At 41.1% G+C, this 72,089-nt stretch overlaps 1 protein-coding gene and 1 pseudogene across 1 annotated transcript; both read right to left on the minus strand.

The window, feature by feature from the left end:
• Nucleotides 1-20,897: 20,897 nt before the first annotated feature.
• On the minus strand, nt 20,898-35,489 carry LOC133897162 (disease resistance protein RGA2-like; annotated as a pseudogene).
• Nucleotides 35,490-46,754: 11,265 nt separating this feature from the next.
• Nucleotides 46,755-52,376, minus strand: LOC133896907 (calmodulin-binding receptor-like cytoplasmic kinase 3). The gene is made up of 5 exons (XM_062337541.1): nt 52,001-52,376; nt 49,300-49,544; nt 48,632-48,788; nt 48,465-48,554; nt 46,755-46,840 (listed from the first exon to the last, which is right to left on the minus strand). Exons 1-5 carry the CDS (start codon nt 52,374-52,376, stop codon nt 46,755-46,757), a joined length of 954 nt encoding a protein of 317 aa, XP_062193525.1.
• Nucleotides 52,377-72,089: the final 19,713 nt, after the last annotated feature.

The following is a 72,089-nucleotide window of genomic DNA, read 5'->3' on the forward strand; positions in this document are numbered from 1 at the left end:
AAAGCAAAAAGATATCCCCATCCGATCCAAGTCTGAATGTAAGGACATTATTGCTTTAGGTACACCTTTTCTGCTAAGGGCGTCAGCTACCACATTTGCCTTTCCAGGATGATACTGAATTGTCAGATCATAGTCTTTGATTAATTCTAACCATCTACGCTGTCTCAAATTCAGATCTCTTTGAGTGAAAATGTACTTGAGACTCTTATGATCAGTGAAAATATCACATGACTCACCATACAGGTAATGCCTCCAACTCTTCAAGGCAAAAACCACTGCAACCAATTCTAAGTCATGAGTGGGATAATTCTGTTCATGAGTTTTCAATTGTCTGGAAGCATGTGCAATTACCCAACCTTCTTGCATAAGCACACAGCCAAGTCCAATTCGAGAAGCATCAGTGTAAACTGTGAAACGCTTACCACTCTGGGGCAAAGCCAAAATAGGAGCGTTCACCAACTTATTCTTTAAGGTTTCGAAACTGACCTCACATTCATCAGTCCATACAAACGGAACGCCCTTTTGAGTAAGTCTAGTCATAGGTTTTGCGATAATGGAGAAATCTTGTACGAAGCGCCGGTAATAGCCAGCGAGTCCAAGAAAACTTCGAATCTCTGTCACATTAGATGGTCTTTGCCATTCTAATACTGCAGCAACATTCTTTGGGTCCACAGTAATACCATGCTGATTAATAACATGACAAAGAAATCCTACTTCTTCGAGCCAAAAGGCACATTTCTTTAGCTTCGCATAAAATTTATTCTTTCGAAGAGCCTCCAACACTAAACTGAGGTGCACCTCATGTTCCTCTTTTGACTTGGAATAAATCAATATATCATCGATGAAAACCACCACAAAGACATCTAGATATTCATGGAGCATCCGGCTCATGGCTTCCATAAAAACAGCAGGGGCATTCGTTAGTCCAAAAGACATAACCACATATTCAAAATGCCCATACCTTGTATTGAAAGCCGTCTTCTCAATATCCTCGTCTCGGATTCGCAATTGATGATAACCCGATTGCAAATCAATCTTCGAAAATATCATAGCACCACTCAACTGATCGAAAGGATCATCAATACGAGGTAGAGGATATTTGTTTTTGATTGTCACTTGATTAAGCGCCCGATAATCCACACAAAGCCTTTTAGTGCCATCTTTCTTTTCCACAAATAAAATAGGGGCAGCCCAAGGCGACGTACTTGGTCTAATAAATCCCTTAGCAAGGAGTTCATCTAATTGCTTCTTCAATTTCATTTGTTCCATTGGAGCCATTCGGTACGGAGTCTTATAAATAGGTTGTGTACCTGGAATCAACTCAATACGGAAAACTGGTCCTCGTTCAGGAGGTAATCCTGGAAGCTCACTAGGAAACACATCAGGATAATGACACACTACTGGAATATCTTCCACGCGTAGAGTGACATCTTGCCCTTCAACCAATGACCAACGAGCACCAGATTTCCACATCCATCGGTTAGGGAAAATCCTGCACAACATGGAAAGTGCATATGGCAAGGCCTTCCCTTAGAAAATAATCTCCCCTCCTGATGGAGCTCGCAAGGTGATGATTTTCAAAGAACAAGAGATAATGGCTTGGTATTGGGCAAGCCAGTCCATACCAAGAATAACATCGAAGGACTCTAAATTGATCACCACCAAGTTAGCTGTGAATTCCTCATCTCTAATATTTATAACACACCCCGGGCAAACATAAGAACTGGATATAAGACCACTGGGGGAGTTAACTACCACAGATTGCCCAATTTGTTGTACTGATAGACTCGCTTGTCTAACGAAGTCTACCGAGACAAAGGAAAAGCTAGCTCCAGAATCAAATAAAACATGTGCATCAAAGGAGTCCACGGGTAAGATACCTATCACCACGTCATTGTGACCTCCGGTCTCAACACTAGGTAAAGTATATAACCTAGAAGGTGTCTGAGATGAAGAGGTTCCTGCAATGTGGGAAGAAGATGGCCCAACCACCGGCAATGTCGGTGTAGAAGTTCCCGGAGGAATCATAGGCTGATGTGACCAGTAAGGCCCAGTGGGAACTGTAGAAGGAAGATAATACTGCATCAGTGGAGCCATCGGGCCAGTAATGACTGTAGGAGTAGGAGTAGCAGCCAATACATATGCTGATCCCTTCGATGAAGAAGAAACCCCAGAAGAAGAAGATACCGGTTCCCACCTGAGATGACTGTTCAAGTTTCTACGACACACCACATCCTTGTGGCCTGGACGACCACATACTGAACAGTCCCCTTCCAAGAACATTCACTCTGCATATGTGAATCACCACAATTGAAGCACACCAAACCAAAACCGGGTTTAACCACTGTACGAAATTGGGTGCCTGGAGGATGCATCTGAGAGGGTCCACCACGGTATGGTTGGTGACGTTGTTGTCCCTTGTACTTCTTATGGATGGGACCACCAAAACGACTCTTCTTCTCTTCTGGTCCTTTATGCTGATCTGCTCCCGACATCTTGCGAATATCATCAGTGTAAGCTTGCTACAACTCAACACCAGAAGCTTGTTCAACCATAGAGCAAAAATCTGTAACAACAAAAGCACCAAACACATGACGGATAAAAGGCTTCAAACCCTGTCTGAAATGTCTGGCCTTCTCTGCATCATCGTGGGCTACATGAGGTACAAAGCGCACAATTTGATTAAAGCCCACTTCATACTCTACCACTGATTTCTGACCTTGTGTATAGTTTTGTAAGTCAATTTGCATTTTATCCAGAAAGGTAGCTGGATAAAATCTCCTCTCAAATTGCCTGACAAACTCAGACCAGGTAAGATCCCCATGGGCAACAGTCCTGGCTGACTGTACACCTCTCCACCAGATCTGGGCTTCTCCCTTCATCAACTGTATCACATATCTAACCTTGTCTTGAGGCAACACATCGAAAGCATCCAGCTGCATTTCTATATAAGCAAGCCAATCTGCGGCCTGAATTGGAGTCCCTGATCCATCAAAGGAGTCCAATTTCATACTAACCCATTCACAGAGCGTCACCCCACTAGTAGCACCCCCTTCAGGTATCTCACGTGCCACAACTCTAGCAGTAGCAGGAGTATTTGGAACAGCCTGCCTTAATGCTCTTAGCTCTTCTTGTATCTCCTTCATAGTGGTCATTAGCTCTACTTGACTGATACTTCCTGGTTGAGAGGACTCAACCTCAGCAGCCGATAACTGTGCATCACCATGACCTGGGACTGTTGTACGACTACAACCTGCCTCGTTACCTCGACCACGACCTCGCACCTTTGGCGGCATAGCTACAAACACCACAATGGATAAGTAAACATGCACTAACTGCAAACATACTTCAAACAAATAAACTAAAGGGAATATAGCGGAACAAGGCATATAAAAAGATATGCAAACCCTTTCCCATCCTACATGTGCAAGTGTGTCAAGTTATTAACTTCTTACCCTAGAACCTAAAGCCTAGGCTCTGATACCAAGCTGTAACACACTACTTTACAACTAAGCATAATTATTTGAAAAATAGGAAATTTTGGCAGCATTTCCTCTATAGGGGCGGTATAACTGACCACAAAAAGATCACATGTAGACAATATATGATATAACCAACATATATATAGAAATCTTCACGACGCTACCAGCGTCTTACCACAACATATACAAAACAAACGACAGACCACCAAAAACGCAACTTCTAAACACCGGTTGGGTTATCGACATCGTGATGAGGTAGTGTGTACAACTACCAAGATCCATCCCCAAAATGCATGTCAGCATTCTAAACATACCTGTAAAAGATTTAACGGGGGTGAGACGAGCTCAGCAAGTAACAACTATGAATATAAACACATCTCACTCCATTCAAAAGTATTTGGGAATTAAACATTCTTCTCACAACAACAAAAAAACACATGGTTTTAAAGAGAATAGCCTTTCAGAATATTTGTCAAGAGAATAACAAGAGACTCCAACCCGGTCTTCCACAAAGAAAATGGCATTTAACTCCAAGAATTCTATATTCTTCAGATATCATAAAAATGTATGAATGCCATGATGCAACTCCATTTGAGAGCTGGACGATGCCAACTTCTCATGCAACTCCATGTACCGGTACGAATCACGCACGATGGCAGTGATCGGCCTTTATCACCATATGAAGTGCATAAATGCATATGTATGCATGTGAATTGACGTCAATTCTTAATTTCCTTTTGATGACTCGTGATAAAAAAACCACAACTGATTCATGATGACAAAGGTACAATCCAAATCAATAAGAAAAGCATGGATTTAAATAATCGAATGCAACATCATCCATGATTTGAATGAATTAGAAAAAAAGCCATATACTTCAATTTTATTTGCAAAAGAAGTAAAACATGAATATAAACATAGCACGGAATCACACCCCCACGTTACTTGCCTTTTACCAAAAGCGACGAAGAAATTTCGATCAAGAACGTCCAAAAGTAGTACCACCTGTACAGGTATATTATTAGCACTAAAACACATTTGAAACACATAAAATATGAAGCGTCAATCCTACGCCTGAAAACGTCGCATATACGCCTATATTTCGGAAAACCGAACAGAAAACTGTATCACATGAAATGATACACTATTTCCAATTCAGAGTTGAAGCAAAGTTCTCAGTAATTAGACTTTGCTCCGTTGAAGGAAATGAATGTTTCAACTCGGATGTTGTATCTTTTAATCAACAACGATTATCGAAACGAATCAAACTATTGATCACATGAAATGATACGACAGGAATTGATTGATTTGATTTAATCCAACCACAAACGTCTAGGAATTACCAAGGAATCACCTTCGAAGGATTGACGACGAATCGACAAAATTACGAAATTTCCAACTTTCTCTTTTTTCTTCCCCCTTTTTTTTCCTCTTTCTTCCTTTTTTTCCTTTTCTCTTTTTTTTTCCTTCTCTTTTCTTTTCTTTTCTCTTTCTTCCTTCCTGGCTTCCTTCTTCGGCCGGCTGGCTGCTTGCTTGCATGCTTCTGCGGCTCTCACACGGCGACTGCGGCGACGCACGGCGGCCAGCAGCGGCGCACGGCAGCTGGCGTGCACGACGGCGCGACGGCGGCGGCCCGGCTCAACGGCGGTGACCCGGCGCACGCAGTAGCGCAGTGGCGAGCGGCAGTGGCGCGCAGGCGGTGGCGACGGCGGGCCGACAGCGGAGGTGCGGCACAGAGGCGGCGGGGAGCAGGCGGTGGCGCCGGCGGCCGGCAGCAGCCCGGCGCAGCGCACGCGGCGTGGAAGCTCAGCGCCGACGGAGAGAGAGAGAGAAAACACGAAGCATCTAGATGGATTGGGTTTAGGGCCGATCCATCCGATACTTATCCCTTTTTTTTATTTTTTTTAAAAACGACGAACGGTCTAAATTTATTGGGCTTGCTACGGGTCACAAAGTGCTCGGAACGGATGTATGAATAGTAAAATTGGTTCATCTCGACGAGATGAACGCAACCACGGTCTCCGATCGTCCATACGAGCAACGGATCAAAAAGTCAAATTCTGGTCAAAACTCTCTTTTTTTTCCTCTCTCAAAAATCGGGTATTACAAGGTGCCACCGCTTCCTTCTGTCAATAACTCCCGATCAAAGGCAGTTGCTCACTATGGCAATGACATGGGAAGGGTAGGGTTTACTAGGTTTCCTAATCTCCCACGAATTGGACTCTAAATTTGCCCATTTGACCCCTACAATTAGCCCACTTATTAGGCTATTTGGCACTAATACATACATATTTTCCAAAAGTCCATAATATTAATTATTTTTGTTATGAGATATTACACTAGTCTATTTATATCTAAAAGATATTAGACAAATTCGATATGGATAAGGCATATCTATTGAAAACACATATAGTCGTTAGAACTCTTTATATAGATAAAAATCCATTTAGATCTAGAGATGACGATGAAGAGATATTGGGACCCCAAGTCCTATATCCTCAGTGATATTGGAGCGCTAATGTATCTTGCAAATTGCACCATGCATGATATTATATTTGCAATGAATTTACTAGCTAGACACAGCACAATTCCAACTAAATGTTATTTGGCAAGAGTAAAGAATATCCTCAGATATCTCAATGGCACTAAAGATCTTGTTTTATTCTATCAGAAAAATCAAGATATCACTATGATTGGATACACAAATACTGGTTATCTATCATGTCCTCATGCCATATCTTAGACGAGATTCATATTCGTATATGATGGGACAATATTTTCACAGAAATCATTTAAACAGACCCTTATGCCAACTTCCACTAATTATTCTGAAATAATTGCATTGCATAAAGTATCAGGTGAATGTGCATGGCTTCGCAGAATGATTAACCATATACAACAGTCATGTAGTATTTGTGCATTAGAATCACCAACAATGAAGATAATACAACTTGTATTGCACAAATACAAACATATTACATAAAGAGGAATATTATAAAACATATTGCTCCTAAGTTATTCTATCATCATGAATTTCAGAAAAATAGAGAGATAGAATTTGCAAATAAAATCTTGTGATAATGTTACATATTTATTCACAAAGTCTTTACTGAAATCTATATTCTGGAAATATGTACATGGAATTGGTACGAGAAGACTTCGAGATTTACAAATTTTGGAGAGATTAGACTCCTAATATATATATATATATATATATATATATATATATATATATATATATATATATATATATTTGTTAATTATTCATAGATCATAAATATTATACTCTTATCCTTTGTGAGTTTTTCTAATATGGTTTCTCATATAAGGTTTTTAATGAGACAATATCAATACAAGCATACATATGTTATACTATTTTTTTATTTTTTTCTATTAGGTTTTTAAGGAATTTTTTATGGCATATCACGAATATATATCTCCTCATATTTTTTTCCAATGACTTTTCAGAGGAGTCTTCAAGTTGATGTATACAATTGATGGTTTTGATCGAGAAACAGTGTTACGAACTATATGATCAAAAGAAACCGCCTATAGCGGTTGCTCCCATCCGTTGAGAAAGGATGTCTCTCAACTTATAAGACGCTCATTAAACATGTATATATATGTACATCAAGATCATGAATGAAGTATTGATTTCACTCTTATTTTCCACTGGCTTTCTCTACTGTTCCGATTACTTGCAACAGTTTCACCCCACAGAGATGTTTGGTACGCTCGGCTCGGCAGCCTGCAGAACAGCACCGGTATGCCAGTAAATTAATCTTACACGCCGAGCGGAGGCAAAAATACGATTTTGTACAACATATGTGACTGTATTTGCTGAAATAGATAACTATTTTCCGTATTTACGATTTTAGCACATGTATTCGTCGTACGGTGTGCCAAAAACGAATTTTCGGAACACGGTGTACCGAAAAAGTCATTTTCGGCATACGGTGTGCCGAATACGTGTATTCGGCACACGGTGTGCCGAAAATGACTGTATTCGGCACACCGTGTGCCGAATACAACAAAAAGCGTATTTCGGCACACCGTGTGCCGAAATACATGTTTTCTTCGTGCTCCCCCTATTTATGTATTTGACTGTGTAATTTATGTAACAAAATTATAAATTTGTTGCTAATCTAAAACCTTTTAAAATGCATGAGTAAAAAAACAGTCTTTAAAGCAACCGATAGTCTTAATAGGGTATATTCAAACATGTGCAAGATTAACAAGGTATCAGTGATCATCTTAAAATGGCGATAGAAAGTGATGATGTAGATTAACGAAATCGTCGAGGCATTGGTGGCATGAAATCATCGTCGTCATCGTCCGGAGGTATCACGGTTGGAGCACGTGCTCTTGTATTGTTCGTTGAACCTTGTACCGTGTGGTTGTGGCTGGTGGAACGTCGAGGCATAGGTGGCATGAAATCGTCGTCATCGTCGTCGTCCGGAGGTATCACGGTTCGAGCACGTGCTCTTGTATTGTTCGTTGAACCTTCTCCTGTGTGGCTGGTGGAACGCCGAGGCATTGGTGGCATGAAATCGTCGTTGTCGTCTTCAGGTATCACGGTAGTAGGACGTGCTCTTTTAGTAAGAGTTGAACCTTCTCATGTGTGGCTGGTGGAACGCCGAGGCATTAGTGGCATCAAATTGTCATCAGCTTTTGTACCCCTTGGGTTCGCTGATCTTCGTCGTCTTCGACGCGAACCAGGCAGCACACCCCTGCCGAAGAGCATTTTTATTGCCAAGAGGTGTGGTATTTCTTTGTTGATTAACTCCGCGTCTTCTGGGAATACCTAAAGCAGAAGAGGGGTATTCGAATCAATAACAATAAGACAACTATGGTGATCAAATAGAAAATGACTAACCTGTATGTGGGATGCATACTGGTCAGGTAACATCGCCATCCTTCGTTGCCTCATACAGAAACCCAGTAAAGAAGGATGGTCGGCTAGTTCGCAAACCCTGAGGTATATTCGGCGGCGCTCATGTAATAGGGCCCTAAGGTCGTCGGTTGTTACATGTAGAAGTGGAATGGTGAATGTAGAACATGGCGGTCTTGTATTCAATTTAGACACAGCTTGGATTAGGTTGCTCTCTTTGAAGGGATCATCCTTCCCTCCACGCACAACTTGCAAGCAGGCAGTTAATGCTATATCGATCGTTGTATATGTCCATGGGAAGGCAGTAGTAGAATTTCTCGTCATATTGAGATTTCCCTGCAACTTTTTTGGTCTGCACCAAAGCACGAATCGCTGGTTATTTAATAAACATTAAACATGTATGAAATGTCGAAAATGATATATACAAATGCTTAATAAGTTACTGATAAATAAGTTATGTGTCCTAATTAGTTGAAAAAGATTATGTAAACTAAATGTAATTACTTGAACACTGAAGTGTATGGCATAGTACAAATGAGTACATAATATAGTGAATATCACTTAGTACAGATGAGTACGCAAAATAGATGAGTACACAATATATTGCACGAGCTCTTTAACGACGCCGACGCCGCAAGCAATCCCCAGGAGTGTAAGCGCCTGGCGGGTGTGTGGCCCTCATCCCAGCCGCCTGAGCTGACCCCTGCCACGTGTGCCCTTGGTCCTCATCTTCGTCTTCATGCTGTGTTCCAACTCCACTGAATGTGTATCCAGAACCGCTAACTCGGCCCTGCATTTACCACGCTGTAGGATCGTCATGTGAGAGTGTGCCTGCCGGTAGTACGTGCTCGGTGGGAGTCCGAAATGATGAAGTCTCAGCTTCTTGGTACCAGTGTGAACCCCCTCGTGCATCGGGATATTGGGGGTATTGGCCGCTCAGTAGCTCGGTGAAGCTGCTCGCTTGCAATGCACCAGCCCAGTCAAAATCTTGAGTGCCACTCCAGGTGGGCGTCTGCTGTGTGCAGTCAATGACATCCTCGTGGTGAGTTGATAATCTTGGTGGAGTTGTTTGCGTAGCCTGAGTAGGTTATGTGAACGGAGGGGGCTGGGAACCCAGTATGCACTCCTCAGGAGCGGGAGCTTTAGGTATCACCTCCTCATCTCCAGCAGAAGAACGTGTCCCATGATGTGCCGCAGACGAAGGGGCCTCCCGTGAATGTGCCTCATGAGCACTGGATGAGCGCCTGCTGTGGGAGGCACGGGACGGGTCCATGGCGGGTACATCGTATCCCCTATAACACGGGGCGCAACCACCTAGTCCATGTATCGTGGACCAAAGGCGAGACCCTCTCGTCCTCATGTAGTCCCAGAGAGGGTGCCTATCTCTTCGCGTGGCTGACCCACTCGCTTCCCCACGTTCATGCTCCGCATGCCTATGCATTTCGATCCCCGCTTCGGTCTGTTGTTGTTGAGGGTTATGTCAGTAATACGGATGAGAAACTAATGAAAATCATTATAAGTACAACATCACTTACCACCACATGTAGAAGCCGGGCACGATCTTCGAGGAAGGGTCTGGGGGCTGGCGGTACGCTACCGCTGAGTAAGGTGGGACGCGTTCGTGATTGATACCACGCAAGGTACTCCCAGTACGAGCTATCGTCGTACTGTCCCACAGGAATGACGACATCCATTGGGCCAGACTCCATCTACCGGGTTATGTGTTCTGCATTAATCTCCGACCAGTCGTGGGTGCTTGCGTTTCCTTGGGCACTCCTCCTGTATGTGACATAAATAGTTAAAATTTCGTAACATAAAAATGGTACATACAGTAACACACTTACTCGTGCGCCATCGCTGTCATTAGGTTACCATGGTACTTGCCACTAAGAAATGTGGCATCCACACATACCACCGGCTTGCAATGCCTGAAAGCTTCGATGCATTGGCCAAAGGACCAGAAAAACCTAATGAGGTATCGATCAGTGTTGCTGTATGACCCATCATCCAGCCTGATCGGCTCATCCGCCATGGCCCACTGGGTCCCGGGGTTGGTCATGGCAATCTTCTGCATCAGCCTCGGTGCGTAGTGGTACGAATCTTCAAAACTTCCAAACAACATCTTCAATGCCTTCTGCTTCGCTCGCCACGCGGTGTGGTAATTGATCAGCATACCCGTCTTAGTCTGCACCTCCTCCATAATGGATTTTGGCAACAAACATATGTTTGTGCCAACAAGGGTGATGAGTAGTTGGGCTATGAACCTCGCATCAACCGCGTGGCTCACATTCCTAATAGCCTCTTTGCTGCATGTATATGGGGTGTGACTACTCAGCACAAAATAGTTCTCATGCTTTGGCTTATGGGCTCGTACGAAGTAAGGATAAGTCGGGTGCTTCGTACACCTGACCTCATACTCTGTATGGTTAGATCGGGCACACTTGTGGTCCCTTCTTGTGATTACAGCATAGTTGCTGATAAAGTGGATGACCTCTTCCCTGTTTCGAAACCGTTGCCCCACCTAGATGTCGCTATTCTGGTATCCCCAATTAGATAGGGTGTTATACTCACTGATGGTACAATTTAGCAGCCCAGCACCATGAAAGTACTGGATCGCCGGCACCGGGTCATCATTGTCAGCACCTTCTTCGTCGCCACTGCCACCGGCTTCATCATCCATACATTGTGCATCTACCTCACCATGGTCCACTTCGGGTCCATCCGCACCCGAAGTGCCCTCCCCGACATTCCCTCCCGCCTCATCATGCATCACATTATGGTCTGATCCTTCCACGGTAGCCACCTCTTCACAATGCACCAGTCGTGATACTATGTTTACGTACACTCCCATTTCAAAGTTCTCCTCTAATGCCTTACGTGAGTACAAGGCCCAAGCGTTGTTCCTTCTCAAATCGAACAATGTATGGACAATGAGCAAGGTGTTTGGTACAGGTCGTGGCCTAACACCCTCTAGCATAACATTGTAGGACTGCTGGTTTAGACGCAAAAGGCTCATAACATGTGTTTGTAAGCCTTCTAGATCAATTGGTAGCTCAACCGTACTCTCTACGTGCTGGCAGTTCTGAATGGACACGAGTCTCCCATGCAAAACAGCGGGACATTCTCCATAATAAATATGGATAGTCATAGCGTCTCTGCTAAACAAACGTAAATGACCAAATAACTAATTAGATGTATGTTACATACGTACTCTATTTTAGCCAATGTATTAGCACGGAATAAATACTATACTTGCTCTAATTACATTTTCTAATATAAATATTACGATTAATATTACACTATAGTTACTTTTGTTGCGTGATCATAAAATATGCAAATATTGTACCTACTCTATTTTTCCAACTTAATATCACTTATCCAATGTATTCGAACAGAATAAATACTATACGTACTCTAACTACATTTTTTATTCAAAGTATTACAGTTAATGTTACACTATAGTTACTTCTGTTACGAGATAATAGAATATACAAATAGTATACCTACTCTATTTTACCAACTTAATATCATTTATCCAATTTATTCGAACGGTCTACTTGCTCTAATTACATTTTCTAATCTAAATATTACGATTAATATTACACTATAGTTGCTTTTGTTGCGTGATCATAAAATATGCAAATATTGTACCTACTCTGTTTTTCCAACTTAATATCATTTATCCAATGTATTCGAACAGAATAAATACTATACTTGCTCTAATTACATTTTTTATTCTAAGTATTACAGTTAATGTTACACTATAGTTGCTTCTGTTGCGAGATAATAGAATATATAAATAGTATACCTACTCTATTTTACCAACTTAATATCATTTATCCAATTTATTCGAACGGTCCACTTGCTCTAATTACATTTTCTAATCTAAATATTACAATTACTATTACACTATAGTACCATCTATTACGAGATCATACAATATGCAAATCTTACACCTACTCTATTTTAGCAACTTAATATCTACATGCTACAACTATATTTTCTAATCTAAATATAAGTACATACATAATCTATGATTCAAATAACTAGCTGATTCTGTTACGACATCATAAAATATGCAAATATTATACCTACTATATTTTATCAACTTCATAAATATAAGTACTTACTACTAAGGAAGGCTATCCTGCTGCACCGCAGCTCCTCGTGCTCGACTGCTCGCGCTCGCACTAATCTGTTGCTCTGCTCTCCTCCCTGCTCTCCTCTGCTCGCAGCTCCAAACGCAGATTAGCGCAAGCCGTTGTGCTCTCCGCTGCTCGCCTCTGCACTGCCTTTTAAAGCTTAATGAGCCGGCCAGACAGGAAAACATGCAGGACGTGTGCCATGCGGGAGAAAGCAAAAAGCAAAAAGGACAAAGTAAAAAGGAAAAGCGAAAAGAAAAAGAAAAAGTAAAGTGCGACGTGACTCGATGTGATGCAAAAGCGTATTTCGGCACACGGTGTGCCGAATACAGTTGGTATTCGGCACACCATGTGCCGAAATATGCTTTTTGTTGTATTCGGCACACGGTGTGCCGAATACAGGTCATTTTCGGCACACCGTGTGCCGAATACACTGTATTCAGCATATCGTGTGCCGAAAATAACTTTTTCGGTACACCGTGTTCCGAAAATTCGTTTTCGGCACACCGTACGCCGAATACATATGCTAAAATCGTAAATATGAAAAATAGTTGTCTATTTCAGCAAATACGGTCACGTATATTGTACAAAATCATATTTTTGCCCCCAGCGGACTGTCGCCGTCGTGTCATCGTTTTCTTAAAAAAAAAAACATATCATTATCCTTAGGATTAAAATGCACATAGCATCTTTTAACAGAACGACTGATCCACAGTCACTCGTTATGCGTTGTGTTTAGGTGTGGCAATTTCCCCTTTGGGACGGGACAGGGAAGGCTACCCCATGACAGACCGTGGGGACGTGATACGAATTAAGAAAATATACTTTTATTTATGTCTCATAAATTTCTTGTATGGTAAATACATTTTTACACATTTGAATATTTGTATTTAGACAAAAAATAAGTCTTTTTAAACTTTACATCGAGAAGTAACGTACTTAAAGTACTTACATATTAATAAATAATAGATGTTGACCAGACCGGGCTTACGCGGGGGGCAGGTGTGGGAAGAGCTCTTGTAGCTCCCCACCACTAAGTTGTTTTCGTATTGGACACCATAATGGCTTCATGAGGACACGCTTATACGTGATTAGTGATTGTGTAAGGTCACTTCTAATATTTTGTTTCTTAGGTGATATAAAAGAGAAGAGAGAGTAAGAAATTAATGTTAAGAAATTACACTACAACAGAAATAGTTATCCATGACGTCCCATCAGTGCCAGTTACGCACAAACCGGCACTGATGAAGCATCAGTGCGGCTCGTAACTTCCCGCGCTCCATCGATGGTCGAGCCCGGTTGAACCGGCACTGATACTTCAGTGCCAGTTCGTTTTACGGCTGGCACTAATAATTATACATCTATTAAAGGCTCGCACCTTCTTCTCCCGCCAGCAGAAAGCTCTCCCGTCATTTGTTGGAGCTCTACTTGCGCTTGGGGTCAGCCAGACGAGGAGCTGCGGCTCACGTCGCCCTGGACCCCTCCCTTAGGCGGAAGGCTGACAAGGATCTCGGCCGCATCCTCTCCATCCTTCTTCTCTGGCTGGCCGGGCACCTCGCAAGCTCTCCTCTACCTCCACGCCGACTGCAGCCACCTCCGGCCACTCTCCGACCAGGTTGAAGGTATGGTGACATCCTCCTCCTTCTTAAGTAGCTCATGCTCTCCTCACTTCTCTCTATTCCTCGCCGGTTCACCTGGATTGTAATAAAATGAGTGGAACTAATTTTGTTGTGTTCGGAAAAGAGTGAAACTAAATTTGTTAAGATTATAAAATACATAGAAAAATTATTAGAGCTCGGAAAAGGGTGAAACTAATTTTGTTGTGTTCACATTGATGTAATATACATGTTAAAAATAAAAACACACTTGAAAAGTGTACTGAAATTCCTTTATTCCATTAATTGTGCTATAAATTATTAATTTCATAACTAATTAAGGAGAAATCCAAAAATGATGACGCCAACTTTGTTAAGCTTATTTTATCATCCTCTGTACAGAAAAATACCATCAAGTCATGAAACAGTTTATTAACATAATTTCTTGATTAATGTTTACTAACCATTTACATTTCATTAATTTAAAAACACATAAAATGGAAAAACAATGTTCTTAAGACTACTTTAGATATTCTTAAGACTACTCTAGATAGATTAAAACCTAGCTCCAATTTTCTAGTAGTGATTTAAGAAAAAGAATATTTAAATCACCTCTTAATAGAATAAAACCTAGCTCAAATTTTCTAGTAATGAATTAGTAAAAAAAAAGATTAACATATTGAATATGAATATTTAATGGATGCATATATCTTACTAGTTTCTTAAGATCTTCCAAAACAATTTATTATCTCACAATCATTTAGAATTGCTCAAAAAGCTAATTTCTTCTATGAGAAACAATTTCATTATCTTTCATCTTTAAATTATCTGTCATATTATCTTTTTGCTTAGGTGGATACCTAATTAATATTAAAAAATTAGCATTAAGAGTATCCTAATATATGATTTCATCTGTTACCGCTCAGATCTTGATGATTATGTTTTACACTCACAAATGCTTTCAGTGGTAATATTCGTGTATGATAGGATGCGAGTATGGTGTCTGTGCATATTTGGTGTGTGCATGTCTTGTAATAGAAAAGGAAAACAAATAGAATTGTACCTTTGAATCTACAAACGTGATTCTATGCTTGGGCGATCATCGCTGCTGGAAGCAACACAACTTAACATCAAGCTGAACCACCAGTCTCTAAGCACTTCTCCGTCCACGCGATCCTCCAAACGGTAATCCAATATCTCATTCATGAGGTCGTCGTAGAACTTCTCGAGAGCCTGCGTGCATACAGAAATTAAGAACATAGACTGGAGTGGCACTCTATATCCTTATGGGCAACTGCACTGAAACTATTCATAAGTCTTAACAACCCATACTTAAACACTAATTTGATTGTGATGGAGATTAGAGACAAGAACTAGAGATAAAAGCACGGCGTCCAACTTACCCATTGTACAACACTGATCCTCCGGTTCATCAAAAAGTTCCAAAAGAGTAGACACGTCAGATTTAGCAGTAAGCTCAGAGGTCCGGATCGAAGTACTCTGGATCAATGTAGCCCACCGTCCCTCCCAATGGGACAACATGACCACTTCCTGAGTCCTGACAATCCAGAACAGCACACCTTCGCTTTGTAGCTCTCCGTCAGAAGGATGTTTGATGTCTTCAAATTGTAACAGATTAATTACCTCTTCCCCTGTTAACAAGCTCGTATAAAACATAACTACCAAGAAATAAAAGACACGATATAAATACTTCGATAGTTGTTGTAAACACATAATTCTGTCAAACAATCCACATCACAAATTTATGTCCATTGGCTTCCTCCTATCCCATTTTCTTCTTTTTTATTTATAGTGGGAATAATTTGCTACCGTATTATTTTAAGTGCCCACTGTTAAAGATTGAACTAGCTTGAGTATATTTGTAGACAAATCAAGTATTCATGATTGTAACAATTTATTATAGAGCTCACAATCTCTTCTGTTACCGTTATTGTAAGTTCTACAGGTTACACCTAGCCTGTTCTTTATCTTGCTAGGGCATGCCCTCTTCGAGGATACGTGGTCTATTCATTAGGCTAAAGTATCAGTTGGATTCTTACCGCTTAGATTTCAACGATACAACACGAACTTTAAAGTTCCTATCCTACAAGCTAAATATCTCAAACCTGGAAAACTCAGTCTAGACTCTAGAACTGAAGATATCTTACTCATGAATCTCTTGCTTTATTTGCCCAAAGGATTATTAATTAACTAAATTGGGAATGGATCTTCCAGCGAAAATTACTAATTCATCTTGTGATTTATTAGTACTATAAATGAGGGAAATAAATTTTAGTTGACTATTTAGTAGACCCAAGAACATACAATTGGTCCGAAAAAAGCCTGAGCAAGGCCGACAGGCCGATAGCCATTTAGGTAGAGTCTAACTGGCACACTAAACAAAAATTCACTCATTTTTTTTAAAAAAAAATCTAATTATTTTAACCAACATAAAATCAGGAAAAAATATATATATATGCATGTATATGTATATTCAAATATATTATTTTGGCTAAGTATTCCAAATAGCACTAAATTAATTTCTGAATTAATCCCTACAATAAATTGATCATTTGCATCTTTGGTTTATTTGTTATTATGTTTCCTTGTGTGGAGATTTGAATTTGAATGTCTCTCAAATTCAAATCCAAATTCTTTAGATTCAATTCAGCTGAAATCCAATTAAATTTAAATCCCTTGAATTCAAACCTCTCCCACAAATCAGGGCTTCAAGTTCAAATCCAAATCCAAATTCAAATAAATCTATTTGAATTTACCCCAATCAATTTCAAATTCTTTTCTTCTTCTCGGGCCGCCCTTTTCCTCCTCAGCGCAACCCATCTCAATTTCTCTCTCTTTCTCTCTCTCTCTCTCTCTCTCTCTCTCTCTCTCTCTCTCTCTCTCTCTCTCTCTCTCCTGGCCCACAGCAAACCGGCCCGGCTCGCCCCTCCACTCCTCCGTGCATAGGCCGCAACGCACGCTCACGCGGCCCAACTAGCACGCCAGCCTAGCATGCCAGCGTGCCACGCCGCCCCGCTCTCCTCTCACCGCCACGCGGACCCCCGCACCTAGACCCTTCCTCCTCCTTCGGCTCGCACTATTTGAGTCACTGCCACCGTTCCCACCTGCATTTAAGCATTGATGACTTACCAGTCGTCCTTCCTCTCCTCTCTCTCCCTCTGCTCTCACAAGCGTGTAGCCCGGGAAGATGCACTGATATGGGGCGACTTCGGCGACCACTCCTCCGCAGATGGCCGGCGGTTGAACTGCCACTTTCACCCTGGAAATTCTGGTGGGCGCCGCTCCACCCTGCACTATTTGAGCAGGACATCAGGTCGGCCACCTCTTCACCCCACTCTCTCTCCCTCCTATTTAATGCAGACTACCGGTCGCACTCTCCCCCTCCCTCCTCTAGCGCCTACACCCGCCACAGAGAGTCAATGCTATTGCGCCCGTCTTCACCACCGCCGTCGCGTGCTTCTACCCAGGCAGAAAGAGAAGGAGAGGGACCGTGAAAGAAGGAACCCACTGGATCTTGGCATCGTCAACCGGCATGGTGACGCCGAAAACCGAGGAAATCCACCGCTGCCCTTCCTCTTCTTCGGCCGCCCGAGCCCCTTCAATGCTGGTGAGCCCTAGCCACCTTCTCCCTTTTGCCATTCGCTTGTAACCCACTGTGACTCACCTTCGCGTGGCATAGGGCAACCAGAGCATCCTCTTTGCTGCCGCCATGATGAAATTGTTGTCGGCCACCTTCCTCTTCTCCTGTGCCGGCCTCTATGCCAACGAGCCCCCCTAGAATAGCGTAGGATTGCTTTGCAAGTGGCCCAGAGAGCGCAATGCCAAGGGAAGGTGCTACCCAACTTTGCGTTGTCGCCATCTTCTCCGGCGCCGATATGGGCATGCGCCTATGGCCGGTTAGTGACCAGGACACCCAAAATTGATCCCCCATAACCAGTAGAAGCCCGGTAGTAGGGTCTTGAGGTAGGAGGTCGTTGTTTCCCTGTCTCAGTGAGCTCTCCAGTGAGGCGCCACTGTGAATTCCTCACCTCCAACTCCCTTTTTGCTGCTCTGCTCTGCCAGGAAGCCCACTTGCACGCGCACACAGCTAGGCTCTGGCCACGTTGGCGCGGCCCGACCGAGTAGGTCGTGGCTCAGCCCGTTAGCGGCCAGCCTGCTGGCCAGCCCAGTGGCCGAAGGCCGTATCCCTGTGGGCTGGCCCAGCTGCCGTTAGCCCACGAGCCAATATAGTCCTTTGATGAGGATGCTCTCGGGGGCTTAAGTTACCATGTGATACTCATTGCTATTGTTGAAGATGCCTGCCTCAGCCATATAAGTACTGAATCATTGCGCCGTCATGCTAAGCCACTTAAGTGCAAACATGTGTCATGTATAGATAGGACTTGACTTTTCTATCTCCTAACCAAGCTAGACATTTTACTAGGAGGCCAAGGGAGCAGCAAGGGCCTAGGCATCTATCAAATGTTCTACGTGGGTGTTTACCGACCTAGCCACCCGACGATGGTCAGTGGGGGAGTACACCCAATACGAAACCTACAACACTTGGTGTGTCTCGTAGTATAGTCCAGCAAGGGAAGGTGATTGAAGTGTCTCGGTATAATTTGCTCCTCCACTTGCAATGGTTGGAGGCTGAGCATATCGTGTGAGTACAATGTACAACCTATGCAGAGTGTAAATCTATTCGAATAGTCATGTTCACAGTCATAGGCATGCAAAGCAATGACCTTACTTGGTTAGACTCAGGGTGTGTGTATCTTTGACGAGTGAGTGTGTGGGCTAGATGTCCATGTGATGAGGTTGTTGGCTCGATCTTTCAGGAGTTGTGTGGTACTAGAGGTACACCAGACACAATAATAGAGACTGTGGAGTGAGGTGTAGCATCTCCCATGACCGAAAAACCCTAGATATACCTTGTTACCTTGTTTAATCTGTTTTAAGGTTAACAATAGAGAATATAACTGGATATCTGCATAAAAATATTTTATGCTTAAAACTAAACCGTAAAACATTGTCCTTGAGTTACCCTTTATGCATCTATCAACACCTTCAATTAGTATACGACTTATTGAGTACCTTTCATACTCATTCTTATTATCATTCAGATGAGAAGGTAGATGTCAAGTTCGCGAGAGACGATGGCGCGGATGAGTAGTAGATTTAGTAGTCACGTTCGCACCCTAGTTGTCTGTGGTTTTGGGTTATTGTTCTGCTATGTTTTTGTTGGGTACTAGGTTATGTTTGTAATATACCGTATGGTTTTAAGACCTTTTGTAATTTTTTTATATAATGTATGACTATGATGCCACGAATGTTGTACTATACGTATCAGCTACTTGATTCAGAGACTGATACAAGAGGTATAAAAGATCCCAAAAAAGAGGTCTTCCAGAGACATACACTCACACCTCCATCGTAACGCCAAGAGGTGGTTTCTGGTTTCGAGGGTTATTCGGACAACCAACAAACTAAGTGGAGTAAAATAGACATTTTCCTAAAAAAATATTGCATCATGCTATGCACATTCTTGCAACGTTATCGATGCATGATTTCTATTTCCCACTTGCAATTTACACAGTACTAGCTAAGTGCCCTTTAATAAAAATACAAATATTAAACACAGTTATATGAAGCATAAACTCAAGGTATGAAGATGTGGATGCAACATGAGAGCACTATAGAACGAATACGTCAGGAGAGATGTCATAGTTTAATTTCAGATGAAATCCGAAAAATGAGGGGAAGATTATCTGCTAATTTTCTTTATTTATTTTCATTAGTAAACCGAGTCATATATCCGTATCTGGTAACAAGGTGGGGAGGACGAGAGTAGATGATAAAAGTGGATAAATTATTCGAATTTTACAGATTTTTTATTAGATGTGAGCAGACTAGAGGAAGAGGTGATACGGAAACAACTTGTGTCTTATATAGTAGAGATATTCACCAATACAACTTCAAATCAAATGTGGCATAGGAAGCAATGCTCCCTCGGACCATGCATGCATTTTGACCGGTGATGCCTGTAATTCGTCAATGTGGCATAGGAAGCAATGCTCCCTCGGATTTTCTCTATCGGACAGTTCACGCTGTCAGTTGAATTGCTACTGAAGGAGTATAGGCTCCAGCATAAATTTTGAGATTAGACCTGATCAGTACCTGTGTACCCTGCCGTTTTTATGTCCTGCACGTCCGGAACAGCCTGAGAAGGTGCATTCCAATATTTTGTTTTGAGCTCTGACTACCTTCAGTGGCTACTCGTTGATCCTGGTCACTTGCTGTGAAGTCTGTTCTACCAGCTCCCCGGGCTGTATCTTGTGGCTTAAGCTCTCTTTGTACTCTTTAGTTTCGGTAATGAGAATGGAACTGGGGATTGCTAAGTGCTTGGCTCTTAATATAGGCAACATTAACCGAACCCGAACTGATAGCACTGGAGGCTGGAAAATAGAGAAATGCTAGAATCATACTACATCGATTTATAAGTACTAACAACTTCTGAGTTAAAGCCATCACCTTCACTTTAGTAGTAGCAGCAACAACAAAGCCTTTTAATCTCAAGCATGTTGGGTAAGCTAGAGGTGAAACCAAACAAGAGTCACAGCATAAAGGATAAAAAGTGAAAAAAGATATTAGTCATAGTAGCAAAAGTAATTTTTCCATTAATCTATTAAAACGTTAAAACAAAACTAGAAAATGATCTCATTAGTTGAGAGAGAAAAAGGACCATGCTTATTTTGATAGGGCAAGATTATTATTGTGTGCAGACTACTTAGATATAAATATTACTTCCATTGCAAATGTACAACAGATACAAATATTTTTACAATCATACATATTAAAGTTCAATAAGTAATAAAATTGTATATTCACAGTGAGTGCCTGAGTGGAAACTTTGTACTGACAATATAGTGTAATATTGGTGAATGAACTGAATCGAAACCAACATAGGGGTCTTGGGTCAATCCAAACTGTTGTCGGCTGCTATACCCAGACCATTCGCCGTGCTTTGTTGTTGGAGAACAGGAACCCACTGCCATCTCTATATCCTAACTTCTCTCCCGCTCGTACTGGTTGTGCCGCAAAATTCCCTCCTCTTCAACAAACTCTGCCCAGCTTCTTTCGTACTCGAATGGTTCTCCTATGTGCATTCTATGATCCTTCCATATTTTCCATAGCCTCTCCCCGACCTCTTCTATGCTTGGGCGATCATCGCCACTGGAAGCGACGCAACTTAGTGCCAATCTAAGCCAGTCTATGAGCAATTTTTGGTCCACGTGATCCTCCAATCGGTAATCCAATAACTCATTCGCAAGGTCGTCATAAAATATCTCGAGAGCCTGCGTCCATACAGAATTAAGAACATTGTCTGAAGTGACATTCTATATGAAAATTTGAAACAATATGGAAAAGAACATCGTGACAACATGAAATTTGTTGTCCATCTTACCCACTGGACAATGCTGCTTCTCTGTTGCTTCATCCAAAAGTTCCAGTCTTGTGGTCCGTGAGAAGATAGGATTTCTAAGAGTACTATACCAAAAGAGTAGACATCAGATTTCACAGTAAGCTCACAGGTCCGGAAGTACTCTGGATCCATGTAGCCCAACGTCCCTCTCCATGGAACAGCACGACCACATCTTGACAATCCTGAAGAGCAAACCTTCGCTCTGTAGGTCTCGGTCAGCAGAATGTTCGTTGTGTTCAAATTATAACAAATTGCCGTTTCCTCTGTTTAGAAGAATAAGGCAATAATTATTAATACGCTATTTAGAACATTTAACCATGCATGACGAAACAGAACGACATAATTGTTTTGAGTAATGGCAAGCACATGTTTGGAGCGAGTGTCTCGAGAGCTCTTTAACCAGTTTGGATGGAAGTCTAGGATACACATTGAAGCCAATCTCAATAATCGTGTCTAAGAGTTTTCATTCTAGCTTGTTGCCTCCCTTTTTAGCTTTGCCACTTTGGTTTTTTGTTTTGGCTATGTGCATATTAGCTATGTAAAGGCCGGGAGGATACTATTGTGTTGTATCACCTCGATATAATATTGAGAGTTAATAAAGCTTCCTCTTTCAAAAAAAAAGTCTTCAACAATTGATGTATGGTGTTGACAACACATAACTCTGTCAAAAAAACCATATCACACAGTTTTTCGTCCATGGGTCTACTTCTATGTCACTTAATTTTGTTTGGATAATGGAACAATGTGCTAATATCATCAACTTAATGCCCACAACACACATCACAGGATCAGATACCAGAAATAAAGTACTGACGATCTACAAAATAGCGTACCTAATATAGTGGAATTAATATAGTGATATGTAGTTGGTGCGAATCGTATTCTGATCATCAACCAAAAACCGAAGTGCATTATGGAACACTTGACCCAATGAACAATCCTTTCTTGATATTAACAGACTGAATTGAATACATGTACTGTAAAATTTGTCTCAAAGGTACCACCCTATCCATGCCATGGGATTGTCGGATGATTGAAGGCTATTATCACCATAGTATCAAAGCAAAATTAAGTACAAAACAATGCAAATTGGAACAATGAGAGTGGCTACTGTTTTTAGTAATAAAGGGTGTGGTCCGAACCAATTTCAGCCATACCGGGCATGTCCAGGGGCATCCAATGACATTTTTTATTGTTTCTGAACTAGAATCATTTGGATTCTTTACTACTTTAAATATTTGTGTTTGTAAGGGAAGCGTTTCTACCATATGCTCCCTCCAACTTTTATCCCTTCACACATCACACCCACGCATTATTGTCACTCACTCATTTTTTTTAAGAAAAATGACTAAAACTAGTGCTGCCATTGTCATCGCCTACTCTGGCGAGATTTTCTCGCTGCTCCTAGTGCCGCCACCAAAACGAGCGCCACCGTCGAGCTCATGGTGCTTGCATCATATAGTTTCCTTCTGTACCTCTGGTGCTAAAGCCCTACTCTTATATATCCTTGTTTTGCCACCGCCTTTTTCTTCTCTGGCGATGAGATGACCTCGCTTCATATGTCGTCTCCACCGCCAGGTCCGACACCGTCGGTTCTGCTGCAACCGACGAAGCTTGTTCTAACCTAAGTCCACGGTGGGCCAAGACTAAGCTTATGGGCTGACCTGCAATACTTTAACTATTGGTCATGGATCCGAGTCAACCATTTTGACCCAATCAATGTTTCCCTTGACTAAGTCAACTTTTCTAGTTGACTTTGGCTCTTGGTCTAGGCCCATTTGTCATTCAAATAACATTTTCCCTGATTTTCTGAAAATAATAATTAATTAGAAAATCCATTTAAATCCAAGGAATATTCTTTCCCCTTTTTATGGAATTACCCTTCCGGTCGATCTTCCAAAGCTCTTTTTTTTTCTCCGTTTTAACTCCGATTTTAGTGATTTCTTCATTTAAATTCATCTAAAATCATGACCTATCTCTCTATCCTAGTTTGGTATTTTTTGGAGTTTCTTTTGTTTAGTTTGTTCTTTTGTTGTTCATCTACAATGCTATAATTATGCATTCTTAATTTAGTTAATTTAAATTGTTGAAGAATTATGACCTAGCTTGATTATGCCATATCTTGTTGTCGATCTATCTGTTTACCTTAAAACCCTAGAAGATCCCCAACATTAACTGTGCTTGATTGTTTGGTTGATTACCTTGGTTACTAGTATGCTTAAGAGTTATACTCTTTAGAGTTGAATCATGATATTTAATCATGTTAATCATGCTTTGCGAAAAGTATGAAATATGTTGAGTGTGCTTGGTGGTGCGAGTGTGTTAAAATGTGTGAAATTAATAGAACCAAAAGTCTAATCTTGCGAGGGTGAGTAAGGTGTCCCACGTTGGTGGGTTTGCTTTAAGGGTAGGGTTTGCCTTTGTGGTATTCCTTATTGGGAGACTCTTGCCCTAGTATAAGGACCGATTCATTGTGCCGTCATACTAAGTAATCCTTGTGTAACCACATGTCCCTTTTATGGGAAGGGCTTGGTCTCACACCCTAGTAGCTGAACCCAAAATCTATTCAGAGACAGGAGATGCAACGGGAACCAAGGGAAGACACAGATGACCTAAGTGATGTCCCGTGGTCTGGCAAGAGAGTCCAAAGTTGTTTTGAGCCATGTTGATCATGAGCCCCTGATTTAGTATCCCGTGGGTGAATATCGTGGCAATGTTGGGTGGATACGAGACCTTATTATGTCCACTTCACCAGTAGCTAAGGTTGCAGGCAGAACATATCTTGTGGGTAAAGTGTACAACCTCTACAAAATTTAAACCTATCTGGATAGCCGTATCAATGGTCATGGATGCGAGACACTCCGGCTACACAACGATTAGCCCAATTGTGTGTGTACCTCCTTGAAGAAGGTGTGTGTGGGCTATACACTCATGTTTTGGGAAGTCTAGGGAAACACCATGGGTTGGAGATGACCCTGTGTCCACCAGCTAATAAAACTTGAGAATTGGCGAGATGAATGTATTTCCCCCAAGGACAACAAACATAAATTGACTTAAATCTTGTTTTACCAAATGCTTTCAATGTTGTTATGCAAAACCAGCCCTCCCATAAAAACTGACTTTACACAAAAACCAAACTTTATGGCCTTGTCCCTGGTTATATCCCCTATGCATTTAAACCCCTTGAAGTAGGGTTAGGACTTGATGAGTACCTTAAGTACTCACTTTTGATTATTGATTCATTTGAGCTAGAGTACAACATCGGTAATGATGATGATGAAGCCTTCTCTTGGGCTACGTCCGCACCCAAGATTGCTTCCAGGCATTGGGCGACCTTTATTTCCTTTGTCATGTTTGTTTTCAATAAGGTCCGTCTGCCGTGGTTTATACTAGACTATGTGTTGTAAGACCTTTGAAGACTCTATTTATGGTATTGTCATAAACGGATGTATGGTTGTGATGTCAATTTGTTGTAAATGTGCGTATCTGGTACTGATCCAGGGATTGATATGAAATGCACAATGGAACCCAAAATGGGGGCCAGACAAAAAACGCCTCCAGAATCAAGAATTGGAAACATAATTAGAGTAACATAGATAATGAGCTTTGTCATAACAGGTTTTTATTTGTAATAGTGCTTATGTAACACCCTAATCAATGTGGCCCAATCCAAGTTTGCAGTGGTGTGTATTTGAAATGTCAGGGATGGTTTTTACCACAATAATACATTGTAGTATCATAGTTTTTACTACTAAATACCAGAAGACATGGGAAAACCAAAAGGTCAACAGACTGATTTGCTCCCATATATCTCATTTTAAGCAAAGGCCCTCCTACAAGTGTGTAGAAAGTAAAAAGATCCCCCCCCCCCCCCTACAGTCACTTTTCAACCGCATAAGGATATGGTTGAAGCTATTGGAGACAAAGCGGGAGAGAATGTCACTTTACATCTAAACTAACAGTGCTAGCTATAAAATAGTTTTGTGATAATGTGGGAAAAAAATGTGTAGTTATGTCAAAATGTGTCAAAAAAGTATAGTTTTGTGATAGTCTACATCAACTAAATGTAGTTCTCGGAAATATACTCTTTTTCATTCATTCACATAACTGAACTTTACAAGGTTTCATAGACATTCTAAAATGCAAATTAGCAGTCAAATTTGCATTTGGATCGTGTGCCAATGTTTAAAATTTCTTTGTTTTGGGGGGGGGGGAGGTGGGTATATCACAAGTGTATCTGAGTATGGTGCAATTTTTTGAAAACATGTTGAATTGTTGTTCACACAATAAGATACTGCTTTCTTACCAGTAGACAAATGAAGGTAAGTCAAGGCAATAGCAACATCAATAGCAATCACTATGCGTTGATTAAAATCCAGGATTCTCTCATGTTGGCCTGCAGATAGGTTTAGAAAAAGGATTCAAGTAATTGAAACTTTCCAACAAAAAAGAGAACAATGTAAGCAAACTTAACATACCATTCAGGTGTTGTCTAAGAGTACCGTTTGAAACATACTCTGTAATCATAATACACTCATTTCTTTTATCAATAAAATCTAGAAACCTCACCAAACTCCAGTGATTAACTTCTGTAAGGAGCTTCACTTCCATGAGGATTTTTGCATCTTGAACACAACCCTGGCAACAGAGAATGGCATGTAATCGTTTGCTAGTGAAATATAAAAGCACATTCCTGATACTTTCTGGCCACTGCTAGTGCATAATTATGCCGTATTAATTTACAGATACTCAAGCTTATATAATTCATCCAACTAGCAGGTTGGTCGATTTCACCCTTGAGGTTAATGTGCTGATTTTTACCATTTAGATTATCCTTAAGATGCAACCTTCTGTTGTTGGTGTCTTTTAGCTGATGTCATGATATATAAACTGCTTACCATTTCCTATGAGGAGGTTGGGGACTATTCTCCCTTTATTGTAACAATAAATAAATCAAGTACGATCCAGAGTTAGGTTATCAGCAGAACAAAGTGTGCATGAGGAATAATAAACTAACAAATATTCATAAGCATGTAAACAGAGGGAGAAAATATGAGAATGTGAGAACACAGAACCACCTTTTTGGCTCTCCGGACAATAATAATCTGGTTATCTGGTAATACAGCCTTGTAGACGGTCCAGATTCTTCCTTCACCTAACTTACATGAAGGTGAAAATTTCTGAGTAGCCTTCTAGACCTGCTTAATGCTTAAGGATCCTATACCAGGTATCTGTGCGGACATTTTGGACCTGGACTATCCGCGCAAAGTTGATGGAGCCTTGGATGGTGTGCTTATTTCAGAGGATGAAAAAAGAGACATTGAAAAAGGAAATTGTTAAAGTATGATAGTCGAAAAATTTCTAGCACTTCCTTATTTTTCATTGTTGTAATATTTATCTTACAACTAAATTTACTTCCAAATGTTTGCTTTTCAACATGGTAGAGCAGATGGACATAGTTCTTGGAATAGCAAATGTGGTGACAAAAGATTGGTGAAAGCTTACTAAATATTAATGCTTCATGATATACTCTCTCTCATTTGGCCTCGTATATGGGAACTAAGGTGTGGGTTATAATGACCTTGTTTCCCATCAATCATTATCATAATTAAGGTTGTTAGCATGTTCACTGCATTGAGTATGCAATCTAAATAGGGTCAAAACATAAAAAGAGAAGTAAAAAAAGGTGCTTTTAACTTGTTGATGGACTTATTTTTGCAGAAGAGCAAGGAAGGCTAGGTGGACCTATATTTGGAATTGGAGGGAGTATTCAGGTAAAATCTATGCTTTGTATTTCAGCTTAGTATACCACAACAGCCTAAGTTGTATTAAAGGCATCTAAACCACTTTATCTGTTCAACATTTTTTTATGCATAATAAATATACAATTTCCAATGACTATCCTTTATGCTAGTTTTAATGTATAGTTTGATTTGATTTCTTAGCTTAGTGTAGAATATCACAAATCCCAAATCTATCTAATAAATAGCTTACAATGCAATCTTTAACTTAATAAACTAGCTTATCTTTACTTTCATGCGGAAATACTCAATACTTTTATGCGGCCAACCAACCTTTGATGTAAAACATGGTCATAAGGCCTGTTTCTGACTCTTTAATAATATTATGTTATACTTTTATTCATTTGAGTATGGATGTGATAGATCAATAGTGTAATCTATGTGTGCTATCATGAACAGGGATAAGTCTGGGACCCAATTAGTCTCAGATAGAACACTTAAATTTTATAAATAATCACTGGCTCTATTTGTTTTTACAATAAAAAATTGTATGCACCTGACCATTTACTTTCTGTAGCTAAAATATTATTTGAGATATAATTATGTTGGAATGCCTTTAATAATAAATCCACAAGACCACAAATATAAATTCCTTGTGAAAAATCCAAATATATTAGTGTTATTCTAGGATGACAGGTAGTCCACAAAAGAGGTAGTATGAGGTAAGCTAATGTTTACAGATGCTCTATTATCTACAAGATAAATTTTTGATGATAGCTTTGCTTATAAATCGGCGTTACTACGACACCAGAGTCCTAATAAATTTTGGTGAGTTGGACACCCACACAACCCATGTTGGGTCTAAATACCCATGCTAGATTCCAAGCATTATTTGGTGTATCCAAAAAAAACTTTGCCGAGTCGGACACCCGCACATGAGGCAGGACTCTGACACATGCACCAGTGTGGGGAGTAACACTACTTATGATAGAGCAAGTGTCCTATCTCAGGGCAATGCTGTATGAAATCTAAAATCAAAGAGGACCCACTAGATACAGATTGATTTTTTTCACCCAACTTGAGGTGCCCAACATGGCTTATATGGTATTGATGTTGGCGAATCACCTTTACATGCTACCATGCAGTTGTAGTTGGTGAGTTTAGTTCCACATTGGAATGTTACAAGGGATTTTTAGCTTTTTATTGTGCTTTTTTAGTGTACAACTTCTAGACAGTTTACTCCGCTTCTTTTTTTAAGGAACTTCAAGACAATAAATAGTGTCACTTCTATTTTGTTGTATACACAAGCATATTAACTTGCTTAAAAGATACCTAGCAACAAATAGGATAATCTGTTTCCACAAAAGTAGATAAAAGCTAGTTACAAGCACGAAAATAGAGCAACATCACAGAGGTTTCCTGCTCAATTTAAAGCGACAAACACTATGCAATAACTTCAGTTGCCACAGAGGCTTCATATTCAATATAGAGCAACAAATATTTTTGTGCTAACCTGTTAAGTGTTGTGAAGTGGAGTTAAACCTTGGAAAGAGTTTCCGGATTATTGAGCTGCTACTACCAGTATTTTTAGGGACACCACTCTGCATTTGCACAAGAGAGCTATATTCGAGGACCATAAAAAACTATGAAATTTTAATCAATTTATTAAATGTGATCATGTCCATTAATCTGTCATGTCTGTTATGGCAGGCGATAGGAGAAGAATAAGATTGAATGTGTTGCAGAAATAAATATGGTGATAAGTGAAGCACATGGGTTCGTTACCTGAACGTCAGTTCATGTGAAATGTTTGTCCCAGATGAAGTTTCATTTGGAATCCTGGGAATAGATAACTCTTGAGTGTCCTTTATTTCTAGGAGCTCAAAAGAGGTTAACGCTGCACCATCATCTCCCACACATGCATCAATTACTACTTTCTCCAGAGTCTGCAAGGATTTAAGCCATTGCAAACAACTGGAAGGTATCGTGCACCCACTTATTTCCACCTTTGTTGGTGATAGAGACCACGATGGCCCCAAAGGTTGCCCACATGACAGAGTCCTGCTACTCTCTTTTATTTCATATTTTGCACACTTCGGTATAGATGGTTTGAAAATGAGCTTAGAGCAAGACAGCACTGACAACTCCTCAAGAGCGGGGAACATGAATGGCTGATTCTCATTCCCAGTCGGCAACAATAATATGGACAGCTCCATTAAGTTTAGTAATGTTTCCAATTTGAGGTGTTTAATTTCTTGAAGGGTTCTTCCCCCCACGAAAGTCCCATCTTTAGGTTTCTTAGGTTGGGCATATCTTTTATGTGCAAGTAGCGCAAATTTCTTAGCTGACCAAGTGGAGGGAGATCATAGCAGTTCTGCAAGTGGAACAAATGAAGACTAACAAGGTATGGGAGTGAAGTCCTCATGTTGTTCATCATCCATGTAGGGAATACATAGCCCGCATATTTAACTAACTCAAAATTCTCCAAATTGTGGTTTGGTTGGAGCTCTTCCAGCACTTCCTCTTCTAATACATCATCAACGGATTCATCTCCAGATGAATGAGAAGTAAGAGTCCACTCCAACTTAAGGAAATGAAGCTCCAGTCGGTTATGTAGGTTCAGTCTCTCAGCAATACTTAAGCCCTTGGACCCTCCTATGATGTCTGTAACAACAATCTCATCCATAGTTACGTACCATTGTTCATCAATGCCAATGGAGCACCGGATGTGTTTTGGTAAAGAAGACACTAACACTGGATCATTCATCAGCACAAATTTGAGTCCTGTCATTTTACCTATTATGTCTGGCAATATTTGATGGACACTGGAGGATTGACGTATTGGAGCACAACTAGTGAGGTCCAATGTGTGCAACTTCTGAAGCCTTGCAAAAGACACAGGTAGGTCAAGGAAATTTTTCGACAGGTTTAGATATTCTAAGTTTAACAAGCAACCAATAGATGTCAGACAATCAATGGTTGGGAGGCACTGAGAGAGATTCAGAAACTTTAACTTATTAAAGTTTTCAAAACAGGATGGTTGAGTCTGCAACTTTAGGCACCGCTGAAGGTTCAGATACTCCAAACTGGTTGTTAATATCTCAGTACTTACATGAAGTGCTTCACAGCCAGCCAAATCCAGAACTCGAAGGTATTTAATGGTTGCTAAGGAGGGTGGGAGATTTTGAAGTCTGCAGCATCTCCGGAGCTTAAGAACTTCCAATTTCTCGAGGTTAGTAACGGACTCTGGTAACTGTTGAAGCTCATAGCAACCTGATAGACTCAGGAACCTAAGGAAGTAAAGGTTACCAAACGATTCTGGTAGCTGCTTGAGGTTGAAGCAACTAGACAGACTTAGATCCTCCAAGTTTATTAAGTTAACAAATAAAGGAGGCAAGTGTTGCAGCCCAGTGCACCTTGATAAATCCAAAAAATGAAGATCATGAAGACTGCAAATGGAGTCAGGTAGCTCACTGACATTGTTACAACTTGACAGCCTAAGATGCTCAAGCCTTTGCAGATAACCAAGGGCCGAAGGCAAACTTTGCAGTTTGTCACAGCCTTGCATGTTCAAATATCTTAGCTTTCGAAAATTACCAATAAATGAGGGTAATTCCTCGAGAGATGTTTTTGATAGATCCAGTGTCTCGAGGTTTGTCAACCTACTCACTGGGGAAGGTAATGTTTGAATTTGTACGCCTGAAACATCAAGATATCTTAGATGCTTTAAATGACTGATAGAGGCTGGTAATTCTCCAAAACAACATCCACTAAGACTCAGAATACACAAGTGCTTCAGTAATTCAAATGCTTCGCTCTTAAACGTTATAGCTTCAGAGTTCCTGAGATGTAATGCCCTTGCCCTGGTAAGTAGTGAATTGGAAAGCGTTGATTGCCCTCTGTAATATGTCAACAGTGCATATTGGAATGTTTACCTTTTGGCATTGCCCTTCTGCATTTTGCTACCATCCAAAATTATCATATCATTGCAAGCAACATGCCTTGCAAATTCATGGACGAAGCTATGCATGTAGAGTGTTGTCGGAGCTATTTTGTTATCTGTTCCATCATCCTGAAAATAAATAGCACATAAATTCAATCTAAGCATTAGTGTTCGTTTGATCTGGTTGTTATTGTTTGGCAACTAAATAATATGATCTCCTCATAGTTGCATGTTTTTCATAATGTTCGTTTCAAACTTCTGATCATTTATGTTGTTTTGTGCATCCAAAGAAATAACCACTATTTCCGTAACTCTCATTCTATTTTTGGTGGTTTCCATAAAGTATCATCGAAGCATTCAACAACAACTAAGCCTTTTGTCCAAAGCAAGTTAGGGTCAGCTAGCGATGAAACCCATCAACAACAGAAAGAACGATTTCCTAGGTCATAGTTCGAGCATGGGGATTACTAATTTTTATGCGCTCCTTTGTACAAGGATAATGATTTGGATATATTCCACATTCCTTCAAGTCTGTTTTAACTTCTTTCTCCCATGTCAAATTTGGCTGACCTTGTTGCCCCTTGTACTATTGCTCGTTGAATATGTCCAAATCATCTCATACAATGTTGGACAAGGTTTTTGTTAATTGTTATCGCCCCTAACCTATCACCTATATCTTCATTTCAAACTTAATCCTTTCCGGTGTGACCACATATTCATTGCAATATATAAATTCCACTTAACTTGATCTTTTAGTAGGCCAACATTTTGCACCGTACAACATCACCAGACTAATCACCATTCTAAATAACTTGCCTTTTAGCTTGTGTGATACCTTCCTGTCATAGAGGATATCATTCATCCAACCCACTTTGATTCTATGACTAACATCTTCATCAACTCACCATGGCTCTGTAGTGATCCCAAAAATCAAATGATCCTTCTTGGGCATGCAGTACGACTTGTCCTTCCAAACTAACATCTCCCTTCTCATTCTTAATAACATTCAAGTCACATCATGGACTCAATTTAGTCCTAATAAGTATAAACATTTAATGTCTATCTCGAATTGACACATACCCTACTCTCGTCAACTAGCATCACATATTCAGCTACCTAAATAAAATCTTGCTAAGTGCTAATTAAACTCAGTAATCCCAATAAAAGTTACTATCAAGTTAACAAGTTTCACAATAAAATAAATGTTGAATCTATTTACCATATGACAAACTGAAGTAATATCTCTCCTCCCAATGGATTATAGAATAGGCTGTATATTCATGAATCCACAGAAGTAAATTATTTGCATTTGTACACTAATATTTGATGTTTGAGAAATCTTTATAATATGAAAGATATACAAGAATGACGTTAACAATTAAATTATTCGATATAAAATATTTTTTACATTGTATTAGTCAAAAATGAAAAGAAAGACTCCCAAGCTAACAAGTATTTAGTGACTTACTGTGTGCGTCGTTAGAACTTGGAGAAAATACATTGACAAAAGGTCCTGAATGCACATCTCCCCGTGCACATAAGAAGGCAAGGAATCATACTTTGATCCAATCATATCAAGCGCAATCCACTGTCGGATAAGCTTTTCCTTATCAATAGCAGATCCCTTAGGAAATATGGATAAATATAGAAAGCACAGTTTGAGTGCTGAGGGCAAGTCATAGTAAATTTGATAGAATGGTGAAAACACTTCCATTTTAGTGACAATTATTCTCTCTAACTTCCATATTTCCTCATCCCTTGCAGCTAACCACACATTTGTAATTTGATTTTGTAAAATTGAACCAATATAATGGTATTCCTTCACACCTTTTCACAATTTGCTTCCCAATATCCTTAAGGCTTGCATTGATACTATCCCCATTTCTAAAAGCCCTTTGAGAAAATATTGTCCAACAGTCGTCTTCAGATAAAGGATCCAACTTGTATGGTGGAACAGTGTAAACAAGTTCAGCTGTTGTTTCACTGGAGGTGGTCACTAAAACTTTGGTACACTCCTTTGTACCTGTTAGCATTTCCTTCAATTCATCCAACTGGCTTTTATCCGTGCTAGAAAGGTCATCCAAGACAATTAGACAGCTTTTCTCACGAAGTAATTCTTGCAATCGATTCTTTAGCAACTGCAGGTTATCTTGAATCTCAATGTCTGCATGAGCATCTAAGAGTTTTTCTTCTGTGTGATTACATTGCGAGATTATATCACTAGCAACCTTTTTTAGGTCAAATTTCCTATTTAAGCATATCCACATACGAAGGTCAAAATTCCACCCTTCTCCCTGTTCACCGAAAATTAATCTTGCAAGAGTAGTTTTCCCCAGCCCCACAAGGCCAACAATGGGAAGGACTGATAACATTTCTGCATTACTTCGCAAGAGCATGTCCTTTATATTTGCTTTGTCCCTATCTCTTCCGACGATTGCAGCTCCATCAAATACTCCATTATCAAATTGCTCAATATCAGGACAATGGTGCTGCATCAAACTGAATATGATATAATCTTTTGCTGAAACGTCCAATCTCCTTTTAATTGATTTCATCTGTTTTACTCCAGTGCTATGCAAGAGGAATGGACACGACCAACGGAGCGCTGTTGCCTGTAAATTTTATTTGAAATGACCAAGCAAAGAAAAAATTAGTTTCTAATTAGTTGTTATAGTTACCATAATTTTTAAACAAACAGAGTTGCTAAACTTAGATAAAAAAAATTGATGCAGCATTGTATTAGCTTTAACTAAATTTTGATGACGCATTAGCCATGTCAGAGAATTAATATGTGTACTGGTAATTTAGTTCTTGTGAAGATATTTGACAGGAGCAAGTGCAAAACAAGACCAATTATTTTTCACGTGAGTTGTAACCAAATTATGGTCTGCAAACGAAATGGTTGGCATGCATGTGGCTGTAAAATGCCAAAACTTGCTTAATTTTAGTTAGATTCTTGGTGGTTTCTTAATTTATGCACCTTACGTTGCAACAATCCTTCGACCTTCCACGGTGCAACGCCCGAGGTTAGGGTCGAGCTGGTAGGGGTTTGAGCTCCCGTCCCGCACCCCCTGGGTCTGCAATGAAGACCGCGTCGTGGGAAGCGCCGTTAAAAAAAGGATACTCCTTAAGAAATTATATATAAGCATTACTTAGTATTTACAGGACTCCAACAGATATCTATTATCTTAATATTTTAGGGAGAAAAAGAGTTTCTACGTTCACTCTTCGCTCTTAATACCACAAAATTATCACGTTAATAAAAAAAAAGAAAAAAAATTAGACCACTCATTATTATGAATATCTAACGATCTAGATTAAATCAAATAGTCCATATCAAATACAATTAATAAATAGCTAAATTCGGAATTAAAAATTATGAAAAATTAGCAGTTTGATTTCTATATATTTTGGGAAGAAAAATATCTAAATAAAGAGTTCAAATAAAATAAAATAAATAATAATTAAAATTAGGGTTAAAATAGAAAAAAGAAAGATCCATATCAAATATAGTCTTAGAAAAGATTAATAAATAGCTAAATTCGGAGTTAAAATTATGATAAGTTAGCAGTTCAATTTTCATACAATTTAGAAAGAAAAATATATAAATAAAGAGTCCAAATAAAATAAAATAAATAATAACTAAACTGGAGTTAGGCTAGAAAAAAGAAAGATCTATATCAAATAATATAGTCTTAGAAAAAAATAAAATACCTAAATAAAGAGTTAATATAAAATATAATTGATCAAAGATTATCATAATAAAATATTACAGCAAGATTAGTCACACTATTAACATGAATCACCTTACTAGTTACTTTTTCAAAGCAAACCTTTGCGATTCTGCCGCTCCTCTGAGATCCGATGCTGTTGTGGTTTACAAATTCATCCAGCAGATCCTCCATGACATAGGCGATCTGCTTGATCTTCCCCATCCATTCCTGCACTTCCGGGCTCACCCTGAAGTACTGCCTCTCCAGGTCTACCAGCACATCTTGCAAACTCGCCAGAGTTCGCCCCACATGCTCCACGTCCTCGTCTATGTACGCCGGCAGCTCCAGCCGACGAGCATCGGAGGCCAGCCGGCGTAGCAGCCGGTCCACGACGGCGGCGGCGTGGGCATGCGGCATGGCGGGCTTGGAAGAGAAGACGAGAAGACCGACTCATCAGCCCTGACGATGGGCCGAGAAAGTGGCGTGCATACTTCGGAGGGCTGATTTTTATCGCAGAGAATTGACCCAAGAGGAGCGGACGCGAGTCGTCATGGACGTGGACGTTAACAAAATTTTGTGCTGACAAGTCGTTCCTGCACACCCGTTGGCGATAAGATTCCAAGGGGTTTCCCCAAAAAATTTGGCCAGAAGCTGAAGGTCTATGGAACCGTAGACGGAACGAGTGATCGTGAAAAGTTGGTAAGATCGTGACAAACTAAGTTGGAAAGTATTTTCATTTATTTATGATGAATGATTAATATTGGTATTTATTTGGTTTGATGGTATTCGGTTTTGCATGAGCTTTGATGATTTGAATTGATTTAGAATTTCAAATGAGTATTTTGATTATGGGACTAATTGCAGATGAAGTTGGAGATATGTGTTTGTTTGTCTTATGGAACTGATCGGTGCCAAGCAAGGTACTTGATGCCAGATGATCAAGTAGGCTGGACGGAGTCAAAAGTGATTCTAGCAGTACACGTGGAGGTCAAGTAAAGTATGGAAGATAGATGAAGACGACGTGTTGACAAAGTCAAGCGAAAGGGGTTATGTGCAAGTGACAAGGCGGTCCGAGGGATCAGGAGCGGGAGAGACTTGCTGGCGGTCAGGAGTGCATGACAGAGTACAAGCGTCGCTATCGAAGTGCTTGCTTAAGGTGTAAGCAAGGCGACGAGTCATGCTTTGAGAAGCATGCATGCAGTTTCGCGGTTTGGCCTCAAAACCGTGGGAGGGCTGGAGTAGTACATGTCACCATCGCGAAGTTAAGTTATGAAGGCGTCGCGGCCATCCGATAAATGGAGAAGAAAATAGACCAAAATATCCTCGGTGGTAGGTAAAAATATATTATGAGAGAGGTATTTTAGTAAAAAGCTAGAAAACTTATGAGCCAAGTTTCCTATGCTATAAATAGAGGGGTAGGCTATGAGAGAGTTTGAAACAGCCACTTATACCTCCTCGTGCCACCCATTTGAGAGTTTACAGTCAGGGTTTTAGAGTAGAGAAGGATGAGTGCTTAGCCTATGTAATATGTGAGAGTTTTGAGAGATAAATCTTTGTAATCCGTCTAAAATAGGGTTGAACTCTTTGAGTAATGAAGTTTATATTTTTGCATATACTTGAATTCTCCTTCTAATTTCTCTCTATTGGTTCCCTCGAAAGTTTGCAAGTTTTTCAGTTTTTAGTTTTGATTTTCGTTTTAGTTTTTGGGCTGAAATTTCACCACCTTGTGAGGTTATTTTTCTTGTTGCTAGAGATATAAATTTTCTATACATATGTTTATGTGATGGGGTCTTGAATTCTCTTGCCTCTAGACAATCAACATGGAGAGTTTCGTTGCATGGTGTTTATCTTTTCTTGTTTATTTGTAAGTTATGATCTTTCGAGTTCTAAGATACATGAATTGATCTTAAATGAAACCTGTGATTTATATACCATCCGTGGAGTCGTGTTGCCTCGATTTTCTCTTGTTAAAATTTCTCTTTATTTTTGCTTCCGCTTGAGTTTTGAGGTACGTTGGATGATCCAAATAGGGGAAGGCCATCGATTTCACAAGAAATTTATTGAGGCGTCTATTCATCTCCCCTCTAGTCGTCAATCTCGTTCCTACAGATCGTTATGTGTAACTTGTCTACATGGTTTAAGTCATGGTACGAGCCAGGGGCAATTGACTATTTACTACTCTTCCAGATGGCGCACTCTCATTTGCCATCCTACCGGAAGAATCACCAAAATACCACCCGGGCCCGTATGTCAGTGACTGAGCATGAATCGTAACCGCTAGAATAATACTGAGAGTTGAAAAAACAGTACTGAGAGCTAGAAATCTTGTGAAATTTAAACTAAAAAATACCAAAAAAATCATTTTAACTGGATTCACTAAAAATTTTATGTATAATTCAAACTAAAATTCCCCAAAAATACTACTTTTGCAACTTGTGGCAATTTTTAAGACCTAATAAATATTCCCAAAAAATCTAAAAAAATTTACTAATATTCCTCTGATGTGTTATACTAACTTCTAAAATTATCTATCACCCTAAGTTATAAGTGAAAAAGTGAGTTCCATTGTAATGTACATTATTAATAAATTAGTACATCACATTATAATAAATAGTCATTACAAAGGAACTTACTTTTTCACTTATAACCTAGGGTAGGAGATAATTTTAGAAATTAATACATCATATTAGAGGAATATTAGTGAATTTTCTCAGATTTTTTGGGAAGTTTTGTAAGGTCTTAAAGTTGCTAGAAGTTGCAAAAGTGGCACATTTTGGGGAATTTTAGTTTGAATTATACACAATATTTTTAGATCAATCTAGTTAAAATATGTTGATTATGAACTATAGAGTACGTACAAAAATCGACACATTTTTTTGGCATTTTTTAGTTTGAATTACACAAGATTTTTAGCTCTCAGTACTATTGTTTCAACTCTCGGTACTGTTCTAGCGGTTACTATTTATGCTCGGTCACTGACATACAGGCCCGGATGGCATTTTGGCGATGTCTTCCGATAGGATGGTAAATGGGAGTGTGCCATCCGGGAGAATAACAAATAGTCAATTAAAGGTGTACATATTTTTTCAGGATTAAATCATAGGTAAAAAGAGTACATACACACCTGAGTAGCTTTAGTAATCAAAGCAAATACTCATACTATGTGAGGTTAAACCTCCAATCTAATCATTTGCTAGGACGCACTCATACGGTGTGTGAGTGTATATATAGTGTACGTGCGTGTGTCCATCCAACCTGTACTTAAAAAAAGGATTATATGTGTGATTCGTAGCTAGAAAATAGAAATAAAAAACTAAAACCAACTTGACTGCAAGCCCCGGCACTACTACAAAACCTATTTTCCGAGACACCTAGAATTGATTTGTACAGGCGGTTCGTAGGAAAAACCGCTTGAGAAAGTGGCTGCGGCCCCGTGCGGCCGAGGACCGCCTGTGAAAAGTAATTTTCACAGGCGGTTCCTTCCGTGGACCGCCTATGGAAATGGATCCATTTCCACAGGCGGTCCACGTAAAGAACCGAATCTGGGGACTTAGCCTTCAATAGCCCCGAGACCATGGAGGTGACCCAGACCATCCAAGGGCTTGCTAACGAAGGGTCTATAGAGGCTGACAGGGAGAATGACCTGCTTACCAAAGCCCTGGGGAACAAGGAACACCCGGGTCGCACTTGAGGCATCGGATCAAAAGTGGGCTGGAAGCATGGGTTCCCAAACGATGCGGGCCAGTACAAGACACGAACTAGATATAAGAAGACCCTAGAGGAATAGATACAAGAACAGGTTAAGGTCGAATTCATGAAGATGTGGAATGAAAAGGAGAAGGAAAGGACGGCATTAATGCTAATAGAGCAACCAACCAGCCCAGGATTTCAGAGCAGCATCGGGTCCACACATTTCGATAGCCAGAGATATCCTGTGGATGAAATCAAAGAGGCTACCCCTTGCATTCTTCATGTTCCGGTCGGCAAGGGAGACTTCACTGTCGAGGCTGCCACTGGCCAGGCCATTCCAGGCCGTGTGTTTCACAGTCAAGATATTCCGGCCGGTTACGCCAAGGTACAAGTGGACTCGGTGCAGCCGATTTTCAGGAAGTACAAGCTCGAAATCAGCGCACCTGAGGGTATTAAGATTCTCGATGAGGCTGTTGGAAACTTCATTTTGTGGCCTAGACGGGATATCATAGTAAGCTGTCAGAAGTCACAATCGCCAGCATCCCGCCTATCCCAGGGCCCTGCATCTCTGCCTCAGGCACCGCTGCCCCAGAGCCAACCCACTCCGCCTCAGGCACCTCAACCCCAGAGCCAACCCACTCCGCCTCAGGCACCTCAGCCCCTGTGCCAACCCACTCCGCCTCAGGCACCTTCGCCCCCGCGCCTGGTATCTCCGCCGCAGGCAACTTCACATCGTGCTTCACCGTCTACATGTCAGGCACCTCCGCCTCCAGCATCTCTGACTCCGGCGTCTCCGCCTCCTGCACATCCATCACCTGAGCATCGGAGAGTTCATACAATGATTACCCCATATGAGAAGATTGAGCTACCTGATCCGATGAAGAGGTGGCTTCTGTCCTCATCAAACCAAAGGCATCATCCGGACAGGAATCTCCAGCGAAGGGCAATCTCACGAAAGAGATCGTCAAAGCATTAAGTACGTCACAGATAGATTTCATGCCTACACTGTATGTTCCCAAAAAATATGAGCATGGCAAGCCATTTCTGCCATCATTTCAACTCCAGGAAGGTCCATGGGAGATGCGGAAATTCCACGAATGGTACATGAGGGCATGTCGCGCGGGCCTCTCCATAATCACTGCTTTTGTCCCCGCTAACGTTTATCTAAGCGGAGATAGCTACCTCATGTTGGATTTCAAGGACATGCACGCTGTGTTCCGCCTCGACAAACTTGACGTCAATCTCATAAGCGTGTGGTGCCTGTAAGTGCTAACAATCTACCTCTACGTTCATATATGTACCAATATATGTTGTAGAAGCTAATGACTATTGATTTGTTCTGTAGGATGCAATTTAACGATGCAGAAAAGTTAAAGAGGCCTGTCGGATTCCTTGATCCGCAACGAATTTTCCAGCCAAACATGATCGTGAACATAAGGACTGATGACCCTAGGATTAAGGGGAAGAGTAAAAAGGATACAGCACGGGTTATAAGAGAAGCAACCAAAACAAAAAGGCTCGAAATGTCAACCTATATAGGAAGGGCTATGCTCAAAATGCAGGACAAGGACTGCATCTTCGCTCCCTACAACTTTAAGTAAGTTTCATACGTTATGAATCTAACATAAGTGTTCAACTTAGTTGATCGATCAAGAATCTAACAGAAGTATTCATGTAGCGATCACTACATTTGTATAATGCTGATGCTGAAGTCGAGCAGACTCGTGGTTCTTGACTCTGCCGATTTCCAACAAAAATCCTACCAAGATTTCATTGATATTATACAGAGGTAAAGGAAGTTTCCCATACTTAAAATTCTTATACATTATTTATGAATTGATAATTACTTGTTGGTATTCGAATATGGCCTACAAGTGGTATGTAATGAAAGGTGGGATACACGATACGGACAGGCCGGATGCGATGACAGTCCGTACACATTTTTCGGTACTAACACAACTTCTAATTCTTATATTCCACTATTAATGACGAATAGTTTTATTGAACTAACGAATACGTTGCGTTTTTTTTAAGTGCCACAAGTAAGGTTTCAATACCGTTCTTTGTGGATACTATGTTTGCGAATTTCTTAGGATAAACGGGAGGTACACAACGAACCCTGAGGACGTAAGTCACCATTGTGCCTGCACATTCTTATTTGGTTATGTTTCCGTTGTTAGTAGTATTTTAATTCTTTTAGTGTGTTTTCAAACCAGGCAAGGATGATTCAATGTGCGAACCAAGCTCTCACCGATAAAGAAATTCAAAACGTCCAACGTGACATGTGCCGATTTATTATGCACGAAGTCATCCACAAGAACGGTAGATTCTTTGATCGCGGAGGCGAATTAGCTAGCCATCCAAGACTTTGTGTGTGGGACAACGACTCTTAGCTATATAGGCTTGTGATGTTGTAAATACTGTTTTGTAAATATTGTTGTACTTGTGTTAAATGTTGAAATATGTGATGTTATTCATATTGTTGTTGAAACTGTGTGAAATCTGGATGAAATAAAATATATTTTATTTATTTTTTTTGAAATAAATACATACCACAGGCGGTTCTCCTACGGAACTGCCTGTGCAAATCTTTATATCACAGGCGGCAGCTAATGTGGACCCCGCCTGTGGAAATGGATTTCCACAGGCGGTTGTCTTAACGAACCGCCTGTGGAAATCCATTTCCACAGGCGGTTGACCTTAGGAACCGCCTGTGGAAATCCATTTCCACAGGCGGTCACTTTTGCGCTGTTGATTTCCACAGGCCTTCTGTCACAGGCGGGTGCGTCAAACACCTGTGAAAAGGCTTTTCCACCCGTCTGTATAGTATCGTTTTGTAGTAGTGGCCCATCTCTCATCTTGCTATTTTATTTCTCTTTTAAAAATTTCTAGAAAGGTGTTAGAAAACGATCAACGTGTGGTGCAACTAAAGTTAAGCACGGCAACCTTAGGCATCCAACCAAACGGATATATATATACGAGGGGTGGAGTGGAGGCCATAACAACCCAAGCCAACAATCAACGTGTCTCATCCAAGCAAGTAGAAGAAATTAGAAACACTCAACAGGATCAAGGCTAGGTAACTTTTTAGCACTAAATTCTTGTAAAAGGCAGGAATACAAGGGTCCTAAAAGGTTTGAGAGGGTTCAGAGAGAGCACCCATCTGTGGTACTCTTTTATTGACAATTAACCATACATGGTGCACTAATTGTTCTAATAAACATGAATTCGTATAAATAGAAAAACAAGGCGTACTGCAACATAATATGCATATTGCTTACTCAAATTCATATGCGAATACGAATAGTTCGGATCCAATGACATTTTGGGTGCCAAAATCCCATACCGTATTCACATTCATATTTCTTGTGAGATTCAAATAAGATAAGAAGGAATTTATTAATCAGGTGGCAAAATCTAAACAATATGCATATCTCTGGATGTTACTAGAGTCATTTCCCTATACCATCTCGTGTACTTTATATATTTCCCTATTGGTGCTACCATTGAATACAAGTTGATATTCCTAACATAGTATTAGAGCTATATTTTCTTTTGGGACGCTGCAACTCGTCCCGATCTACCCTACCCGCTGCTGGTTTCTCTTCTACCTGTCACCGGCTGGATCCGACCTGTTAGGAATATAGCGTCTTTATCCATTATGTAAAGAGGGTTACTAGAGTTCTTATCATGCATGTACTCCTCATGTACTCTATATATTGCCCCTATGGGCTACTATTGAATACAAGTTGCTATTTCTAATATGGTATCAAAACTAGCTTTTTTTTCTATGGGACGCCGCAACTCACCCAAGACCCTAAATTTTTCTATTAGGAATATAGAGAATATCGTTTTTTTTTGCGATACCACCACCCGGTGTGCCGCCATCTCCCTGCACCGCAATGCTCCCTACACAGCCCGAATTGCCTCAGTTGTTCCGCTCGGCGGGCTCTTTTTCTCTCGATTCTCTCGGCGTGCTTCTGCTTATCCGAGTGTCGCTCGTTGTCCCATCTACTGCACCGCCTTCACCTTCAATGGCCGGATCTTCCTCCTCACGCTAGATCCAGCTCTCCTATGGCTGGAAATGGCGGTGCATGGTGGCCTCCTCTTGGGCAACGGCGGCATGCCCCAACCGCTCCATCGCATGTGCCACCTACTTCAATGGCGCGTCCCTGCCCATCAGATCGTGCAGGTGGGCTGCCGCCGGCTCCACCACCGTCGGCTTCGCCTACCACCGGCCTCACTAGCCGCCAGGAACGCCTGTCGTGCACCGCCTCACTACCGATGGCGGCGGCCGCCTCCCGTCTCCTTCACCTGGCACCGCGCAGGCTCTCAAGTCCCAAGCACTCCTCCCCGCTCGCCGCGATCTTGCTCCCGCAGCTCATGCCGCTTTCCACTACCCCGGGGAGCCACCGCTTCTGCGCCGCGGCGCAGGCTGGCGAGGGTGGCGGAGGAGGCCGTGGGGGAGTTCCGGAAGCGGCTCCAGGTCATGGACGTGAAGGGTGGGGAGGACAAGGGCGCAGCGTGGGTGGGGAAGCAGCTCGCCGTGCGCGGGTGGGTGCGCACCTGCCGCGCCTAGAGGACTGTCACCTTCGTCGAGGTCAATGATGGCTCTTGCTTGTCCAATATGCTACGTGTATTGACTCCTGATACAGAAGGCTATGACCAAATAGACTCTATCACTACTGGAGCATCTGTACTAGTGGAGGGAGTTGTTGCAAGCAGCCAAGGTGGTAAGCAAAAAGTGGAGTTGAAGGTTTCTTGTTAAGATTGTATAGATTGATAAAATGAAGGATGATAACATTGAGACCCAATGGGCACTATATATAGAGGTGGAGAGGGGAAACCCTAGACTAAGAGATGACTCTTATACCCTTGACACTTATACCCTTAACACCTCCCCCCTCAAATGCAACGTGAATAAGCACTAAACTTTAAAAAAAATGATACATTGAAGTCCGATATCAAAGATGTCGTCGAAGCGTGAAACTCTTGAACAATGTCGATGTACGAAACGATCTCCTCCACAAGTGGTACTGCCTTCACGACCCATACTGCAGCAAATACCTCAAATATGAATCTTACTTTGGAGACTTTGAACACTAGAGAATAGTGAGATGTATCAAATCAAGCAAAAGGGAGAATAGAGAAGTCACTACTGTAAGACGGCAAGTAGTGAGATAATATCATGATGACGATGAAGGGAACCATTGGTCATGATGTGTAGCAAGACAGCTATAAATGGACCAAGAAGGCAAGGTAGCATCAACAATGACAATGATGGGATTAGACAAATCGATGGGACTCAGCTAACCACAAAACAAAAGAAGCAATGAACTGATTGATAGAATTTATGGACGCACACGGCTAAGATGAACTGAAAGAGTATATGTGCGGACTTGAATGGACAGACACGGCGGAAAACTGAAAGGAAAATGATGTCGCCTAGAGGGGGGGGGGTGAATAGGCATTTTACAAAAAATTATCCCCTTTTACCGTTGTTCTAAACTTGCAGCGGAATATAAATTAACGAATTTTTCACAAGTGAAAAAGCTAAATATGCTAGGCTCAACTAGTGCACAATCACCCTAAATAAGTGTGGAAATTACAATCCTAAGGTGACAAAAATTACTCTAATTTAGCGACAGATATGCAATAAAACTTAAATTGAAAAAAGCTAAAAAATACTGTTTATATGCCTGAAATTACTGTTCATCCGGATACTCCGGTGAAGGCCGGAGTCTCCGGGTTGTACAGGTCCGGAAACTCCAATGAAGTCTGGATTCTGTACAGAATAGAGCCCAAAACTGAATAAAATTAATCTGTAGAGAGTTCTAGCTCAAACCAAGTGATGTCGTGTGTTCCCGGAGATGATTCCAAGTAGATTAAAAAAGAACCTACACTCAAATACACACAAACAAGTAGATCGAGCAATATAAACAAAGATTTGAGCAACAACTTAAAAGTAAGGAAACAAGAGAGGAGACACAAGATTTGTTTCCCGAAGTTCGGATTCACCACTGTGAATCCTACGTCTCCGTTGAGGAAGCTCCAACGAGCCGGATCTCTTTCAACCGCTTTCCTCGATCCACTCTTGATTTCTTCCCTTGCGGAGGCGAAATCGAGCCATTCACAAACTTCCGCGGCAATCCACAATCTTGGGTGCTCGTCGGCGATGCCTAGCCGGTTAGGAGGCTTCACCTCCAAGAGTAACAAACACGACGACGAACTTCTTGCCGAGAACTCAAGTGCTCAAGATTGGATTTTAGCTCACTTGCACTCAATCTTCCAATCTCTCAACCCAACTCACTTTTCTTCTCAAATCACACACGAGAATGGAGTGGGAGAGGTTCTTTTGGCTCTAGAAATGTGTTCTTTCGTGCCCTTTGCAGCAGCCCCAAAGGATGGGGTGAGTGGGGTATAAATAGCCCACTCCAAAGAACTAGCCGTTACTGTTTTGACACACCTACCCCGGAGTATCCGGTGAACACCGGAGTATCAGGTCTCAATTCTAAAACCGGCGTCAGAACGGTCACAGAACGTGTCAGAACTAGCCGTTAGGCTCTTCTCTGGACTTTACCGGAGTATCCGGCCTACACCGGAGTCTCCGGTCGGCACTTAACACAGAAAACAGCAGTCTCCGACCACTCTAGGTACCGGAGTATCCGAACTTCACCAGAGTCTCCGGTCATTCTAGGTACCGGAGAATCCGGTCTTCACCGGAGTCTCCGAGTACAGCACATCTGACCTCTGAAAAACGGCGATAACTTTTGATCTCGGAGTCCGATTTCGACGATTTTGGACTCTATGGAAAGCTTATTCAGAGGGCTACACATCCCAACTGAATTCATGACCTAAAACATATAGGATCAAACTAGGAACACTCCAAAACCTATTTTGGACACTTCCACACTTTCCGCACCGGACTCTTAACAACAAACTCTCACTTTGGGTTTGGTTGAGAACTCTTGAGCACTGAGACATGAAAATTAGCTCATGTTGCATCCCTCTTAATAGTGCGGCATACCTAGACTCAATTTCAAAGATAAAACACATTTGAACCAATTTGAGCCTTTTGAATACTTTCAAGTACCGCTATTTACTTTCAAACCTTTGAGGGTTGCTAACTTTCATAAAATCTTCACCCCATCTATTCTTGATTCCTCATGTGATTGATGCGAATCACTCATAGCTTCTCATGGCCTTGCACAGTCCATTGGCGCAAAGCTTCACTCGCTCTTCACCATCGCCTTGGTCCTTCGGTGCCAAACCATTTACTTGCCCTTCACCACGGATGGTTCATTGCAGCTGAGTCTTGCTTACCCTTCACCATCTTGCCATAGGAAACCATTTTGTATTCGACATCTTCAGAGAATTCACTTTTTCATATATAGAGTCTACTTTTGTTCTTCACTCTTGGCATATGTGATTTCAATTCAACTTATGCCTTTTTATGGATCCTAACCTCAACTCACTCTCAGTCACAAAGCACATGGGTTAGTCCATAAAACTAAATTAACAATTTATACCTTTAGTCACTTAGTCTCCACAAGTGACTTAGCCTTCATGCTTATTGTCATTCCTCAAGCTTCTTCTTCTTTTTATGAGCATCACCAAGAGCTCATTTATCTAGATGCATATTTCTCCTCCATGCATCACATTCGAGCATCACCTAAAGCTCATTCATCTTGATGTACTTTCAATCTTCTCATTCACCTAGAGTTCATGCATGTCTCTTCTCCATGCATCACCTATTGAACAACCTACTAACAATCTCAACAACATTGTTACTCTATAGGTATTATTATTAATTACCAAAACCACACATAGGGGCTAGATGCACTTTCAAAAATATGGAATCTAGACGCAGTGGAAGACAACTCTAGTATGAGACACTAAAATTAACGGGTAGCAGGAAGCAAAGAAGTTCCCATGCGACACTAGAGAAATCACCAAGTAGCAGTGGAAGAGGCCCAATGACTGTGGCAAAGGACTACGATGATGGAGGTTGCAATGATAGAGAGCGCTACGATGGACAACACTGACTTGCGGAGGATGATGGAAGACCTGGCGACTACAAATCCAATCCATGCGCGACGAGGACCAAGAGGCACGTCAACTGGAGCACGATGATGGCTCCCACCAGCAGCAGCAACACCACTGGCACGCACATGCACACCAGTACCAGCACATCAAATGCCGAAGGAGGCCCCAATGCAGATTAGCACATGGCCCCGTGACACCATGCCGCGAGGAAGTGAAGCTCCTCCCCCCACGGTGACGATTCGCCCCCTTCCTCTTTCCTCCGCATGGATCTGTCCAGCAGAAGCGTGGATCCACCTGATCCGCAAGGTGGACGACCAGAGGTGGAGCGATGCTGAGGGGGGGGGGCGCCGATGATGAGGTGACGACGGAGCAGAGGGGCGCGACGGGATTCGCAACGGCTTCGTCTCAGCGGCGGCTGGATCCCGTCGCGAAGGTGACGGGGGCGACGAGCCCGCGACAGCGGACGAAGATGACCGTGACGGTGTGGACGATGGTGTAGCGAACATGCTCTTAGGAAGATTGTTGCTGCTGCTGCTCTCGACTGTGCTTTGGTGTTACGAGTCCTTTTGTTTGAGTCTTATCTTCAGCTGCTCTTCCGTCTAGCTTTAATCTTTGTTTTCCGTTGCGTCCACATTCAAGTCTCAGTCTCTATTTGAGTTCGTCTATGTTGTGTGAGTCAACATATTCCTTCGTCAATTAGTCATTTTTTTTTGTTAGCCAAATATTCGTCTTTGTTTGGCTAATCATTTCTCGTCATTATTAATGTAACAATGTCTTCTAGATCTTTCTGTAGCTTTAATGACAACTTCATTTGTTGTCTTGCTACATGTCATCACTTTGTTTGTCTTGATCTAGGGCATTTTTTTGTCATCTTGGTCTTTCTGTAGCTTTAGTGGTAATTTTATTTGTTGTCTTGCTACTCGTCGTCATTTTGTTACAATTTTTGACAAAAGGCATTCATATGTTGTCATCATCATGACTCTACTCATGTACTTCGCTTTGCACTTCTTCAGCTTGATTCGATGAGATTACCAAGACTCCACTCTACGACGGTTTTAAAGAGAGTTTTTGGATGTATTACTTTTATTTTGTTTTAGTACTTAGTGTCCACTCTTTCAAATGCAATACTATTACATACGTCTTGCATTTAAGGAGGTGTTAGGAATATAGAATCCTTATCCTTTACGTATAAGTTAGTAGAGTCCTTTCCCTGTACTCTCTCGCCTCCTCTACATATTGCCCCATTGGCCATTGGGGCTACCATTCAATATAGGTTGCTATTCCTAACATGTACAAAGTCAAAGGACAATATCATTTTTGCATCAGAGGAAGTACTTGTTGAGATTTGGGAATCAAGAAGCAAATCAGTAAGTCAAAAAGAACTGAAACTACTCATGTCACATTGTTTACTCCCTCTTTTCACAAAAAAAAAATGTTAATGATCTCAAATGTATGCAGTCAACCTATTTTAACACTGATCTTTGTAAATGTTTACAATGGCCAATGTGAAAATTTATGAGCATTTTTGTTTGAAAAATGCATTCAAAATGCATAACTTTATAAGGTTGTACCAACATATTACAAAGCAAATTAGCAGTTAAATTTGCATTTGGACTTATTTTGCTGGAGGGAGTATGTTTTGAAGGACTTATTTTGCGAAGTATCAAAACTTATGCAAGGATGGCGAAATTTATGAAAGCATACTGAATTGATGTTCACATAATGAGATAATGCTTACCAACAGCCAAATGGAGGTAAGTCAACGCAATAGCAACATCGATGGCAATCACTATGCGTTGACTAAAATCCAGGGTTCTCACATGTTGGTCTGCAGATGGGTTTTAAAAAGGAATTGAGCCGCAATTCAAACTTACCAGTGAAAGGAGAAGAGATCAGAAAATGTACCGGTCAGGTGTTCTCTAATAGTGCCATTTGGAACATACTCTGTAATCATAATAAACTCATTTCCTTTGTCAATAAAACCTAGAAACCTCACCAAACTCCAGTGATTTATTTTTGCAAGGTCCACTTTCATCAGATTTTTTGCATCTTGAGCGTGACCCTGGCAACAGAGCACAGCCTGTAATCACATGCTGGTGAAGAATAAAAGCAAATTGTTTTTTTAGGGGAAAGAATAAAAGCATATTGTTGACAGATTCTGGCCACTGCCAGTATATATTTATGTTGTATTGACCTTAAATGTGCTGAAATCTTTCTAATTAATTTAATTAGTTTCATCAATATACCCTGCAGAAACTGTGCTGACTTCACTCTTTAGCTTATCCTTACGATTTTAACCTTCTGTAATTGGCGTTTCTAGCCTGATGTCATGATGCATAAAGTGGTTACCACCACCTTTGAGGAGGTTGGGGACTATCTTTCCCTTCATTATAATAATATTAGATCCATTACAGTGATACAGTCAATAAATAGTCCTTTAAGAAGTAGCTTGCCAGCAAAACAAAGCATGCATGACCAATATGATAAAGTAAGAAATAATTGGTAAGCAACCTTTTTAGCAACTCCTATGAAAATATGACACAGAGGGAGAAAATGTGAGAACATGGAACAACCTTCTTAGCTCTCCGGACAGTAACAATCTGGTTATCAGGTAATATAGCCTTGTAGACTGTCCAGAATCCTCCTTCACCTAATTTAAATGAACGGGAAAATTTCCGAGTAGCCTTCATAACCTGCTTAAGGCTTAAGGATCCTACTCCAGGTAGTTCAGCAGGCATTTTGGACCTAGACAGCTTGCATGAAGTTGATGGGGTCTCCTTGGATGGCGTGCTTACTTCAAAGGATGAAATAGGATCCACTGAAAAGGAAAAAAGTAGATGCAGGATAGACAAAAAAAAAAAAAGTCTTATACTTCCTGATTTTTCACTGTTGTAGTAACGATCTTACGACCAAATTTAGTTCCAGATGCTTGCTTTTCAATATGGTAGAGCAGATGGACATAGTGCTTTGGAATAGAAAGTGTAGTGTAGTAAAAGATTGGTCAAGGCTTATTACATATTAATGCTTTGCAACTTAAAAATATTTATATTCAGCTATTTATGGAGGAGGTAATATTTTTTTCGTACTTGTTCACATTTCACAATTTCAGCTATCTCTTGTTCAGCTAGTCATTCCGACCATCCACTCAGATCCCCTAATTTTTGCTCTTCACATTACTTTATGCATTTACCGCATTACTTCATGCATTTACCACTGTGGCTGCGGATTAGTACCAGACAACAAGGACTTCTCCTTTTCAACCTTCCGATCATCTGAATTAGCGATCGGCTTTGAACTAGAAGTGGCTTCTTGAACATTTGGCACCATGGGTTGTTGTACTGCTGTAGGTGGTGCCTCCTTAAGCTCAAGATTAGTACCAACCACTCATACAACTTCCCCTTTGTTGTTGCCACTTGATCCGTTATTAGCCGATTGCTTTTACACTTTGCTTTCATCAACAACTGACTATTTTTCTTTTGGTTCCAGATCTAATTTCTCATTAGAAACACTCGTGTTCTTCACACGATAGACCTTCTTAACATGTCTCCTATCCCTCCTATCATTTGACTGATTTTTGGGATCAAACCGATCTTGTCTAGGATGAGACAGTCTATCAAACGTCGAAGGTCATGGTGTTGTCCACCCCAGGTGAAATGGTGCAAATGACATAGAAGGTGGTGACCAAGGTGACAACCAACCCCACGGCAGACATGGAGGACAAACCATCGGAGGAGACCCCCACATCATAGGCATTGGCGGCCTATAAGGAAGGGACGGAGTTGCTGCAATATTATCCTCCCATTGCCTCCTCCTCCTTTCAAACTCATGCTTCGGAGGTGATCTTGGATGTTTAAGAGCATTGGGCCGGCTGCCCCTTTTTTGGCCGGCCTTGCCACTCTTATACTTAGCCAAAAGTGTATCAAATGTAAGTTTTGGCTTCTCATACTTCTTAAAAGCTTAGTTCTTATCTTCATTCACTTTCCAACGATCAATTTCTGGACTTTTAGGTTTGATCATCCTTGGCCTTACATTATCATTACCAATAATCACACTCTTGCCTTTAGTTGATTCGGCTTGAGACGACCAAACCAAGACCTTTTTCCCTTCAAAGTTCATCATGTTGACGGGGAACAGATCATCATCTAGCTTCATCTTAGAATTTTCAGCAAACTTCAATCATCCTTCATTAATGGCCCATTGAATCTGTCGACAGAAAATATTGCAATCATTAGTAGCGTGAGAATATGAATTATACCATTTACAATATGCACGTTTCTTAATCTCCTCAAGTGATAGAGTTAGGCGAATGTGAAGTAAACCAAGTAAATGCATGAAGTTTCGCATAAAAAGGAGTGATGTGTTCACATTTCTCTTCACCTAATTTTTGCTCAAGTCGTGCCCATGAATGAATAGAGTTAGGCGAATGTGAAGTAAACCAAGTAAATGCATTGCCAAAAAGTGACAAAGTAAATAAACACAATCTTAAAACATTACTACTACCAGCTTCACCACATTGTGCAAGAAATTGACCTATATGCTCCATTGTAGTTCTACCATCTTCCCCATTGAATTTAACAAAATTAGGGACCTTAAACTCACGTGGATATGGAATTGTGTCATAATAATTAGGGTATGGTTTTTGATAAACACGTGATTTACCTTTGAGCGCTACCCCAAAATGTTCCCTCAAAATATTAGTCATTTGTTCTTTGATGCTTTCAGGCGCAAAAAGTGTTTCGGCCATAGGCCGATTGGATGACGTATTAGCATGTGATTGCGTCCTAAAAGATTGTTGTTGTGGTGTATCATGAGAGTGTGAAGTCACGTGCTGCATATGTCGAGTATTTTGTGAAGGCATATTGAAATAAGTATCCAGCAACGGACCATAGGGTACGTCGGTACCTTGTGGGGGTATAGGAGGTGTGCTATATGCCATGGTGTTGTAAGGAACTAATGGCATACTTGTTGAAATTTTAGTAGCCTGGCTATTGGCTACATACTGAACCGGACTATTTATGATAGATGAAGTAGTCAGAACCGAAAAAACAAATAAGGATACCTCCGGCTTGCTAGTACTCAATGTATTAAACGGAGGCATTACCATAGCAACCGGACCAACATTGGGTTGGCTATGAGTTTGTTGCATCGGCATATTTTGTTGTGTAGGCAAAGGTCTTGCAAATTGTGCCAATGAAACTAATGGTATTTGCTGAAATTGGTTACCATCGTTGGAATTTGAGGTGCTAGCATCATGTAGTTGGGGATGTTTTTTACCTTTTTCATCTTGCAATTCAATAAACAAAGCCCTAACACGACTAGACGGTACATGATCTAGACTTTTAACCAATGTTTCAGAATTATTGAACATAGCAGCACCAACAGACTGATCTACCATATGCGCAATGTGCTCTTTGAAATCATGAGTGGAATCACTTACATGGGTCTTTACCTCATGCTTGGCATGGACAATTGATATCAGATCGCCCTTCTTGATGACACCTTGACGTGTTTTCTGATAGCATGCAAGCATCATCTTCTCAACCTCCCGCTTTTGAGCTTCAATAGCATGGCGATCCTCCTCGGGAAGCTCTTCAAGCATAGGCGAGATGATATTGAACATGTTGATTTCGGCTCCCTCCTCCTCAGACATGGCGCAACAGGGTGCACGGAGTGTCGATGACGAAACCCTAGGTGTGGATGTTGATGGAGAACCATCGTTCCCTAGCAGAGTCGCCAATTTGTGTTGGTGCAGAATTGGGCAACTCCTCACCAACACGGTTTCCGTCAAGGATACTTATCGCTTTTCACAGCAACACTTGACTTGTTTACAAGCAAACAAGCAAAGGTTTTCACCGGCAACCTTGGGGATAGCCGCCAAGACAATTTACGAGCAAATCGACAAAGAACTACCACCCGAACCACAGGGATTCAAAGTAGCAGCGAAGAACTAACCCAAAATTGCAGGAAAGTAAAGGCAAAACGAAAAGTACATGTAATAGATGCTATTGACTAATGGATATGCAATCGGCCTCCACCCCTGGACTATTTATAAGGGAGGTATGGTCATGACCCTATGGAATCGAAGTAGGACTCTATTCCAACCCTAAACACGCTCCGTTCAGCCAAAATCGCAAATGAGATCCGAACAAATCCATGAATCCACTTCGATTCAGTTTCGGACTGAACACTGGATGGTCTAGTGAGAACAAACTCCAGAACACCGGACCATCCGACGAGTTCACTCTGCTAAAATTCTAAGACTCGGTCTTACACACACCGGATATTCCGACGTCACATTTATACTCACTAGAGTATGCCACCAGACCAATATTTGCACAGAGCAAATTTTTTGCAAAGTTTTCCTTTTGAACTCACTGGATGATCCGGCGATCATCAAAGACCTCACCGGACTATTTTCACCAGAGAACATTTTTTTGACTAAAAATATTTTTCTTCTCACCAAATAGTCCGGTGATACCCCGAAATCTCCATCGAACCATTTCTTCCAGAGAGCAAGTTTTTGACGCAAATTGACCTTCTACACAATGGATAGTCCGGTGATACCCTGGAATCTTCACCGGACTATTCCTTCTAGAGAGCAATTTTTCGGCACAAATTGATATTCTACACACCGGAAGTCCGGCGTTTTCACCATATCATTCACCGGACTATTTTATATAAAGAGCATGTTTTACTGCACCAAATTCAAACTATAAGCACCGGATAGTCTAGCATTCAATGAGCCCCTCACTGGACTATTTTTTTTCCAGAAAGCATGTTTTCTAACCGAAATCGAACTATAAGCACCGGATAGTCTGGCGATGACACGACATTGATCATCGGACTATCGGGTGTATAAAAAAATCTGGACGTGCCATTTTTTGCTATCAACAGTTTGCTTCCAAAATATTGTATGGGCTCACCACATCATGTAAATCCCAGAAGATATATATAACACTGGTGTAGATTTCACATCATTTGCACACATGGATATTATCAATTGGGGAATGGTCTCACAGGCCTCCTTCGAACATTGGGTCGAAGACCTTTGCGGCCACTGGCAACTAACAAAGCTTATAGTTGTCGTGGAACTATCATGTTGCAGGAACCCTACGGCATGCCGAAGGTACCCTTCAGACACTTGGTGCTGCAGGAGCAGTTCGCTCGACGTCACGAGGGAGTCAACCGAAGGGACGCCGAAGGTGCAACCGAGCAGAGACCTTCGGGGTCCAAATGAAGGGCAAGATTGTAAATAATCTGAATCTACCTAGTATAGTATCGTATTACCCACGAATATGCCGAGAATGTGGTAGTTAGAGGGATAATATCGTAAATTGTAACATGAACGATTGGTTATGGCCTATAAATAGGGCGTAACTGTAACTGACAGGGCAAGTGACATTAATATCAGTGAAAATTTCCCTACTTCGTGTACATTTCCCTCTAGCCTTCGGATCGCTCCAGGGTCCAAAAACCCATCACTTTGTTCGGGAAGATCGGTTCCCAATAGCTGGCACCGTCTGTGGGGATTGAACCATACTAAAGCCATGCCACCAAAAACGAAGCCGAAGGTCGATGATACATCAGTAGCACAGCAGACTTAACATCTTCCAGGGGGGGGGGAGCTGATCACCACTTTGACCGAGGCGTTCAAAGAGGGCCAAGAAGAACAAGATGATGTGGTCATGCTGACCAATTAGGATGGTTGAGTTCGCGAAGGCGAATTCACTAGAAAGATGCAAATGCTTCGATGCGAAGGATAGAGACCAGGCTTCGCGCTCATTTTGAAGCTTCCGTAGCAGTGAAGGAAAAGGCCCCTCGCTTTAAAGAGCATGAAGACTTCGATATTTTGAAGACTATGAAAATGAAGAAGAAGAAGAAGAAGAAGAGGAAACCGAAGTAGAAAGAACTGCATGGCTCAAAGCTGAAGACCTAGAATGGCAAATAGCACAAAAGAAGCATATGCTAGAGAGCTTGACAGTGAGTCAGAAGGCGGCTGAATACCGTTGACGAGGTGATGAAGCCAGAAGAACGCTAAAATAATTGCAAGGCAAAATTAACATGCTGTAGCACGAGGACGATGAGACACGATACACCATCACTCTTTCGTTAGCATTTGGAGCATAGACCGCGCAATATCTTTAGCCCAGGTCACGCGCAGGTGATCCAGACTCCCCTCTCTCCTCTGGATTGCAGAACCAACCTTGGCTTTCGGGTTTCAAAATGCCGAGAGTGGTGCTATGTCTGCAAAGGTTCCTTCGGTCTGTCATGTAGCGAATATGACTCTTTTAGGGCATGTATGTGATTTTAGTGATTAATGACAACATAGTCAATAGGACTAACATGTTTGTCAAGTATATAGCTTAGTAGGTCTCATGGATGCAATACATGAAGAAGTCATCACAGTCAAGACAAAGATTGGTTGAATTGGAGAAGTCCTAGGAAATTGTACACACCGGATGGTCCGGCGATAAAGGTGTTGCACATGCCAAAGCTTTTTAGCTCATGGCACATGTGCACACTGGAAGGTCTGGCACATGAAGATGGTGCATGCTAGAGCATTTTCAGAGGATTGAGTCAAAGATGATACACGCTGGATGGTCTGTCGATCGAAGTTGGACACGCCGGGTGGTTGCCCTAGAGTGATTTTTCCAAAGAAGGTTTCGACGGCTGGTTCAGAGTGTTTGAACACGTCGGATGGTTCGGCGTTTGGACCGGATGCTTCGCCGGAGCATTTTGCAGCATCAACAAGTAGTTCCAATGGCTAGTGATTGCTAGCATCAGCGAGCTGCGAGTGGATCACACACCGGATTGTCCGGTGTTCGGAGAAGGCACACGCCAAAACATCTAGCATTAAGGAAAAATTCTAACAGTTGGGGAAACAACTAGTCTGTGGGTTTGAGACTATAAATATCCCTTCAATCAGTCATTTGGCTGTGTGGCAGTATGTTGGAGTCTAGAAAAGCTCATACACACTTGAGAAGACATCTAAGCCACCAAAGTTCTTAAAGTGATCATCCAAGGTAATTAAGCACAAGATTAGGGCATGATTAGTGCTAATACGCCTAGAGAATTATTGGTAGGTGTTGCTGCCTAGAGAGTGGATCAAGGAGTGATCATATCGTGTATCGAGAGGTACGCCGACGCCTTGGATTCTTGGTGACTCGCTAGCACCTTCGGTCTTTATGGCTCTAGCTTGTTCAGCGGTAGCAAGATATTTGTACGGGGACACGGAGACCCTTGCCTTGGTGGCTCAAGCTCTGAAGTGATCACAGCGGTAAGCGACCGAGAGAGAGACTTGTGGTGAGACCTTGCCTTTGTGGCTTGGTGTCTCAACCTACTTGAGGCCTTGATGGCTCAAGAGCCGTGTTTAGAAGAGTCTTGGCGACCGGGAGCATATCCTTGGTGGAGCTCCAACGTGGACTAGGGGTGGTAATTATGCCATCAATATCAGGGGATAAAAATCCCTTGTGCTGAGTTTGTGTTCCTAGAGTAGTTTGTTAGGATTGGCTATAGGTTGCAAAACTCTTTGGATAGTAGAGTAGACACACTAGATAAGCCTAGAACACATTTAGATAGAAATTAATATATGTTTATCTTGTAAAGTTTTTGGAGCTAGTTAGGTTTTAAGTTTCCTAATTCACCCCCCTCTTAGGACATCATAGATCCCTACATGTCCCCATAAGTGATGTCTTGTAGCTCGAAGACTCGGTTGAGCCAGCGACCGAGGGCCTGTTCGGCACAAGCTTGGTCCTCAGCTAGGATGAACTTCCCCAGAAGAAGCCGAGTTTTGGCCTCCACGTCGGTGATTGTCACAGCTGTACCAAAAGTATAGAAAACTTAAGAAAATAGCATAAAAATCAAAGACTAATGGGTATTAGGCCAAAAGACATACCAGTTTTCCTCTAAAATCAAACTGGGGGCGGAAAAGTCCCTCTGCCCTCTTCGGCCCAAAGGATGGAATGGTCCACCCTTCGCTTAGTGGCCAAATCCCTACTACGATGAACTCTTCGATGAGGTCACCAGTGCTTAGGTGCTTTTCACACCTCGTAAACACTTCAAAGGCCGCCCGCTGGGAGTCCTTCAACAACACATCTAGGGCGTGATTACCTTTGTAATCTTGGCATTTATACATAAGATACTCCCTCTTATCCACTTTGTGGTAGAACCACCACTGCATCCGGTCTTTCAGCCATTTATTTTTATATGCCATGACAGGTGTGGCCATGCAGCCTCAGTAGTAGAAGTTAATGCAGCCATATTGCGCTTTGCATTGGACATTGTCCATGAAGACAGGTTTTGTCTAGTGATGAAGCTGATGGGCGGTGACGAAGGCTCGTGCAGAAGCCTTCGCCTCTTCTGATCTTGCTGCCAAGCTAAGAGGCTAGGCCAAATGATGGTGTTCGGCGTCAGCTAGTGCAGAAAGATCTCAAACATCTTACAGACCTTCGCCACCATTTCATCGTAGGGCAAGCGAAGTCTCATGAGGAAGTAATCCACGAAAATAATGGCTTCATCATCTTCCGGGCCAGGGATCTCCTGCTCCTTTGGAAGCTGGACTTTAAAAATATCGCTTATTAGGCCTTCTTTCTTCAAGCCATCTAGGACCCTTTCATCTACTTTCGATCGCCCGATCCAGTAGGTCTTTGGCTTCGTGATCTTGCTTTTCGGGGCCATCGGATCAGGATGCCTCAGCTTCAATTCAAGTGCGAAGGTTACCGGGCGACTTCAGGCAGATCGACAAGAGTAGATTATGTGGATTTGAAAACAACGTGTTTGCGATAAAAACAAATGAACCATGGGGTGACACACTTATATAGCGGTTCGAACATGAACTCAAAGGCAGAAGAAAAGACGTGCATTGGGAATCAGACCGTTGCATTAATGGCAGTTAAGACAAACGGATTAACCAATGTCTCGGAAATTGAACTGTCTTGACAGAGAAACCACCAATAATAGAAAAATCAGACCCTTCGGGTAAGCAAAGGGGGGCTAATTTATCACAGGTAAATCATAAAGTGCGAGGCCTCTGACGACCCGAAGGGGGGCGGCGTTCGATGATAACATATAATTCACGGGTTCGATCCATCAAGGAGGAACCTTGCTCGTGAGGGGCTACTGTTGGGGAATGGTCTCACATGCCCCCTTCAGACATTGGGTTGAAGACCTCTGCGGCCACCATAAACTAATAAAGCTTACAGTTGTCATGAAACTGTCGTGTTGCATGAACCCTATGGCAAGCCGAAGGTACCCTTCGTACACTCAGCGCCACAGGAGCGGTTCCAACAGGACAGGCGAAGCCTTCGTCGGACCTTTGGAGATTTGCCGAAGGGCTCCGCTCGACGTTGCGAGGGAGTCAACCGAAGGGACACCAAAGGTGCGGCCGAGCAGAGACCTTCTGGGGTCTAAGCGAAGGGCAAGATTATAAATAATCCGGATGTACTTAGAATAGTACCGTATTACCCGCAAATAGACCAATAATATGGCAAATAGAGGGGTAATCTCATAAACTATAATATGATGGTTGGTTACGACCTATAAATAGGATGTAACTGTAACTGACAGGACATGTGACATTAATATCAGTGAAAATTTCCCTACTTCGTGTATGTTTCCCTCTCGCATTCGGATCGCCCCGGGGTCCAAAGGCCTATCACTTTGTTCGAGAAGACCGGTTCCCAACAATCATTTCGTCACATAGTGTAAATAACAAAATTGAAGGGTAGCTTGACATACTATGAGAAGGACACCATGTATGCGCTAAATAAGTATGTTTTGCTGAAACACTGTAACTAATATATGCACGTGTAAGATTTATAGCTCACATGTAATTTTCTAATGAAAAGTACTTGCTGAAAAGCTATCCCTTAAACTCATACCAGAAGGAATGTCTTTTTTTCCCAAATTCCTTACGGCACAGTTGGTTACACTCTATATTAATATGTGTCCAATTTATTTATTTATTTTTGATAGAGGAACTTCAACATTTTATCATGCAGTATACCTAGAAGTGGAGTAAGAATCTTATTGAAGATATTCAAATATCAAATTTGTGGAGTTTCATTGTGATTTCATTTCCCCTATTGCGTTTGTGTGGATGGTAAGGAACATGAATCCATCATTCCCTCAATATCTCTTAATTTATCAACCCTCCTAAAACAATTTATCTTGAACAAAAAAATGTCTTGTCATAAAACCAGTTATTCCAAAGAATCAATCCTTCATGATCTCCTAAATAGTCAACATAAAGTCGTTTGACTTCAACAGAAATGTCTTGTGCACAGGGAACAGAACTTGTTCTGAAACTCTTGCTAAGTTCCCAAGGAACTCTCGTTCTCCAAAAAGAAGATCTACATCCAAATACTTCAACGAATTAAAGATAATATTTATGAACCGAAGAATGGACATGGGAGTTTATTCTGAACAACACGATGGTCTTTGAGATCTAGATCCAAACACCACTGATAATACTTACAAACTTATAAATAGACATGGGAGATTATTGTTGACAACAAGATGGTCTTTGAGATCTAGATCGAAACACCACTGTGGCTAGTCTTCCAACCAAAAAACCCCCCAAAAAGAAAAACCTGAGAGAGAAACTTTTAGCTTGCACACACACCAGGTGGTAGCGATGAGGATCCAATTGCTCCGGTTAGCACAACACCATTAGCCATCTGGATCTACAGGACGAATAGTAGGTGAACAGAAGGAAGATGTGAATAGAAGAGCTTATTTCTATATTTTTATGTTTTACACTTTTAATGTACCCTTTTATTGGCATCTTGGAATATGATAATTAATGGGGCAATTAATGATATACAAAATATGGAAAGTAGGGAGAACGTTTGATTGTGTGTGGAGACCTACCTAATGGCACCTATAATCAATCACTACTACTTAGGATTCTAATATTAATGCATCTTGCCTTTGCTACAAACCAAATTTCAAATCAGAAAACTAATAGAGACAAACTTCATCTTCACCCTTGCAAAATTTTAAAAAAAAAGCACCGCTAATTCTCTTACTTTCTTTGCCACCTACCATAGTTGAACCGTTTTGTATCCACTATCAATGAAAGTGAGTGTTATTTCCATCCAACTCTCAAAGTTATTGAACTTTTTGTACAAGCACTTAAGTTTACATATTTCATGTCAAAATTCAATCAATAAGCCTCCGGACACTATCTCTATATATTGTCCATGTATGCATCACTAAACAAGGATTTAACATCTCTCTCTAGTACAACCTTTGTAGGAGAGGGGCTTGCTAGGTCTAACCATGAACAATTGGTATGTGTTCCATGTTTGTGCAAACTAAATGTGCAAGTGAGTTTGTGAAACATTTAAGTGTACCAAAATGAATATTATTCCTGAATTGTGTGCTTAACATTATTTCTAGAAACACTAATTTCCTATATTTTATTTCACATCTGACGTTTCTTAGTTTCTCTCAAAGACCAAAAAAAGTATAAGAGGTGGATTGTGCATGGTGGATGCTTGGGATTGAATAATTGTTGTGTTGGTTCCACTATTTTTATGAGCGCACAAGTGTCTAACTTAGCTTGGAAGTCGCACGTGATATATTAGTTTCTTGATGGTTCAAATGTAATCTTCATACACCAAAGGTTTATCCTCCAATGCAATATGTAGCATAACACACTTTCAACTAGGAGTTTCCATACTCTCTACAATAAAAACTTAATATATTGAGACATACATTTTTCTAGAGGCCCTTTCTGATTTTCTCAAAAGACAATAATATTATAGTGTAGTGTTCTTAGACACACTTTCAAAATCGCCCCAAATTTTTGTACTCTGGAGACATTTTTTGATAACCTTGTACAGAGACACTTGTAGAATTTTACCTCAGAGAAACTTATTTTAGGATCTCTCTAGTTAACGTAAAAGAATTTATTGTGAAGACACTAACTTCAGATAGTTCCATCTCTGTTGAATTTTTTTTATGTAGTTGATATGTGTTGAAAAAACAACATATAAATATTGGAAGACACATAACTCCAACTGGTTGTCCCTCGTGCCTTTTGTATTTTGATTCACTGTATCTATCATTCCAATTTTATCGGATGTCTCCGAAGAGACTTGATTCACTGTATGTGGTTGTCAAAGGCGAGGGCATGATCATATTCGCATTGAAGGAGCGCCCACACTTCCACACACATGTGCGCGCAGAGAGAGAGAGAGAGAGAGAGAGAGAGAGAGAGAGAGAGAGAGAGAGAGAGAGAGAGAGAGAGAGAGATCATATCATAACAACTTGCTAACCTAATTTGCTCAAACCTGGATAGTGTAGGTTAATATTGGGCTTAATTACTGACTCTAAATTGTTTGCACCAAGCTTGAGCTATTGCCAATCTTTTAATACAAGTCATTTATAGTTGCACAACATTTTTTAGGTCACCTACTAGAGCTTTGGTGGAGACTTTATTGTTTAACAAGCCTAAAAGAAAAGTTTCGTCCTACTAGAAGGAAAAAAAGTTCAATATCACCAAATGGAACATGCAACCTCACTCAGTGTATCATAGAAAGTGCAAACTCCCACTAAAATATGCAATATTGGAAAATATATAAATACAACTATTGTAAACTAAAAATTTGACTTCCAAATAAAACTATTGGACAACTTGAAGCTCCTTTTCACCACTAACCTTGGAGAGGCCGCAGCAACAATATGGGTGTTATGGGTTCTCGTCCAAAGTTTTGACATGATTTATATGTTGTTTAGGAGTGGAGATGGTAGATCAGATGTAGCAATGTAGGGGTGGTGATAGACACAATTAATGGCATGTTGTTCACAGGTGGAAGTGTGGGAGCACACCATGTGGGACAAAGATGGGCCAATAATGAAGTCTCTAGCATGATGAAGATAGCCACACAACTTGAAGCTCCTTTTCACCACTAACCTTGGAGAGGTGGCAGCAACAATACGAGTGTTATGGGTTTTCGTCCAAAAGTTTTGACATGATTTATATGTTGTTTAGGGGTAGAGATGGTACATCAGATGTAGCAATGTAGGGGCGGTGATAGGACACAATTAATGGCATGTTGTTCGCAGGTGGAAGTGTGGGAGCACACCATGTGGGACAAAGATGGGCCAATAATGAAGTCTCTAGCATGATGGAGATAGCCACACAACTAGCATAGTGAAAGATCAAGGACTCTAGTATTGGGTCAATATGATTATAGTGATTAATGTCAATATAGTCAACGAGACTAACATTATTTACCAAGCAAGGTATAGTCTTAAGGATGCGATATGATGAACTTGGGGTTCCAAACACCTTAAAGGAATGAACATCAATGCAAAGAATATCTTCATGAAGATATAATTAAGGATCTATTGTTTACATAAGTGATCATAGAGTTGATAACATCACTTGTGTAGATATGTTTGTTTTCTTTGGCCGTACGATAAATAGGAGTTTAGGTTTAGTATCTTGATCTAGTGTATTTAGTTTAGTTACCTAGTTGGTAATTCACATTAAACATAGTTACCTCCAAGAGACCAAGAGGAAGACCCAAGGCATCAAGATTTCGAGCCGGCACAAAAAGAAACAAAGCCAGGACAAAAAGATGATTGAATTGGGTTTGTCCTATGAATTTGTAAAAGCAACATGAAATTTTTTTCAGTATACCCAATTTGAATTTGATATAATGGTATTAGGCTCAAGATTTTAGTGGAAATGCGTAGAGCTCAAGACAAGTTTTTCATAGTCCAAGATCATCAAAATCGGAGTCTCGAACGAAAAGTTATGGACGAAATATGGATGGTACTTTTCATAAAAAAAATAAGAGCAACAGATAATCCGGTGACCCTACCTTATTATCCAATGACACTGGACAAATTGTCTAGAGGACCCTTATTCTTGAAGATGAAGGCCACCAGACTGTCTGATGACATACCTAATTATCTGGTGAGGTATGTCGTACAATAACAGCTGGTTTCTGAGCTGTTGGGATTTAAAACCATTGGATTGTTCAGTAACCCACCTGATTGTCCAATGACATGGATTACTGCAACATGTAGGAGTAATGGCTAGTTTTTGAAGTTGAGGCTATAAATACCCATTTTCTCGGCCATTTGAGGTTGCTCACTCCCATCATAAGGCATACACACATATTGGAGAGGGTTTGAGTCACCTTAGATTGATGTTGAAGATCAAGTTAGTTAGCATAAGATTACGGATTTGATTAGTGCTAGTTTAGGCCTAGCATGCATCTAGCTACTCTAAATGCTTACAAGAAAATTGCACTTCATAGCACAACCAAATAAAAGAAAGAGTTTCGCTCAGTTGATTAGCCTAGAGTTGGTTCAAGTGAGTGATCCACTTTTACTACTCTTTGTGTTTGCCTACATGTAGAAGGCTTGGCAATGTTGAGTCTTGCAAGACCCTCAAACTATGTTTGTAGAGTAGCTGCAAGCGTTGTGAGCAGGACGAGTGCCATGTGCTAGAGAGGTGAAACACTACCTTACTGAAGAAAGTGGTGAGCATCCTGGTACACCTAGTTGGAGCCACATCAGTGTGTGGAGAGCTCTAATGGCTAGAGCCATGGATTTATCTAACTGGGGAGCTTGGCCCTTGTGAGGGGCTCTAACGTGGACTAGTGATGAGAGGTAACTCACCAATACCACGAGAAATAGTAGTGTACCAAGTTTGTATTCTCTATCTCATTTACAATCTACATTTTTATATTGCATCGCTTTATCTATAGTATTTACATTTTCTAGAATTACCATGTGTAGTTTGTAGGATTGGAACTTAGGTATAAAACTTTATTATGGTAGAGTAGCCACACAAGATAAACCTAGAGCATATTTACATAAAAAATTATTTAGGTTTGTCTTGTTTGATTTGAGCCAAATAGTTTTTAGCAACCCAAATTCACCCCTCCCCCACCCCACCCCTCTCTTCTTAGGGTATCATTAGTCCTTACATGTAGTTATGCATGAAGTGATGATGTTTGTTCATGTTGTGGTTGGTGAGAGGTTAGGCTTGCAGATGTAGATCCTCTAATGTACAAGGAGGCAGGCCGTACACAACAGGGGACACTAAGGCACATGTGAATGTGATGCGCCCCCAAACACATTATGTTTTTTGTCCACTTTTTCTTATACCTTCGCTTATATTTCCTATAATATGTCTTCCTAAGAACACTAAAATGCCAATAGTTGTAGAAAACAAGCATTCCCATCATTTTGCATATGCATTGCATACCTTATGATTCTATAGTGCTTTTATTAGTTTACAATGTATTTTTATGCACATTAGAGTTGCTATGGAACTCGTACCAAGGAACCAAGACGGAAGGAGTCAAGTTGGAGCCAATCGAAGAAGTTACGGGTGCCCAATATATTGGCTGAAGTTTATTTCAATTATTTGGGCACCTTAACCACCTCAAATGGAAACAATTACAAAACTAGATCTGTAACTCCCAATGAGAGCTACAATTTTTATATAAGCATCATCTCCATTTAACTCCATATGAATAAGTTACAATTTTTTAAGACAAGTTGTGTTGTGTGGAAGTGCATAAAGTTTCAAGGGGTGATCGTTCCACCCCTCCGAGAGACTCTGAAAGGCCAATTTTCCAAAAAATAACATAGGCCAAGGGAAATCGCTCGAACCACTCACTACCCAATCAAAACTTATTGCTAGAGAGTATAATGCAATAAAACAAAGGGGAAGTCATGGATTTGATACTTGAGTCATCCATGAATAGAACGGGCGAAGAATCCCTTCTTCCCTCCTTTTCTTCTCCTTCCTTCTTCCTTTCTTCTCCTTCCTTCGGTTGAGCACAGCAGCAACAGGGGAAGGGGGCAGCCAGCAGGCAGGGGAGGGATTTCAGATCAGCCCGCTTCTAACCTGAGACCCACCCATTGAATATGCGTGTGGTGCATAAAAAGAAATAGCGGATTATAGGAGCGACATGGAGGATAGGCCAACACATTAGTGAGACAAATAGCTTTGGAGCCAATAGCCACGCAGAAGCGAAGAAGATTGCGAGCTCTGCAAGAGTGCTCACAATGACATGCGTTCATGCACAAGGCGTGGAATGTTGATGTTCAATCCAACATGGTAGACTACATCAACACGTGGTAAGCACAGTGTAGAGATACAGATTCAGCCGGAGTGGACATCACGGCTGGAACTTCAAGTCGTCACATGTGCACTCATAAGTGGATCAAGAAGGCTGGACATGAGATTTTCTACTTTATCCACATGTTTTCATATGCACCTAATGCCCCAAATTTCTCCCATTTTCACGCCAATCATTAAATTATGTTATTAGATGCTTTGTGCATCGTCTACGACTTATTTTAGATGCTTCATAAATTGCAATCATACTTCTAGTATAATCTTATTTGGCATCAAACCCACATATATATGTATTATTTAGTATACAACCATGTGGTCGGGTTGGATCGTATAAACTTCAAGTTTCAGAACTAATGTATTCCGTACTTAGTTAAGGATTATATTGTTTCTTGGCTAAACTGAATTTTTTCTAAAATCAATCATAATCCTATTTGTTCATGTCCTGCTAGGAAATTTGATTTCCTGCGCGTCTACCTACTTGGTAGTAGTGCACAAAGAACTATTAAATAACCAAAGTGGTTAACTAAGGCTATAGTGGATATCATTACAAATGATTGTTTCTAATAGGCAAGGCAAGACAAATGTTCAGCATATAATTAATATTTATTTCATGCAAGACTAAAAGAGATTACTATATGTAAGAAATGCTACAAGCAAGAGGGCAATAGGTAAGGTCATAAACCTATGTAGAGGTAAGATATACCAAAATCTTCATGTTGTCTTTCATATGGGAAAATTTATTTATCTAAAGCAATAGCTTCTAGTCTAAAGCAAAAGATAAGGAATAGCTATTAATAATTATAACCGATTCTTCATGAATTTAACTAATAAAGCAACTCGTGTAGGTAATTTATTCATGATTAATGAGTGAGTACATGACACCGAGCTTTGAATGAGCACGCACGGGGCTGGAAGCAAATTATATGAGACCGGGTCTCACACGCAGACCCTTGTCTCTAAGTGACACGTGTCTTTCACTACATCTGCATGTATATACGCGAGCCGTTAGATCTAAAGTGTATGGCACAGATTGAGGTCTTACGGAGGTCTTTCTCCCAGAGGTCTCACATAATTTACTTTCCACAGGGTTGTGGTGGCTACCGGCTTCATGCTAGCATCGGGGTGGAGTGGAGAATGACAGAGGCCCTTTCGGACCTCCCGTCTTGGAACAGAAAACAAGGTAGGTGGCCTGATGTCAGGGTCACCCTTGCGGGAGCAAGAGCAACACGGCTCCAAGCCATGCGTTTGGTGGAGTCCCAATTTTTTAAGATCGAGGGCACGGAGCCATGGAACTGGATGACGTGATCGATGCACCATTCATGGAGTGCACAAGACGGATGTGAACCAGCCATGCATGGAGTGTGGCCACACGCGTGTGGATTGACATCGATGCCGATCGGATTAGGAGGAGGTTCAATTCCAAGTCGTATTCTGTGATGTAGCGTGTTCGTATCCCTGACAAGTTGCATGTGTGCTTCATGCAGGGACAACATTGATATGGCTTCGACAACGATGCGAGGTCGTGCAGTTCATCTAGGGTTTGCAACCGGTGAGGCCACATGATCGCCTCGGGGAGGATCAGCCCTTCGTGGTCAATCATTTGGGTTTAAGAAAAACAATTTCCCCGATGCGAAGGTATTGGTATGCTTGATGTACCTTTTATTCATGTACTAGTACGGTACCCGCGCATTACAATGATATCTATATTTTGAATGTTTGTCCTACTATTACGATAACATGAAACAAGAAAAAACATGATATGCATATAATATCTTAACCAAAGATAACATACATCATAGCGATACTTTGTATTTCTATTCATGTTATATTTGATACAAAACGGAGACATATATCCCATGATTGCATCAGTCAAGGTGATGACTTCTTTGTTGACTATATTCTTGGTTAATGTGTAGATCGCATTAAAGCTCCTAACATTTTCTGGCTCAACAAGTATTTTAAGATTGCTCCTAACAATTGCTCACGATAGGACAATGTAGAGTTGACCATGAGAGAAAGAAGGTAAACCCCGTCATATGGGATTGTTTGACCCTATGCTTTATCGATGGTCATTGCGAAACTAAGAATTTCAACTGGATGTGTTAAACAGAATTGGACATCACAGAGTAGTACATTCAAGAACTTTGTAGTAACTGCAAATAAATCAAACTGAGATAAAAATCTCAATGTATGATGACCATAGAAGGAGTCAAAATAAAATAACAAATGGAGACATATATCCCATGATTGCATCAGTTAATGAAGGACAACAGGAAGCTTACATATGTATAGGCATACAAATGCACACATAATGGTTTTTCCATATGCTTTTCGTACATATAACTTCAATATACTCCGCAGTTCAGTTGAGCACGAAACATTGTGAATTAATACTACCTAGTACTAAAATATCATCCATGGATAGGCATTGGACATTTAGGTTATGCACACTGCTATGGTAAGTAACCTTAGTTTGGGTACATGAACTGAGCAAATGCTTTCATGTAATGCAAACTTATTTACCTGTCATAATACATAATAAAGGAAAATTAGCGGTGCAATGTATGGAGGACATGGATGTTGACAACCTGAGCGACCAAGCCATACAAAACAGAAGGCTTAAGATACGGTAAGCACGTTACTAAATGAAGTATACCTCCATGATGGGTAAAGGAATGTGCACCAGCTGAAAAAAAAATCTAGCTTACAGAGAACATACCCCAATTTTTGTTCTAAACATATTTTTCACTCAGTACTGACTCATGCCTTTCATCATCAATCATGGGAAACATATAAGCCTTTTAAAGTCTAAAATTTCAAAGAGATACAAGTCTACCTTGTTCTTTACCTATACGAGGATGTCTGGTGGTGGTCTCAACAGCTCTGCAAGAAGTAAACTCACTGAATGTTCAGAGAGCAGGCACTGCACTAAAGAAAAAAATAGTCGGCAAACTAAATAGAAAAAATGTTGGCTAAACTTTTCAGAAAACAAAATGCTATCCTATGCATGCCATCTGTGGAAAACTGAATCGAATTAGCTTGATCAACTCATGAAAACTGAAGATACCATATCGAATATTAACTGAACGAAAATCAGAACGTGTATTGAATATCACAACCACACTAATTCACTTTAACATGCTATTTCTAATAAAAAAAAGCTTGTTAGCTCAGTAATGCACTATTCTATCTCATGTCCTAGTCAATGGATTTTGGAATCCACCCACAAGCTCAACTATTCAGTCATTTTTTTGTTATCCATTATACAATATTGCGAATTCAAAGATCTACCAGTTCTGCTGAGCCCTAAGTTTATAAGCTACAACTAGTCAATATAACTGAGATCTCATTAGTTCAGTTTAACAAGTCGACCAAACAGCACAGTGACTTATATCAAGCAGTAAACTATATTCGATGATTCTCAGCAGAATTAGACAGAATTTCGATTCACACCTAGTAGCATATCTCGACAATATCAAAAGTAGCAGCAGATTTGACACAGAAGAAACTCACGGCAACCCCAGAACAGGAACAGTATCAGACTGAAATAAAGCACAGAGCAAACCAGCAGAGTAAAAAAAAAACATATTACATATATGTCCATGACCTCTGAATCAAGAAGCAAAGAATTACTGCTACTTTTGGGCAGAACAACTTCACTAAACAATGATACACGGACCTTAGCTGATCCTAGGAGCAATTAGTCAAAAAAACAAAAGTATAGTTTGTAGCTGCTAGACATAACAAAAGCAAGGAGAGGCATGCTTTTAAGATAATCTTCCCTAGGCATAAAGAGATTCTTAGATCCTATGACTCAGCAATTTTGTCAGCATTTATTCTTAATGTGTCCACCACCAGACCATCTGTGACCAAGGATGAACCCTCATGACCACAGAAGGTGAGATGGACATCCACACTTTCCAGTGGAGTTTCAATCAAACGATCAGCACTAATTCTGGTGGTGTCTAAAGAGATTGTTTGGACATTTCACAATTCAGTATACACCAGTTCACAAGTTTTGGAGGGAATAGAAGGGTACCCTCATCTTAAACAAAACAATCTACAACTCAGAAAATCAGAGCAACTACGAAATTTTGTCAAGCATCAATAGTCAGTTAAGCAGATGCCATTCACCGCAACATCAAATCAAAATTTGACTAATCATACACTGAACTCAGCAACCATGGAAGCAAGAACAAAAGGATGTAGCTATGCACCACAACATCAAATCATTGGGTACCATTCACCACAACATCAAATAAATCTCTGAAATCATACACTGAACTCAACAAGCATGGAAGCAAGAACAACAGGAAGAGTAAAGCACACAAACGCAGTTAGAGTGTACCTGAGCATTAAAACGCGGGTCGTTATAAACAGCAGCCCTCTTCACTCGCATAGCTTCATGGGCAGTAAGCCAGCGAGCAACGAACTCTCACAGCTTGGCGGCGACCCCTCTCTCCTCCTCCTCCTCCTCGGTGACCTCTCCTCTCTAGTCAGTGGCAGAGAATGAAAGGAGGACTCGAACCTGCACCAGAGAGGAAAAGAAGTGGAAGACGCTCTGCAGGTTTTGTAATGTCAAAGCAGGCAGCCATTGAGGGGCGAAGGCTTACATGGCGTTGGGCGGTTTTGGAAGGATCATGCAGCTCGGTCTAGATCGGCGGTTGGCGAGGGAGATCGTTGTGCCGGCGGTTGGCGTTGTAGCTCGTGGTCTATCGTCGTTGCTGCACTTTCCACTACTCTCCCCTTCCTCACGAGCTCACAAGCAACATCCATGGCAACCGCCAGACCAAGCTCCTAGCCGCCCAAATCAACTTCCCTGCTAGCAGATCGAGCCCTCGAAACCAAACGAAGCTCCTTTGCACGCCAGATCGAACTGCAACTGCCTAAATCGATCTATCACCCAAATCAACATCCTCTTCTTGGAACTGCGCCGGATTGAAGTGCTCCCCGCCCAAATCGACCTCCACACTTCATGGATCGATCTCCGCCATGCCCATATTGACATTCTCCTTCGCTGGATTCAGCTAATCAAGGAACCACCTCATGGCTTTAGAGAAAAGGGGACGAAAGACACGGGCCAATGTCTTCCCTATCCAGCTTGTGGAAGAGGAGGCGGTGGTCACGGAGCGCCGCGGTGGCATGGGTGCGGAGGAGCGAGAGCGCGGTGTCGATGTCACCCGCCTCGAGGAGGGGTGTGGCGTCCCAGTCCACCGGCGGTGGAGATGGCGGCGGCGAGGCCATAGCCGGCGAGGCGGTGGCGCTGGTACAGGGGGAACGGGTGGGGTGGGGTGGGGTGGGAAGGTGTTGACATGAATTCGGGTGGGGAAGGTTTCCCTCGACGCAGAGGCGGTGCCGTGCGGGAGTCACTTGACGCCGACGCTGTCAACCTCGACGCGCACTGAGCGGCGGCCGTGGTCAAGGTGGCCGTGCGGGCTGGGCCGACGCCGACCCCGATCTGATGGGGGTGGGCGTCGGAATCGGAGTTGGCCTCGATCCGCTAGGAGGCAGCGAGGCGAGGTCGAGACGAATCGACGCAGGAGGTGGGGCGGCGCCGTGAACGGTAGGGAGAGGAGGCTACAGTCGCGGGGCAGGGTTTGGACGGAGGAGTGGAGCCGAAGGCAGGGAGACGGAGGAGCGAAGCCGGTGTGCTAGTTTGTGGCGGCCTGGATCGGGAGGGAGCAAGCAGGAGGAGGGCGTAATCGGGGAGGGACGGGCAGGATCGTGAAAGGGAGGAGCGGGGTTGGAGCGTACGCACGGGATCTGGCGGAGGCGGGGGCGCGGGGCAGACGTGGAGGTTGCAGGGGAGGCACACCACCGCGGCAGGTGGATATATATATATAGAGAGAGAGAGAGAGATAGAGGTAGAGATTTTGATTCTTTGGATGATACTATCGCATATAATCTAGAGCAGGAGCGGAACTATGATCGGATAATTGGGGGTTAAGGAAAGATAAATTTGAATCGATTTTAGAAGCTATTAAATTGATCCTTCTAAAAGAGCATAATTTTCTTTAATATTGGTTAATATATATTGTATAGGTTAATTGTGTTTACAACCCTGTTTTAAAGTGTAAGTGTGATTTTACCTTTTTTTTACTTTGTGATTTTACTTCTATTTTTTTAAACCGAAATTTGCATTTGCTGCCATTCCGTTAAGGCCACTTAATGGTATAAACTTAGCTGTAAAAAGATATGTATGCCATTTATCATTGCCCCTACTTTTCTTAGTATTTTGTGATTTTACCTTGATAAAAATATTGGTAACCCTCATGTGAACATTAGCAACCTTTTAACAAGCATGATTTGATTTTAAAATCAAACACAAAGTGAAATCAAAAGAAAAAATCCTTTGAAGAAAAAATTTATGTCCCCCTTTGAAGCAAAAAATCAAAATGAGCAACTTTCTCTCCCCCTTTTGCAATGATTTCATCAAAAATTCAAAAGAGATAATCAAATCTTGTTATTTCAATGAGGATCAGAATTCATCCACGTATATAACAAATACTCGACCAAGCCACACTATCAAGAATACTTGCACCAACCTGTCTACATATGTAAAAAATATAGTGTGAGCATAACTTATTAAGTATAATTAATGATTTATTTGTAAGGCATGGTCTCTCAATCTCAATCACTTGAATCCTCAATTTATATGGTATCAAAAAGATGAATATCAAAAGTATGTCATTGTTTGATTTGAAAGACATATAACAAGATGCTAATTTTGATGTCAAGAACTTCTTATATTCTTTTGCAAGGAATTATATGTACCATCAACCTTATTCGATCCAACCATGCCAAGCTTATGTCAAAAAGACAATCAGGAGCTTAAGACAATGATTTTGGTCATACACGACTTCTTTCAAGTTCGTATCAAAGTGCAATGATATGTAGTCTCAAAAAAAGAAGTACGACAGTGCATACTTCCTTGATATTTTGTCTATCAATTATTATTCGGCACTTTTTTATTTCTTTGATGCTTTCACATATAACATTTTTATCAAAGATCAAAGTAATCAAGAGAGTATAACCATAAAAAAATTTAATTCAAGTTATCATTCTATTTAAAAAGTCATGACAAAAACTAGATAGTTACACATATAGATATGGAAGTGCAAAAACTCCTATGTAGTATAAGCACTGGCTTCAAAAGTCACATATGCATCAGATATGATGCTCATCATATTTCATTGTTTTCTTATTTTTATAAACTTCGACAAGTTCCAAAGATATAAGAACTCCCTC

Source organism: Phragmites australis, chromosome 17 (genome assembly GCF_958298935.1).
Source record: "Phragmites australis chromosome 17, lpPhrAust1.1, whole genome shotgun sequence".
Lineage (NCBI taxonomy): Eukaryota > Viridiplantae > Streptophyta > Magnoliopsida > Poales > Poaceae > Phragmites > Phragmites australis.

Coding starts and splice junctions, on each gene's coding strand:
- LOC133896907 (XM_062337541.1), bottom strand. CDS start 52,376: ATGTCTGAGGAGGAGGGAGCCGAAATCAACATGTTCAATATCATCTCG. Junction 49,545..52,000: donor TGAATTGCAAGATGAAAAAG/GTAAAAAACATC, acceptor TTTCCTTTTCAG/TGGATCCTATTTCATCCTTT. Junction 48,789..49,299: donor CTGTCCGGAGAGCTAAGAAG/GTTGTTCCATGT, acceptor CTCTGTTGCCAG/GGTCACGCTCAAGATGCAAA.